Source organism: Cajanus cajan, chromosome 2 (assembly GCF_000230855.2).
Source record: "Cajanus cajan strain Asha chromosome 2, NIPB_CcT2T_4, whole genome shotgun sequence".
NCBI lineage: Eukaryota > Viridiplantae > Streptophyta > Magnoliopsida > Fabales > Fabaceae > Cajanus > Cajanus cajan.
The window spans coordinates 47160762-47226748 of NC_138518.1; the positions used below are offsets into that span (position 1 = coordinate 47160762).

The following is a 65987-nucleotide window of genomic DNA, read 5'->3' on the forward strand; positions in this document are numbered from 1 at the left end:
TAAATAATATAAAAAAAAATAATAAAGCAAAACTAGGCTAGTTTCCCAACATGTATAAATATGAATAAACTGAAACAGAATAGTGAATGAGAAAGGCACATAACTTAGTCTTGGAATAATCTTGTTTGCTAGATAATTTGATACATACCTTCTAATCCTAATTCCATTAGCTTTAGATATCCTCCTGGTTGGAGAAGTTCACCAACCATTCTGTTTGGCTCTCTCAAGTCTTTCTCAATAACATGGACCCGCCGTCCATCCTTCAAAAATTTCAATACATATATGCTTAAGGAAGATCTTCGTAGTAAACAATCAAAGCATTCATTTTCTGTATGGTATCAATCTAGTTTCCCCTAGTCAAAGTAAGAAAGATGTTGACAATAGATTGAAAATCTATGATAATCAAAATACATAAATTGATAGCAAATTATAGCACACAAACTACCATATAAAAGGATTTTCATTTGGAACCAAACATAACACATGAAAATCATCACCAACATAAGATGTACGTACTACATTATCTTCTGTAAGGTTACCAAAAAATTTCCAAGTTGACATCATTTGTCTTGAATTATTGTAGTCCTACCTTCTATATATTGTAAAAGGAAGAGTGATAATTTCCAAATATGTGTATGTGTGTCTATTATCAGTAGTATTAAGTAATATTATCTGACATGTCTTATACTTTTTAATCATGTTTTTACCAAAAACAAGCAATGAAAACTATATTAGTTTATTTACATGAATTTTTTTTATAGTTTATTAGATATTTTTAATGTTTCTGGTGTTATTAGATAGAAAAAGAACACAGGATCAGAAAAGCCAATCAAAAGAATTAAGAAGCAAAGAGATTAGAGCAATTGTTCTAGTATGCCTCGCTCAAGCATGATCAACACATGAAATATTATAAAGGTTTGCTTAAGCATGCTATCTTGGTCGCTTAAGCAAGTCCACAAGTAAAAAGCCAAGTAAAAGTTCTATAAAAATACCTAGTCGTGAAGAGAAGAAGACAATCATACACAATGAATTTGAACTAAGATTTTGAGAGAATAGAATGAGAAGCATTAGTCTTCATATAGTTCTTGTGAGTCTCCATTAGCTATGAGCAACTAATTCATCCTATTGTTGGTGTTTCATGTAACTGATGTAACACCTGATTTTGCATAAATATGCATTTTGGTGATATATGCATTTATATGTGTTGTTTTATTTTGTTTTTCCTGTAAAGGGATGTGGGTTAATGTGGAGATAATCCTAAGCTTAAATTATAGATGATATACCTTAAATGTGTGATATTTGACCCGAGGAGCACTGAGGTATATAAGGAAATTTTGAAAAGGAAACTTCATGAGTTTCATATTATAGTATTCTAGAAAGAAGTTAGAGAGAAGAGCTATGAGATTCAAGATTGAGCTTCTAATCATCCGTTTTGTTGTGAATCTTCCCTAAAGCTAGAGACTGGAACATCTTAAAGCCAAAGGAAGATTGTGGAATTGAAATCTCGAGGATCAAAGTCATTGGAGCTCTTGTTAGGAGTTGTAAAGGGAGTTTCTCTTCTACCTTGATTCTTCTCAATAAGAAGCTCAATTGAGGTAAAAAAAAGTTTAATTGTAACTTATACATATTGTATAAGCACATTTGTCGATGTTTTGTGTTGAATTTATGGATGAATGTTGAAAATTGAATTTGTACATGTTGGATTTTTTTCCGAGGAAGGGGGGTTTAAGATGAAGTTGTAATTGTTGATTTTGTGCACAAATGTTGTTGAATGTGTTGTTTCTAAGTGGTTTCGTGTTCTAGATGATGTTTTGACAAGATTGGATGGATTGCATGTTGGTTTGGAGGTTTAGATGGTGTTCAAGAGTGGCATCATGGAGGTGTTGTGCATTCTCGCTCAATGAGATGATTCTCGCTAAGTAGGCCTTCATGGGTTGAAGGCCAAAAACCCATAATTGGTTAAGGCTATGCTAAGAGAGAAAATCTCACTCAACAAGGGGAAGCCACAAAATGTTGTGGCTACTGAACAAGAGAAGCTCGCTTAGCAAGAGGACCCATAAATTGGTTGGGACACTTAGCAAGCTTGTGTTCACTTAGCAAGGAGCCATAGAGGGCTTTGGTTGCCTAATGAGAGAGTCTTGTTGAGCAAGAGTTGTATGCGAAGAGATTTTCATCGAGTGAGTTAAACATCACTCGAAAAAATCCTATTTTGTCAGGATGTGTTTCTAGTGTTGTGTCATGTACTCCTATGTCCTTGTTGGGCTAGGAAATGATGTTGTCATCCGTGAGGGGTTATCTTGAGCATGTTCCAATTGGGAATAAATGTTGAGTTTTAGATAGTCTTAAGGACTAGGAACAAGAGGTTTTTGTCTCAGGTCTAGTAACATATGAATTGTAGGAATTTAATTATATTATGTTGTTTATGTGTTGATGATGTTAAGGATATTTATGATGTTAATGATGATAAAAATGTTTATGATGATGTTTTTTATGTGTAGAAATGCTTGTATATTGTTAAGTGCTTTGATGTTGGCAAAAGCCAATGGTGGCTATAATTGAGTTATGAATGCTTTTACATATTGTTGAGGGAGAATGAAAGGGAGGTTGAGCCCTTAATTCACATTGAGATGTATCCTTTATGAGTATCATGTTGTCATATGATGTTGTTGTATGTCCTATTGTAGGCATGAAACTATTAAGGTTGTATTTGTGATTTGTTTTGATATGCTAAAATGTATATATATATATATATACATATATATATATATATATATAAGTATGGGTGCATGTATGTGTATATGTATGTATGTATATATGTTGTTGTGTGTCTTGTGCTGGGCATGCGCTTGTTGTGACAAGTTGTTTGTCCATTGAGCATTGTGCATGTTGTTGAGAGTGAATGTAAGAAAAGGTGTGTGGTATCTTGGGGTAGAAAGTGGACTAAATCCATAGGGTGTTTGGTTTTGACTAATGTTGTAATAGACTCATACCTAAGTTGTTTTACACCCAACCAATGATACTAGATCTTTTTGTCCACGATACCTGAGTGACCAAGGATGTTACTTTTCAATAGGGTTGAGTCGAATAGACTGCTCATTTAGGAGATATCCATTGTTGTTCGTGTGTGACAACACATGATGGAAGTTGGTACAATGTTGTGATGTATGTAAACTGTAACATGTGAAGCTGTATGGTGATATGGTTATGCATGGATCTTAGTGTTGATATTATTATTGATGTTGTGAGCATTGAGACTCATTGAAGTTGGTTGTGAGGTATACTAGTTGTTGCATATGATGTGTTGTATTGGGGTTTTGTATGGATCCCTGTGGTGGGATTATGTGTTGTTGTGAGTAGTTGAGGCTCAATGTTATGTTGTTTTATATCAAGCTTACCTTGTTGTTCGTGTTGATTGTAACGATCATGTCCTTGACATGGTACCAAATCAGATATAACTTGTGCAGAGTGACTTGGAGCTGCTATGGGCCATCTTGGGATGGTTGGAGCTAAAGATTTATGATTTCTTGGATTTGTTGGTTTTTTTTGTAGGACCAACTCAAATGTATGGATATTTTGGTGTATGTGTAGATATTAAATTTTTGGACTGTAACCTCATAAGGAGATTTTATTTTACTACTTTGATGATCATGAAATGCTTTATAGCTTTTGATTTCGGTTGATTATTGAAACCTCAAGTATACATATTATGTATATGCATGATATCCAAGTTTTGTTGCAAGATAGACCTATTATAGATGACTTATGTTTTTTTTGGTTGCACTGTGATGTGGTTTTGTGGTATAGATGTGCTAATGTAGGATTTGTTGAGTCATTAGAGCTAACACTAAATCCATGTAATTCTTCTTATTTTTATTCAATGAAGTTTTTATTCAGTTAATTATTTTTGTTATCTTCTTAATGTTTGTTCTTGACTTGATCACTCATTGCATGATCTCATAGAATTAATTGAAGTTGAGAAATCCTTTTAAAACTACAATTTGAAAATAACACTAATAATGCTTATTATTGTCTAGGAATAGAATAAGAATTGTTAATCAACATTTTAAACATTTGATAATATGGATTGCTTAATTAACTTCACCAAAGAATTGAGACTTTTGTTAAGGAGTCTAAAATTTTTCATCTAAGGGATTAAGATTAAAATACTTTCGTTGGTTGTTGAATTAATCTACTAATAACTAAATTTGAATAATAATTGGAAAGGATACATGCGAGGATGATCAATGAAATCAATCCTTGGCATCTTTTATTATAAATTTACAATAATCTTTTAAATCCACCTTTTGATATTGAAATCCTAAAAGTATGTTCTTTACTTTTATGACGTGGCTTTTTTACCACATTGAAGTAATTTCTAAAATTTATTCTCAAAGTGAGGTTATTTTGAATCAATTTCTCACTTTGGAATAGTCGATTAGAAGTGTCACTAGTCAACATTGCTACACCTTTGTCACAATATTTATTTTTTATAATTTTTTTCCTAAAATTCCCGTCATTTGGGACAGGTATTGTTTATCCTTGTGGCCCATTGCAAAAGTTTTTTTTAAAAGTCACAACGAACCATAGTGAAACAAGTTTATATAAATATATATATATATATATATATATATATATATATAATTTGAATATTGCAAGGAGTTATTGAGAAATGTAAAGCACAATTACATTACTTTTTATTTTATTTTGTTTTACTTCATAGGCACACTACGATAACTTATCGTAGAGAAACGTTAGGCACATTGGAGTATACAAAATATATTACTTAAGGGTTGTCTATGAAGCATTTATATATCTCCTAGAAAAATAGCAGAAATTTGCAGTTAAATATGAAATGGTATGGCCTCAACAATAAAAAGGAAAAATAATCAATTGTGTAGATGAATCTAGAATTTGATGTGGTGTCATGTTATAAATTTATTTTTACTCTCTTATTTTAATGGTGTAGAACTTTACTTGTATCCCAATAGTGTAGAAGTATAAAATATACAAGATTTATTTGCAATTTTAAGTATCTTAAGGAAGTGTAATGTAATTTACTTTAATTTTAATAATGATAATAATACTATTTTAATAATAATAATAATAATAATAATAATAAGTGTGGTTTAGAATAGCAAACATTAGTGATGTAGATTTACAAATCGAAACAAGAAAGAAAAATTGTTTTCATGATTTTGACACAGATTCAAAATATTTATAAAGAATGCATTCAAATTAGTTTCAGAATTATTTTATCCAAATATGTTGCGTTTAGAAAATATGATGTTTTGAAAACAAAAAATAATAAACTTAGCACCAACCCAAACCGGAGGCCTACCTAAACTATTATAGAAAAAGTATTAACTCAATTTTAGTCTCTCAACAATATAAGTTTATTGTTAAAAAATCTTTATAAACAATTATTGAAAAGAATAAAATAAATTTGAATCTCGAAGAAATGTATACACAAGGGCATGTAATCAGGGACGGATTTACATAGAACATAGTGGGGACACTTATCCCGACTATTATTTTATACATACATATTTTTTTATTAAAAAATAATACATTTTAAAAAATAAAAATTATAATTTAATAATATATATATATATATATATATATTTAAATTATTGTATGTATAAAATATAAATTTGGAGGAACTGTTCATTTATTTGTTATTTGTCAAACTTTTGAAGAAGATTAATTCACATATGTGATAAATAATATTTCTTAATAACGAATCAATTTTTTTAAAAAGTTTAATTATAATATATATATATATATATATATATTAATGATCACATATATAATATAATATATTAAAAAAATTAATTTTTGATAAAATAATTTATAATATGCATGTTTAGCTTTTGTGTTTTCTATTTATTATATACATTGATTAACAAAACAAAATAGGAAGTTTGGAAGATTTATGTTCTATTTAAAAATTTTATTATAAAATATATTTTAAATAAATTATCATCTAAAAATTTATATTATATATGTTAAATTATTATAAAATATGTCTTTAAAATTGTAGTTCTAACTAAATATTAAAAAAAATATTTATGACAGATAAATAAATCATATCTAGGACATATATTTAAAAACAATTGGTTTAAACTTATTAAATTATAATATAATTTAGTCTGTCCTAATTTATTTTCATTCTTAATCATAATTATAGATATAAAAACTTGTAAAAATAATTATGATATATATTTATACATTTAAAAATTATATGTAAAATTTATTGTAAATATATAAATAAATATTGTCCTCACTATCTCTTATGAATCTGCATGTAATTATTCCAACAAAAAAAAAAAAAAAGATAGGCATGTAATTTAAAATAATTTATATATTCAATTACAAATCCTTGAATCATAAAGGACTATATTTCAAAATCTCTAGATAATAATCATGGATGTGGATATTAATTTAACGCGAAATTTACAACACGAGTGTGGGGAACAAAATCAGACAACGCACCTTGGCAAGGGTGTAGGCGAGCGCGGAACCGGCGACGCCGGCGCCGACGATGATGACGTCGGCGGCGCCGGAGACACGGAGAGGCGGAAGTGTGGTGGCATTGCGGCGGAGAGCGGTTGTTGTTGCTGTGAGAAGCGGCGATGCGATCGGAAGGTGGCTTGGGAAGTAGACGAGAGGAGTGTGACTGTGAGATTTTTTATAACTGAATTTGAACGCAAACTGACACGTGGCTTCGGTATCGTTTATTACTGTTTTGCGACTGTTGTTGAGTGAGTATGAGGAAAGCATTGCGGAGGAAGACCATATATTCATCAACAACATCTTTTCTCATACTAAATTGTGATTCTTAATAAGAAATATTGAAAGATTATATAGGATGATGAATAAATGCATGGTTGTTAACCAATGCAACACGTTATTTAAAGTGTATGACAAGATATCATTAAGAAAATTAAAAGTAAATATTAATGACTAAAATTAATAATTTTAAATTTTAAAAATATGAAAATTAAGAAATGTTTATTTTTCGAAAATCAAAAGTATTGATCGAAATTTTAGAGACAAAAAAAAATATAAAAATTAAAATAAAAACTCGTTAATTTTAAGGGAAACTAAAAACATCGTTAAGTTATTAAAATTTGATTCCATAATATTTTTGGAATTGAAATATTGTTTTAAAGATTTTTTCTTCTTTGTTTTAATATATAAAAATAAAATTTGTTGTTGTAATAAAGATAAACATTCATTTGTTTTTACTATTATTAATTACACTAGTTGATATAAGTGGTAATGATTTTGTGTCTCTTAATTAAGTTGTTGTGAATATTTAATATCAATATTATAATTTTAAAAAGGATAAATAATGATTTAATACCATTAATCGTAAAGTTTTTTTTTTATACATTTTTTGTATTTTTGTATTTTGAAATATATATATATATATATATATATATATATAAACAATGAAGGCGTAGTTGAAAAAAAATAACGGGTAATATATTACAAAGAAAAACAACTAATTAATTGAAAAAATGTAGCTAGACTCTTAAATATAAAGTAAAATATTAAACCATGACAAAAATGACAATGGTAATATATATGTTAGTCAAGTAATTGAAGTGTCAATACAATAATTTGTGCTATTCATTTCATATATTATAAATAGAATGAAATATAAAAATATTTATAATTATCAATATAATATATTACATTTAATGAAACAAAGAAAGCTATTTTTTTTATGAATAACAAAGAAAGTATTTAATTATTCGCTTGTATAAATTTGATTTTAATAAACATGTGTTTTTATTATAAATTAAAAAATATTAATTTTACTGAAAAAAAATTATACAATTTTTAAAATCATTATAAAAAAGTTATTCAATTTAACATATGTGATAATTTATGATTATAAAATAATATAAAATCATTAAATATATTATTTGTTCTATAAATTTTTGTATATAAAAATATGAATTCTTAATTTATTACTTTATGAGTACCTCTTAGAACAAACTATTTTCCGATTAGTACAACCAATTATTGCGTTATACGAAGGATGTCCAAAATATGATCGTGATTTTACCTAGCATTATTTACGCAAGAAAGAACAGAGTTAGGATTTAATATTTGGTCCCCTAAAAAAAAGGATTTAATATTTGGAGAGAGAAATTAAAGAAAAAAAGAACTTTATCTCATAAATACACACTCAATAAAAATATAATAAATATATAAGCATAAAAATTATACAAAATATTCATAATTACAATTTTTGAAACAATAATCCACAAACATATAATAGAACATATATTTACATTAAATTAAATAATTATTACATAAATTAATCAATTTAACATATACAATAATTTATTAAATAAGTATTTATCTTATTTATTCTATAAGTGTAGTAAATAAAAAGAATAATTTTTGATCTAGTCTATTACTTTAACATCAAACCAACAATTGTGTTACAAGAGTGAACTAAATTTGACCATGATTTCACTTAGCATTTATGAAATGATGAACAAAGTTAAGATTTAACAATAACGTAGAAAAGTGGATTTCATCATATAAATATCTAATTAATAAGAATATCTAATAAATATATAAGCATACAAAACTTCTGCAAAATATTCATTATGTATTTTTAAAATTAGTGTTCCAAAAATTCATGATTTCACTTAGCATTTATGAAAGGAAGTACAAAGTTAATATTTTTCGACCATGTGATGAATTGTCAAAGGTAGACTTCATCATATAAACAAGGACGGAGCCAAGGGGGGACCTACGGGTGCCACGGCCCCCCCAACAATTTTAATTTTTTTTTATATACATATATATTACTATATGGCACCCCCTATTTTTAATATAAACTCATATGTATAATTAAATGAATAACCCAAATTTATTTTTTTATTCAACTTTTGGACTTCTGGTACGGCCTGCTATGTGGTATCACTTTGGAATTTTTTTTTTTTTAAAAAAATGTAGCGCCTCATTTGATCATTCCAATTCTCGGCCCCCCAGTATTGAAATCCTGGCTCCGTCCCTGCATATAAATATATAATTAATAAGAATATCTAATAAATACATAAGCATACAAAACTTCTGCGAAATATTCCTTGTATATTTTTAAAATTAGTGTTCCAAAAATTCATGGTTTCACCTAGCATTTATGAAAGGAAGGACAAAGTTAAGATGACGACGTGATGAATTATGAAAAGTAGACTTCATCATATAAATATTTGATTAATAAGAACATCTAATAAATATATAAACATACAAAACTTCTACAAAAGAATCATTATGTATTTTTAAAAATAGTGTTCAAAAAATATATAATATAAAATTTATTTAGATTAAAATAATTATTAGAGAAACTAATCAATTTAACATATATAATAATTTGTAATTAGATGATAATATTAAATCAATAAAAATATTATTTATTTTGTAATTTTTAAAAATAAAAGAATGAATTAACTAATTTATTACTTTAAGTATCACCTCGAACCAATAATTGAGTGATAAAAAAAATAGCCAAAATTTGATGATAACTTCTCCTAGAATTTATGCAAGTAAGGATTTAATGAATATGAAGTAACTATGGAAATTAATTAAACTCCATCTAATAAGTATATAACTAATACAAAATATAATAAATATATAAGCATAAAGATTTATAATATTAATAATTGTGTAATTTTAAAATGACCCAAGAACATATAATATAAAATGTATATACATTAAACTAAATATTAAAAAATTAGTCAATTTAACATATATGATAATTTTTCATTACAAAATAATATAAAATCAATAATATATTATTATTTATTCTGAAAATCTTGTAAAAAAAAAAGAATGAATTTTAACTATTTCATTTACTTTAAGTATCTTCTAGATCCAACAATTGCATGATAAAAAAGATAACCAAAATTTGATCACGACTTCGCCTAGAATTTATGCACATAAGGACGAGGTAAGGATTTAATGAATGGAGAATACATTAAGTAAGGACAAAGTTAGAATTTAATGTCCATGGCAAAAATTATGAAAAATAAACTTCATATAATAAATATATGATTAATAAAAAATCTAATAAATATATAAGCATTAAAATTTCTACAAAATATTTATAATTATGTATTTTTAAAATGATCCAAAAAAAACATAATAGAAAATATATTTAGATTAAAATAATTATTACATAAACTAACCAATTTTACATATATAATAATTTCTAATTAGATGATAAATATAAAATCAGTAAATATATTGTTTTGGTATGTAAGTTTTGTAAATAAAAAGAATGATTTTTTTTTACCAATTCTATTGCTTTGAGTCGATTGCGTGATACGAAAGATGGCCAAAATTTGATAATGACTTGGCCTAGAATTTATGTAAGGACGAAGTAAGGATTTAATGACCAAGGAATAAATTATGAAAATTAAACTTCATCTCATAAATATATAGCTAATAAAAAGTATAATAAATGTATAAGCATAAAATTTTATACAAAATATCAATAATTATGTAATTTTTTAAATGATCCAAAAACATACAATAGAAAATATATTTACATTAAAATTATTATTACAAAATTAATCAACTTAAAATATATGATGATTTTTAATTAGACAATTATATAAAATTACTACATATATTATTTATTCTATAATTTTTAATTAAAAGAATAATTTGTAACCAAATATATTATTTTAACTACATCCTTAAGCCAACGATTGCGTGATAAGAAAGATGACCGGATCGTGACTTCTACCATTTATGCAAGCAAGAATGAAGTTTGTATTTAATGACTGTGACAGAAATTATGAAAATTAAACTCCATCTAATAAATGTATAAATAAATAAAAGTCTAAAAAACATATAACCATAAAAATTAATTCAAAATATGCATAATAATATATTTTTTTAAGTAATCCAAAAAAAATAAGTAGTTAATATATTTATATTAAAATAATTATTACAAAAATTCGTTAATTTAACACACATATATATATATATATATATGATAATTTGTATCTAGACTATAATATAAAATTAATACATATTTTATTTATTCTATCTTTTTCAAATAAAAAGAATAATATTTAATCAAATATATTATTTTAACTACTTCCTCAGAACAACGATTGAATGATAAGATTAGGAAGGATGGCCCACATTTGATCGTGACTTCAGCTAGCATTTACGCCAAAAGGGACAGAGTTAACATTTACACTCCGAGAAATAAATAAAAATTAGGATGGAGAGAAATAGAAAAAGAGAAAAATAAGTGGTTAAAATATTTAAAAAAATAAAATAAAAATTTAATGTTTTGATTTAAGAAAAATAGATAAAAAATAGGTGAAAAATAATATTATATATATTTAATAAAATGGAAAGAAATAGACGAAAAATAAGGTATATATATATATATAAAGAATAAATAAATGAAAATAAAAAATAGATAAAAACAAGTAAAAAGAAAAGAAATAGAAAATAAAAATAAAAAACTGAGAAATAAGGTATATAAAAATAAAATAAAAAAAGAGAATTAAGAAAGGAATAAAAAATTCAAAATACAAATATTTTAATTTTATAATAATTAATTTTATTTTAGTCAATTAAATTAAAAAATTAATCGATATGTGAAAATCATTATTCGAATATGTAATGATTTTTATTCGAAGACGAGGTGTCTTAATCAAATAAATGTAAAAAATTAATGTGTCTTATTTGATGAATGGTGGTTTATTTAAATACATTTATTGTAGAACAAATTTCTTTGCTATTTCTATTCATGGAAATAAAAAGGTGGGGACCCACAACTTTTTATTTCTCTCCTCATTTATTTCTTATCTACTAAATTTACATACTTATTTTCCCTATCTCATTTTCACTTTATCCCTCTCATTTCTTACCTACTTCTAGGCTACCAAACTTCCTTTAATAAATATAAAATTTAAAATTGTTAGATATGTGTATACCTTCTAAACTTTTTCTTGAATTTCATTTTTACTTCTCAACCAAAATTTTGGCCGGTCTTAGTCCATTGATTATTTCTCTACTAAAATTTTTAGTCCTTATTTAAGAGTGTCAAAAAAATTTATATCTATGGATAAAATTCTTTTAAGTAGAAAATAAATATTGTAAATACTACTCGTAATAATGGGTATAAGTATTTTCTATACTCGAACTTTATCGGGATGGGTATGAATCATAATATCTTTATTTGTGGGTACTCGCTAATATTTAATTACATAATTATATATTAAATTTGTTTAAACTTATGAGAACAAATTACTTTAATAATTTAATTTAATTTTGAATTAAAGAATCTTGATTAATAAAATTGTGTATAATATTTGAAAAATTTTGTTTTGACTTTTAAACTATTATTTTTAAAGAAATTAAAATAAATAGAAATTATTATTAAAATATTGTAAAAATTATTTATTTTTAAAATAAATATTCACAAATATTCGTAAATACTTGCAAATATTTAAAAAAATACGTTGATATCTGCTTAACAAATACTCGATGTAACGTAGTTAGTAGACTGGAACGGGGCGTTCCCAAATTGGAATGGGTCGTTCCAAATTACTAAAACAAGTGTGATTTAGTAGCCAGAACAGGTCGTTCCCAAACTGGAACGGGTCGTACCAAACTACTAAATAGGCATATAAACCCTAGTTGGGAATGAGCCGTTCTGGTTTGAGAACGGACCGTTCCAAACATGACCGTTATAGGTTAAAATGCAACTTTAGAACGGGTCGTTCTGATTTGAGAACGGGTCGTTCTAGATGTGAATTTTACACATGACGTATGAGTCCAGAACGTGTGACACCCTTTACCCTAGCATATATATACAGTAATTATAAAAAAAAAATTCATCATTAAAAACCAAATTTCCAACCACTAAGGGTAAAAAGCTCACATTCATAAACTTAATCCAAATAACATGCCTGTAAAATTACAAAGAAGTAAAATTGAGTTTTTCAAAAATAATTTAATAAGAACATCTTAAACTAATCTTATCTATGCCCCGATGTCACATGTCCTATCATAGTAAAACCCAACATAGAAGCCTAAGCTTCATCACCAACATCCTCAACCTCACGCCACCTATATAGCAGTCAAAGAAAAATAACACGAGAAAAAGGAGTGAGAAACATCTCACTCTGGCTCACAGTGTTGAAATATACGCCGGATAGCCAAACACAAACAAAACAGGTATAACGTAGACAAATTAATAATAATATCACATCTCACTCATCCAAGACATAAACCATCACTTTATCATATAACATTAAAAATGCATAAGTATGGACACGGACTACATATTATCATGCATGTGGCACCAGTAACACATCACATGGCATATTGCCACTAGCAATACATGAAGAGTAGTCTAGGAGTACATGCCGGGTCACACCCTCTGCGCACTCTCACTAGAAGGACATACTACCTGGGTCTCGTCAGGATAGCTAAGTCGCGCAAGATACATCCCATGCACACAATGGATAAGACTGAGACTTCCAAATCGAGCTATCCTCAAGGACTAATCCCCAAAGCTTTTACACTAGGGGGCCTTCCCTGGTAGTGTATTCCATATCGTACGCTTAAAAACATTTATGCATATGATGCATGTCAATCAAGACTCCATGCTTTTCTCATATCACATTTCCATGTCTCATCGTCATATCACATTAACACATCTCATTGTCATATCACATTAACACATCTCATTGTCATATCACATTATCACATCTCATTGTCATATCACATTATCACATCATATTCACAATTTTCACAGAGCACTTTAATTCATATTAAAACTCATCTATTTTCAAAATTAAACACATATTTACACTCCACAAACATTAAGGAACACAACAGAAAACTCAGAAGGTAAAACAGAAAATATTTAAAATTTGCCTATTTCTCATAGGGTTCCACAGGAACCCACAGAGCACTCTAATTCATATCAAAATTTGTTTATTTGCGAAATTAAACACATATTCATACATCTCATACAACAAGGAATAAAACAGAACAATCAACAAGAAAAAATAGAAAACATTCATATTTTTCCTGTTACAATTACAAATGCATTCTCTTAGGGTTTCTCATAGGAACCCATAGAGATCTTAAAAGTATACACTTATATTTAAATATAGGAAAAACAACAAAAGAAACATATATAATTAGGAAAAATCTCACATACATGAGCATACAACAGACAATAAACATAAGATTGGGAGCCAATCCCACTACCACTACAAAAAAAATAACCTATGCTTACAGACACTTTTACCTATAGACCTGAATTAGTGTAGGTAAAATTAAAAAAAAATTTACCTACAAATGTTTAATGTAGGTATAATTCAAAAATCTATACCTACTTTTATTTGGTGTAGGTAAAACTTAATATAACTTAAAGTTCTTCTACCAACAGATTGTTAATGTAGGTAAAAGACCTCGAAGACTTATTATTACAAAGATCGGCGGAAGCTCTACGATAGCGATCGCTCAAGCCCTGGCGCGAACCTCGTCATGGGCCAAGTCAAGATCCTCAAGAGAGGCGAGAAGTTAAGCCTTGACGACGCCCGCACCGCTTCCCATTGCAGGAGTGTTTCTAGGGTCTGGTCTTCGCTCCTGCCTTGGGCTGCGCAGTGTTTGAACGTCGAATTGAAGGAGTTTAAAGGAAGAGAGAGGTTCGCACCGTAGAATCGATTCGAAATTCATTCAGATAGCGTCACTCTCCGATCTCCAAATCCCCAACAACTATGGTGAGAGGATTGCTCAACAAGCTCGTCTCTCATCCCTCTCCGTGCCGGAAAGTGGCAGCACAACAAGCTCCGCCGCCTCAACATCCATGAGTACCAGGTCTCTCTGCGTTCCCCGCTCTTGTTCTTATCATTGCAATTTACGAATCGATTCCAATTTCTACGGAATCTGTTGATTCATTTCGCTCTTCCGTTGGTGTATTTCTTTTCAATAATAATAATAATAAATCATTTTTGTTGATGACGAATCTGAAGTTCCTTGAATGTATATTTTGTGGAACCGTGGATGTTTATTTGTCGAAAATCTTTTGATTCGGTTGATTGACGAGCGTTGATTATGGAAACCAGGGCACCGAATTGATGAACAAACACGGAATCAACGTTCCGAGAGGCGTAGCTGTTTCCTCTATTTAAGAGGTCAGAAAGGCCATCAAGGACGTTTTCCCTAACGAGAAAGTGGTTTGTATCTGAATCATCAAAAGCAAGTATCTGTGGTGCAATATAGAGCTGCTGTCTATCGGAACATTCTTGTTCAAATAGCATATTGTACAGCAAATGCAAAAATAATTGATGATAAGTCTTATATGGTCAGTTTCCTTATTTTGGTTTTTCTATCAGCTAATTCGTTTGTATTGATTGAAATGAATATCTGTTTACAACGTTATATATCTTCTACTTCAGCTCTAGCACAAGATATTTGATGAGTTTGCCAGACTTTGGTTGAATACTAAAATTTTTGCAAAGTCAAAGAGTGATTTTGATGCCCAACAGTACAAGTTTAAACCTCGAGCCTTCCAAATTGAGAGTGTTATTGAAGTTGAAATACCAACTCTTGCAAATTCATGCGCACAGAAAGCATTTTTGGAATGGAAAGAATTTTCTTGTGACGAAAAAGCTGCTGACAATGTAATCCTTATGCAATCTTTGAATCTTGGATATCTGTTTATTATTGATTCCATCCTGTTAATATTGACTATCTGAAATGAAATGTTTGTTCAACCAGTTGGTAGGCTCTGAGGAATGTTTCACATTGGATGAAGAATGGAAGCAGCTGGAAGAGTCTATCCTCAGCCATGTGGTTCTCATTCACAATCAGTTATTTGGATCTAGTGATCTTGATGTGGACATAAAAGCCCAAACTCAAGAGGCCCATGACCAGAAGGCCCAAGTCCACGACGAAGAGGATAAAGATCAAGATCCAATTCAAATCTTAAGTGGGCCTATGACTAGAGGGATGCTTAAAAAAACCCAAGAGGCATTGCAGCACAAAGTGGCCCATTTACTAGAGACCCAACAATCGACTCAACACATGGACGAGGCTAGACTTATTACATGCATAGCTTGCTTGGGAAGCTAGGAGGCCAACTGGAAGATTTCGTTTTTATTTTATTATTATTATCTTTTTATGTCTTAAGTTTTAAAGTTGTGTTAGTTTTGTTTTGTAAAAGGCAGTATTAAAAATAAAAATAATAAACTACTACATTTCAGGATTTGAACCCAAGACCTTAAGCTTATAATGCCTTCATCAAACCACTTGGGCATATTAGCTTCTGTTGGGATATTAATATTTTAATTTTCTTTATTTACTTCCAAATGAGGCAAACTCAAACAAAAGTTGTATTAAACATTTTGAGAATTGAGAAAAGGACAGATTATTCAGATTACAAATTTTTGTGAGTTTTAGCTCTGCTAGGGTTTTTCCTTGCATCATTTGATCTTATCAAGAATTCTCCAATTCTTGTGGCGATCTTTCTTGGCTTATCAAATAATCATATTTGTGGCGCCTTCCTTATAATCGATTAATTCACATCATTTGGTATTCAGAGCTAGGTTGGGGGTACTGTTCACACAACACCGTCCTGGGACTGTTCATCGGTACTGTTCACACACAGTTCCTGGACTTTTCATCGATACTGTTCACGTGCACTGTTCATCGTCAGTGTTCCTGGTACTGTTCATCGATACTGTTCACGGTACTGTTCAAATTCCTGTTTTAAATTTTTTTTTTCTTTCCTTGTTTCATTTCTTCTTGTTATTGTGTATCCACATATTTCTTTAGTGATTCTCTTTCATTTTGGAACATAAATTCTGCCAAAAAAAAAAAAAAGTTTTCTAAAAAAAAAAAAAAAAAAAAATCTGCAGCAAAAGAAGTTAAAAATATATATATATATATATACAAATATATGGCAGTTGTTCTTCCTTAAATTTTGTGCACATTACCTGTTTGATAAAATTCCTAAGTGTCAAGTATCTTCCTTGTTCGTTGCTACTTGTCCTTTGTGGGTACTACAATTCTATTTTATTCCTTATGATTGCTATCCTTGAAGGTGATTCTTGATTATAGATTATTTGATTCTTGTAAGAACCTTAAGTCAGAGATTGAGTGGAAAAAGGCAAGAGTGAATATTTACACAAAAGCCAAGTTGAGAGTAAACACGAGTGGTACATCTTTGAGTGCAAACACGTGAGAAGAGTGGTAAGGTCCTATTACTTCACATTTTTTTTTTGTTTTCGGTTCTTTTAGTTGAACAATGGCAGGAGCGGGAGGTGGTGGTCCTCATTTAGATGGAGCTCAAAGATTGTTACTTGAAGCTATGACTGCACAAATGCAAAGATTGATGACACAAAATAATCAAGAGCTCTATGAGAGGATTGAAGGAATTGAAAATCAACTAAATCAAGATGATGGAGGTCCTAACCGAAATAGGGGAGGTAGAGGCGGCAATGGAGGTCCTAGACAAAACAGACTTGAAGGAGTGAAGTTGAATGTTCCCCCATTCAAAGGTAGGAGTGATCCAGATGCCTATCTAGAGTGGGAGATGAAGATTGAACATGTGTTTTCATGCAATGACTATACTGAAGCACAAAAGGTCAAGTTGGCTGCAGCTGAATTCTCAGACTATGCCCTCATTTGGTGGAACAAATATCAAAAGGAAATGCAAAGAGATGAGGAACGGGAAATAGATACATGGGCTGAAATGAGGAGAGTCATGAGGAAGAGATACGTGCCAACCAGTTATAGTAGAACTTTGCGTTTAAAACTTCAAAAATTAACTCAAGGTAGCATGACTGTTGAAGAATACTATAAGGAGATGGAGATGGCATTGATGAGAGCCTGCATAGAGGAAGAAAATGAAGCAACAATGGTTCGTTTTCTGAATGGCCTAAACACTGATATTAGGGATGTTGTGGAATTGCAGGAATATGTGGAGATGGAAGATTTGTTGCACAAGGCTGTACAGGTTGAACAACAACTCAAGAGGAAAGGTATAGCAAGGAAGAATTCTTCCAGTTCTTATAATCCAAACTGGAGGGATAGATTTAAGAAGGAAGGAGGAAATTCATCTAGTTCAGCAGTGACTCCTCCACAAGGGAAATCACCAACAAATCCAAATACATCTGTCTTTCCTACTGGAACTAGAAACATCAAATGCTTCAAATGCTTGGGAAGAGGACATATTGCTTCTGAATGCCCAACTAGGAGGATCATGATCATGAAGGAGGATGGGCAAATCACTAGTGAATCTGAACCTGATGGAGAAGAAGTGGAGAAAGAAGAGGAAGCATTGCAGGGTGATATACTAATGGTAAGGAGGTTGTTGGGAAGTCAGATACAACCACTTGAGCAAACCCAAAGAGAAAATATTTTCCACACTAGATGTTCCATCAAAGGTAAATTATGCTCTTTAATAGTTGATGGTGGAAGTTGTACTAATGTGGCTAGTTCCAGATTAGTATCTAAGTTAAATTTGGGAACCAAACCACATCCTAGGCCATACAAACTTCAATGGCTTAGTGAAGATGGAGAGATGAAAGTAACTCAGCAGGTTGAGGTGTGCTTCTCAATTGGAAGGTATAATGATAAGGTGTTGTGTGATGTGGTTCCAATGGAGGCAACTCATCTCCTCCTAGGGAGGCCATGGCAGTATGACACAAAAGCACTACATGATGGATTCACCAACAAAATTTCTTTCATGCACAATGACCAGAAAATTATTCTCAAACCATTATCTCCTAGAGATGTGTGTGAGGATCAAATAAAAATGAGAGAAAAAATAATGCAAGAGAAAAGAGAGAAGAGTGAAACACCTATCAAAAGTAGAAAGAAGAAGAGTGAAACACTTGAGGGAAAGAGTGAAACACTTGAGGGAAAGAGTGAAACACTTGAGAGAAAAATGAGTTGTTTAGCAAAAGAAAGTGAGGTGAAAAAGATGTTTCTTGCTCACAAACCACTTTACTTGATGTACTGCAAAAATAATATTTTTGTTGCTGACAATTCAAATAAAATTGCTATTCCTCCTAGTGTTGAATTTATTTTGCAGGAATATAAAGATGTGTTTCCGAAGGAGTTACCAAAGGGACTACCACCTTTGAGGGGAATTGAACACCATATTGATCTCATTCCAGGAGTGTCATTGCCCAACCGACCAGCATATAGAAGTAATCCCCAAGAGACCAAAGAGATCCAAAGGCAAGTCGAAGAATTGATGAGCAAAGGATGGGTACAAGAAAGCATGAGCCCATGTGCAGTTCCAGTCATTTTAGTCCCTAAGAAGGATGGAACATGGAGGATGTGCACTGATTGTAGAGCCATCAACAACATCACAGTTAAGTATAGGCATCCTATTCCTAGGTTAGATGACTTATTGGATGAATTGCATGGTGCCTGTATTTTTTCAAAAATTGACTTGAAAAGTGGGTACCATCAAATTAGGATTAGGGAAGGGGATGAATGGAAAACTGCCTTTAAAACTAAGTATGGTTTGTATGAGTGGCTAGTGATGCCCTTTGGGTTAACTAATGCCCCAAGCACTTTTATGAGATTGATGAACCATGTCTTAAAGGAATTTTTAGGCAAATGTGTTGTGGTATACTTTGATGATATTCTGATATATATCACTAACTTTGATTTGCATGTTGAACATTTAAGTGCTGTCATGAATGTGCTCAGAAAGGAAAAATTGTTTGCTAATATTGAAAAATGTACCTTTTGCACTGATCATGTTGTGTTTTTGGGATTTGTTGTGAGTTCTAAAGGGGTACAAGTTGATGAGGAAAAGATTAGAGCCATCCAAGAGTGGCCTACCCCTAAGAATGTGAGTGAAGTGAGAAGTTTTCATGGGTTAGCTAGTTTCTATAGGAGGTTTGTTAAGGATTTTAGTACTTTGGCTGCACCTCTTAATGAAATAGTTAAAAAGCATGTTGGGTTTAAATGGGGTGAAAAACAAGAGAAGGCATTTTCTGAACTTAAGCACAAACTAACTAATGCCCCCATTCTTGCATTACCAAATTTTGCAAAATCTTTTGAAATTGAATGTGATGCATCTAATGTGGGTATTGGGGCTGTTTTGATGCAAGAAGGTCATCCAATTGCTTATTTTAGTGAGAAGTTGAATGGGGCTGCCCTAAACTATCCCACTTATGATAAGGAATTGTATGCCTTGGTGAGAGCTTTAAGGACTTGGCAACATTACCTTTTGCCCAAAGAGTTTGTCATCCATAGTGATCATGAGTCCTTAAAGTACTTAAAAGGACAAGGTAAGCTTAATAAGAGGCATGCTAAGTGGGTAGAGTTTCTAGAGCAATTTCCATATGTCATCAAGCATAAAAAGGGAAAAGGGAATGTAGTGGCTGATGCTTTGTCTAGGAGACATAATTTGCTCTCTATGCTTGAAACTAAACTATTTGGTCTTGAATCTTTGAAAGACATGTATATGCATGATGTGGACTTTGCTGAAAATTTTGCTGCATGTGAAAAGTTTTCTGAAAATGGTTACTATAGGCATAATGGGTTCTTGTTTAAAGCAAATAGATTGTGTGTGCCTAAGTGTTCCATTAGAGAGCTACTTGTGAGTGAATCACATGAGGGGGGATTGATGGGTCATTTTGGGGTTCAAAAGACGTTGGAAATTTTGCAAGAACATTTCTATTGGCCCCATATGAAGCATGATGTACATAAATTTTGTGATCATTGTATTGTTTGTAAAAAGGCTAAATCTAAAGTTAAGCCTCATGGATTGTATACCCCTTTGCCTGTTCCTGATTTTCCTTGGATTGATATATCTATGGACTTTGTTTTGGGGTTGCCTAGAACAAAGAATGGAAAAGATTCTATTTTTGTTGTTGTTGACAGGTTTTCAAAAATGGCACATTTTATACCATGTAAAAAGGTTAATGATGCTTGCCATGTAGCTGACTTATTTTTTAGGGAAGTTGTGCGACTCCACGGGCTACCTAGGAGCATTGTAAGTGATAGGGACACCAAGTTCCTAAGTCATTTTTGGAGAACGTTGTGGGGTAAGTTGGGTACTAAATTACTTTTCTCTACTACTTGTCACCCACAAACCGATGGACAAACTGAGGTAGTGAATAGAACTTTAGGCACTTTGCTTAGGACTGTTTTAAAGAAAAATATTAAATTTTGGGAAGAACATTTGCCTCATGTAGAGTTTGCATATAATAGGGCTGTCCATAGCACAACTAAATGTTCACCATTTGAAATTGTGTATGGATTTAATCCTCTAACACCACTTGACTTGTTACCTATGCCTAACATTTCTGAATTTAAGCATAAAGATGCACAGGCTAAGGCTGAATATGTGAAGAAGTTGCATGAGCAAGTGAAAGCTCAAACTGAAAAGAAAATTGAGAGTTATGCCAAACAAGCCAACAAGGGCAGAAAGAAAGTTATTTTTGAACCTGGTGATTGGGTTTGGGTACATATGAGAAAAGAGAGGTTCCCTGAACAAAGGAAGTCCAAACTTCAACCTAGAGGAGATGGGCCTTTCCAAGTCCTAGAAAAGATCAATGATAATGCTTACAAAATTGATCTACCAGGTGAGTATGGTGTAAGTTCTTCTTTTAATGTTGCTGATTTGACTCATTTTGATGCAGGAGATAAATTCATAGCTTTGAGGACAAATGTTGCCCAAGAAGGAGAGAATGATGTGGACATAAAAGCCCAAACTCAAGAGGCCCATGACCAGAAGGCCCAAGTCCACGACGAAGAGGACAAAGATCAAGATCCAATTCAAATCTTAAGTGGGCCTATGACTAGAGGGATGCTTAAAAAAACCCAAGAGGCATTGCAGCACAAAGTGGCCCATTTACTAGAGACCCAACAATCGACTCAACACATGGACGAGGCTAGACTTATTACATGCATAGCTTGCTTGGGAAGCTAGGAGGCCAACTGGAAGATTTCGTTTTTATTTTATTATTATTATCTTTTTATGTCTTAAGTTTTAAAGTTGTGTTAGTTTTGTTTTGTAAAAGGCAGTATTAAAAATAAAAATAATAAACTACTACATTTCAGGATTTGAACCCAAGACCTTAAGCTTATAATGCCTTCATCAAACCACTTGGGCATATTAGCTTCTGTTGGGATATTAATATTTTAATTTTCTTTATTTACTTCCAAATGAGGCAAACTCAAACAAAAGTTGTATTAAACATTTTGAGAATTGAGAAAAGGACAGATTATTCAGATTACAAATTTTTGTGAGTTTTAGCTCTGCTAGGGTTTTTCCTTGCATCATTTGATCTTATCAAGAATTCTCCAATTCTTGTGGCGATCTTTCTTGGCTTATCAAATAATCATATTTGTGGCGCCTTCCTTATAATCGATTAATTCACATCAGATCTAGTCCAGGCTGTGAGTCTAAGTATCTTTGTTTTCATAAATTCAAGTTAGAATATGGTTTGCAATTTGAAGTTAAAAAATTTTTTTATGCCATGTTTCCTAGTTGATATAATCTTGGTTATTGCATGGTTAAGTGGTTGGGCTAACTAGTTACTCTTACGGTGTGTTTTTGGTTCAATGAATTAATTCACCTGGATTGGTCTTGTTCTTAGTCCACTTGTCTGTATTCAAAGAAAATTTATTGACATCTGAAGTGAGTTGTGTGGGAGGAATTTGACACAGACCTATTGTCTTGCACTTTTCAATGATTTGGTTGACTCTTTAAGTCCTCTTTTGATGAATGTAATTGTACCATATCTATTTATTTAATGGATCCAATGCACAACCAATTGTTCTTGCATTTATTTGTGAATGAATTGCTGTGTACATCTGTTATTGTCTGTGTGTATGTATTGGGGTTACTAAAAACACTTTTACAGTATGACTCTATTAAAGTATCTTTTAAATGTCATGAATCAATTATCACAAAAGCTTAAGCTACTGAGTGAAAGCACATAAATAGTTCTATATCCAATGTGCCCTCTCATGCAAGAACCCTTTGGGCTTGAAGCATGTGGGCAACCAAGATCAAACATTAGACAGAAGATTTATAGATGCTCTAATACTATGTCATTAATCTATTATTCCATAAAGCTGGAGCTGTTTAGTAAAAGCACATGAATGATTTTATATTTTATAGATATTACACTTGGAAAATTCACGGTTATCCTTGATTTTCTATTGCTAACCAAGCTTGGATTTATTTTTGAAATTATTCACTGTATATTTCTAGGTCCATTCAGTCGTCATCATGTTTCAGGGGAATTAAACATTAATTTTAGCATGGTTAATAGCCATTACTAGTGCTGATTTGTTATGAACTTGCAATTTTTTATACATCCCTTGTAGTTATGATTCTTCATTTTTCCTTCAGCCTGGAACTTTCGAAGTTTCTGATGAAGATCGATTGCATTCCTTTAGTGACTCGTATACCTTGGGTGTCGATTTAATTAGAGGTAATAATCAGTTCATTTTTAAAGAAAGGAATTTGAATTGGTCATTGCTTCATATTACATTTTCCATTCTTAATTTTGTTGCCTCAGGTGTCCACTCTACAACTTTGCCCAGTGTAGATGCTAAGCTCATGCCAGAGCACTTATTTTACCTCTGTATAGACTATAGAAAGAAATATCTTTTGTCTCACAAATCTGCTACCAGATATAATTTTTACAAGGTGTTGCTCAACTCTGTTTTGATATTTTGGAGCCTGTGTTTTTTTGCCTTTATTTAATGAAATTTAGCAAGAAAAAAATATTAAATTAAATATATCAGTTAATGAAATTTGACTTTTTTTTTATACTTTAATATCATTTTTTGTATACAAGATAATAATCAAATTTGAACTACACTTCATATAGAGTACACATATTCTCTATAAGAGATATTATATATATATATATATATTTATTATATATAAATAAAATAAAAAATACTTTTACCTATAGTCAGAGCATGTAAGAATAAGTTAATGACTTTTACCTACAGTCATACATGTAAGTACAATTTAATGGTGTTTACCTATAGTAGGGAGTGTAAATATAAGTCAATGACTTTTACCCACGCATATTGTAAATTGTAGGTAGCTCTTATAGTGACAGTTAAATGTAGTTGTAGGTAAAATTATGTCTGTAGGTAAAACTTATAGTGATAGGCTATTAGTTGTAGCTATATGCCCCCTCAAAGTTGACAATTTCAATGTCTGTAGGTCAAAGTCCATGATACCTTTACCTATGGAATTTAGATTTTTAGTGACATTTTTTGTGTGTAGGCATAAGTCATTTTCCTTGTAGTGTACCCAACATACATTCCTACACCTAGAGCAAGGTTTCTCGCTCCCCCTTACCTCGATGAGCAAAAGCTGATACTAAAATCGGATCTTGTTGTTCTCCTCCTCTGGGTTCCCCTTGGTCTTCAGAGAGTGTAGAAGAAAAGAGGTCAAAAGTGAAAAAATGTGTTTTTGGAGTGTCAAAACATTCTATTTATAGGCATCAGATGTGGCCAGAATGACCCGTTTCAAATCTGAAACGGTCCGTTCTGGACTCATGCGTCATACGTAAATTTCACATCCAGAATGACCTGTTCCAAAACTAGAACAGCCCGTTCTGAAATTACATATTACCTACAACAACCATGTTTGGAACGACCCGTTCCAAAAGTGGAACAGCCCGTTCTGAAATCGCGTATTACTCATAAAATCATGTGTTGGAATGACCCGTTCTAGTCTATGATTTATGGGTCATTTTAGTAGTTTGGAATAGCCCGTTCCAGTTTAGGAACGACCCGTTTTGGGCTACTAAAAAAATCAAAATATTATCAAAAATAATTTTCATAAATATTTATTATTAAAATACTAATAAATATTAAAAACCTTTAAAACATTCTATAAAACTCATTAAAATATCTATAAGAAAATAACCTCCATAAATATAAAAATAAACAATAATTAACTATTATACTAGTAGAAAATTCGGGATGTTATAGAACGGGCCGTTCCGGATTCGAAATGGGTCGTTCTGGCCACTCCTAACTTCTATAAATGGGCCACATGCATGTAATTGAGGAGAAAGAAGGGGAACTTAGAGAGAGGTTTTAGAGAGAAGGATTCTAAGTCTGTGAGCTCATTTTTCTCCCAAATTTCTCTGTATGATTCTTCTTCTCCTCTAGATCACTAATGTCTTCTATCTTTTCTTGAAATTCAAACTAGGAAGCTTGCTTTGGGAGGATTGAAGTTCCCGGGTTGAGCTTCAAAAGGAAATTCTACTTCTTCTCCGTTCTTGGCTATTCTGAGCCAATTTTTAGGTGAGGGAAGCTAGAATGTTTATTTTTTAGGTTCCATGTGAGTTTAGAAACTCAATCAATGCATGAATATTGAGAATCCATGGTTGGATTGGAGAAATTGTTCATTTTGGGGTTTTTGGGAAAATTGGAGTTTTGATGATTTCGATGCGTTTGATGAATGCATGTTGAATCTAATTTTGTTTTGAGTTGTAGGGAGCCTATGCAATGTTTTTCTTTGTTTGCATGTGGCTGGTTTTCCTGATTTTCAGGTTTGGAGCACGTTGGGTGGAAGGTGGGTGCTTCGGGCGTGGAGACTCTTATGAGTTTCTGTTCCAAGGACGCGGGGCGCAAGCTGAGCGCGCCGGGCGTGAACATGTTTATTTATGATAGTTGAAATGATGCTTAGGCATGTGTTGAAAGTTGAAGATTTGACCATGTATGATGTATGATGCATTATTGCATGTGATGCCTTATGGCATGAGTCTAGCCTAGGACTTGAGGAGAGGGAAAATATTTTCGAACTGGAAGAGCTCACATAGACTTTCTTGAGAGTGGTACTTGGATAGGTCATTGATATATGAGAGTGGTGCTCAGGTAGGTCACTAGTTTTGGGTGAGAGTGGTGCTCAGGTAGGCCACTGGTTTGGGTGAGTCTCCTCTAAGTCCTTAGCTAGTTTTGGAGCAGAGTATGAAGTCGAGGGTTATTCCTTTAACCAAGTACTGGGGAAGGTGCGTGGATCCTTGCAAATAGTCGGTGGGCAAACTCCACAAGTGACTTGGTAATGCATGCCAAGGTCGTGGTAAGCCTGTACCCAGCTATGCTATACCTGACGGTGGTTCCAAACTTTCAATTGTGTAAGTGACATCATCCAAGTAAACTCGAGTGAGGATTTTTATCCTGTTTAGCTGTGACCGAGCAGGCGCATTGGGCGTGAAAACGGTTGGGGTGGTTTCAATAGGATTGGGATGTCACTTATACCGCTCTATTGTTAGGGAGATCTCCTAGATGTATGCATGACGATGCATTAGATGATAGATATGCATTTGATATCTTTCATGTGTTGCTTAATTGCATGAATGTTGTTGTGATGAAGTGTATGGTGTTTGACTTCATGATTGGTGTGTGTTGCATTTTATGCATGAGTAGATTTGGATAGAGTGTATGGTGTGGCTTTATGAACATGATTGAATGAATGTGTAGTATAGATTATTATTCTATACTTGTATGGTTATTTATTGAACTCTAGCTTACCTTTCTGTTTCCATGTGGATGGACTGCGATGATCATACTTTGTATGGGAGCAGATCAGGGCTAGCTTGGAGTTAAGGTCTGCTGCTAGACGAGGAGTTTTGTCTTGATGTCAGAGTTACCTCTTTGGGTAACTATTGTGTGTGCTTGACTGACACTAGGGTGATGTTATTTTGGGATAACTGTACATATATGATGTTATATTTTGTACATAGAAACTCAGTTATTTTACTTACATATATATATATATATGTGTGTGTGTGTGTGTGTGTCTGTATGAATGATTTGTCCAATTTTAGTATTTCTCTTAGTTCACTAGTACTAGTGCGATTCCACTAAGTGTAGAGATCATGGCGGGTCGTTACACTCGAACGAATATGGGAAGAGGTATGGAGTTAATATTTATGAGGAGGTGCAGGTAATAGAGGTCTACAATCCATACTCGCCCCCGTTGTTTAACACCTGTATCCTTATCATCAAGTACTTTCATTAAGTGGTGACATGACAATCATGTTATCGGTCATGTCATTTGCCAAGTCATTAACTAATATGTCGTGGTAGTCACATGTAATTTTTTTTGTTTATTATATTTTTAGTCTTTTATCCTTTCACAAAATTTACTTTTAGTTCTTAATATTTTTTGATCATTTTAGTCCCTTATCTTACCATGAAATGTACTTTTAACCCTTCCACAACTTTTTGATCGGTTTTAGCCTTAGTTATTGTCTGACATTAGCTTTAGCCCTTCTTATCATTACTATTGACATAGATTATCTATAAGACAATTGTTAATCAAATGAAACATATAGTTTTTCTCATATACATTAAATATTTATCATTTATTAAGACTAATGACAATGTTCATTTTAAATATTTCATTCCTTAATAGATCAAATCAAAAGATCATCTTAGAACTCACAAATATGTTAAAGAGAAGAACCATGCTTTCCATCAAAACCAAATCCCTAAAATCATAAAGAAAAGTAGATAAAATCATTACTATAGCTGCTCTGCACTGACATTACTTCTACAAGCTAACAAACAGATTGTTGGAGAACTAAGACTAGTGTGTTGACCATGGACTTCAATTCTAAAACTATCTCTAACATTGCAAGGACTTCGTCAAACAAAAGTGGCAACAATTGTGCTTCCCGATCATGTAGAGGAGGGGCAAAAATAATAAGGGCAAGGGTCATATATGTATACATGAAACAAATATTTATGGGTAAATAAACTATAAAATGAGAACAAAAAGGAGATGGACAAACATAATAGCGGTGTGGTTGGTAGAGTGCATTACAAGTAGATGATTTGGTGGTTGGAGGAGATTGTAGAACATCGTGACTTATGGTGATGATAGGAGAATCTTTGTTAACACAAGTTGCTCTAGATTGATTAGCTTGGGCGTAACATTGATACCTAATGTCTTTGACATATCTAATAAGGTGTTCTTTTCCTTTGTAGACAAAATTTTGCACAACTTTGAGTCTTGACTCAACTTGGAAAATTTTTGTCTAGGGTTGAATCTGACATGGTCATCGAGGTGTGCCAATCATGAATGGAAGGTTGTGAGATGTTCCTTCAAAGCCTAGTTCCATGGAGACCCATGTGCAAAAATGTCTTCATGCTCAAACTTTAGTTGGGAGCTTCCTGGTTTGATCATCCAGACGATGTGGTCCATACAGATCAAGGAGTAAAACCTCAAGCACTTATGCAATCTTGTGATGAAAGAGGCGTAGATACTCCTCCATATTCAAGTAAGATAATCTTCATTGATCATCGCCTATGAGAATGAAGTTGGGGTTATCCTCCCCATTTGATAGCTCTTCATCAACTACTCTAAGTCTTCAAAAGCAAACCTAGTTGTTTTTATGGCTTCGCTTGGTGGAATAGTCCAGGCATAGTCCTCTAGATGTCTTGAGTATGGTTCCATTAGTGAGGTAGTGACATTCAGAGGTTCAACCTGAATTGCACTAGAGTTGGTAAAAGGGTTGTGCAATATCACTGGTTGTTCTAGCAGATGTTCGAATAGTCTTTTCAATAGGCAGTAAGACTTCTCTAGTACCTTCATAAGGTTCCTCAAAAGGAACAACATATTCAACAACTAGTGCGGTAGATGCTAGTGGAACATTTTGGACTTAAGACTTTTTGAAATACAGTGAAGTAGTAAAAGCTTTGACAAATGGACTGTTGAAATGCAACAAATAAAGGAACATAGATCTTTTATACTAGTTTGTCACAAACACAAAGACTCCGTCCAGTTCTCAATCTAACTAGATTGAGTTTCACTATCTTTTATACTAGTTCGTCTCAAACACAAAGACTACGAAGTATAATAATGCTTAATCGGAGATGCATTTCAAGTTAAGATGATTTGTAACGAATCTAAATCGTTCTTTAGCCAAACTTTATTGAAGATATCAACCCATTGATGATCAATATCAATAAATTTTATGCTAAAAAACCTTTTTGTACATAATCTCAAATGAGGTGATATTTTATTTCAATGTGCTTAGCTTTAAAATTTTGTATGAGATTTTTGGATAGATTAATAACATTAGTGTTATCATAGTATATAGGTATATTATGTTCAAGACTAGAATAATCTTCTAATTGATACTTCACCCATAGTAACTGTGAACAACAACTAGCAGTTGAGATGTATTCAATTTCTATCGTAGAAAGTGAAATGGCTTTCTACTTTATACTTGCCTAAGAAATGAGATAAGGACCAAAAAATGACATGCTCCATTTGTGGTTTTTTTTCCAACTACGACCTATTAAGTTTTTATTGGAAGAAAAATAGTTTATGTGAGATAAATGCTAAGAAATATATATTATGCATGCAAACATATTAGAAATACCTTGGAATTTTCTTAGAACATTATAAATTGATTTGATATTAATTTATAGTGTAAGTTCTGTTTTCTACCAATGGTGATAAATAATTATAAAAGTGGTATTTGTGGTTCATCATAAATCATGAGAAAATTATATGTGTGCATAATCACTACACGGAAAAGGATGAATTGCGACAGACAATTTGCGACAGCTATTGTGAAGCTGTCGTCGCTTTGATATTACAACAGTTCATACGATAGTTACTTGCAATTGCTGCAAAATATTTCAATATTGCGATAATTCATGCAAGGAAACCAAATAACTGCCACAAAATTTATTTATATTGAGGCAATTTGTAGTAAACGGTTGCAATCTACAAGGCAGAAAAAAAAATTCACACAAAGTCATGCACACTCCAAAATTCTATAATTTTACTTTCAATAGAAAAATAGAAAAGTAAAATAATAATGAAATGTAATTACATTTAGAAGTGTTGAAAAGGAAAAAAAATACTTTAATATACTATATTAATTTTATTTCTCTATCTTTTAAATTATTTTAGAATAAAAGAGTTTTATGTTAATCTTGAGAAACTAAAAATTTAAAAAATATCTGTTACATTTTTTTATGTGTTAGTAAAATTAATAATGCATCTTAATTGTGGATTAAATCGAGAATATTGAACAACTAATAAATAATTTATGAAATTTATTATTTTAATGGTTAATTAAATATGACATATTTGATAAATTAAATTATCTTTTCATAAATATTAACTTAAAAATCACTTCTAGATTTTATTATATATATATATAATTTAAAATTTATTTTTAATACAGATTAAATATTATTTTATTCAAAAGTTACAATGAAATTTGATAAAAATTTAGGATTAAAAACATTTAATAGTAGACTAGACCAAAAGTAATCTTGTTTCTTTTGGAAGTATTATATTTTCTTAATAAACTTATATTTTATTAACAATTTTATATATACTTTCTTTAACATGAGACACAATTATTTTTTTTTCTTTCTATAATTTCAAAATTGTGACTAAAAATTATAAAGTTAGGAGTAATTATAAAATGTTATTAGTTTTTTGAAAGATTACAATTAAAAAAGAAGAAGAAATTGAAAATATTAAAATGTTAGTATGAGCACACAAAATAAATAAATCAAAATATAGCATTAATTTTTGTATGATGTCATTAATAAAAATAGTAGATATTTGATAAATTAAATAATTATTTCGTTAATATCACGTCAATTTTAAGGAGAATCGCCGTAATGTATGTTAAAATAATAATAATTTTTTTTTTACTTAAACCCTTTTGCTCAAATTGTTTCCTCAAACCCTTTTGTTGGGGAGTGATTAAAGGGCTTTTAGGGAGGGGTTCAGATTATGTTGTATTGTTCATTTTCTTTTGATTTTTTGATTTAGGGAAGGGTTTTTGATAAAGGGTTTGGAATTCGTCTTTCAATTGTTGCTGCTGAAAGACCGAGGCCGTGGGAATCAGTGGAAGGACTGAGGCGATGGGAATGTGAAGCTGCTGAAGCACTAGGTTAGCTTTTATTCTTTAGATAAGATTTATTTGAACAAACTCTCATCTCATGTGGACCAAAGTTTCATTAGAAATCTGGTTGAATATGCATAGAAAGAGAAGAGTTAAACTATGCCATTGTAGTATATTAATTTATGGATGTCAATTTGACCCTTGGTATTGTTTAGCTCTTACATTTAATTTTTAAGTATTATAATTAACAATGACAAGATATTTTTAGGTTCATCAAAAAGAAAAGAGAATAATAAAGTAAAGTCTCTGACAAGCAATGAGTATATAAAACTTGCTTTCATCTGTTTGTTAGAGCATCTCCAATGGGAGTTGTTTATAAGCAACTCCCAATTACTTTAAATGGGTCACACTGTGCCATGTCACTCTTAAGCAACTCATATTATATTTTTACAAGTTTTGCTCCAATGGAAATTGCTTATAAGTATCCATACTTTTTTACAACTCATACTACACTTTTTGACACCTCACACTACACTTTATTATAAATTTTAAAAAAATTAATGATTATAAATACTATATAAATATGAATAACAAATAAAAAAATTATAATAATAAAAAAAATAGCTTAATATATTCTATAATAAAAAATTAGACTATTTTATTTGAGAAAATATTTTCTATTTTTATCTTTAAAAATAATTTTTATTTTTAAATTTTTAGATTTAGAAAATTTATCTAGTTTGAGTTCTTGTTTTCTATTTAGAAAATAAAAATACTAAAAATGTGTTTGATTTAATTATTTTTTAATAAAATTTTACGAAATGCATTTTTTTATTATAAAATATAAAAAATAAAAATAGAAAATAAAATGTAAAAAATAAAAACAGAAAATAAAATATAAAAATAAAAAATAAACGTCTCGTTCCTTCTTTCTTCTCCCACCGCACTCTCTCTTCACTATCTCTTCTCCGACCGGCGCGCGGAGGTGGTCTAGGCGGAGGGGTCGCGCGCGGAGGGGCCGTGGGGGGTTATAGATGACGTGGTCGCACGCGGAGGGGTCAAGGGCGGAGGGGTTGCGGGGGGCGGGTATGGGTATATGGAGCCGCGAGCGCGGTGGTTCTGCCGCACGCGGTGGTTCTGGCGCTCGCGGTGGCACGCGGTGGTTGCGGTGGTGCTCGCGGTGGCACACGATGGTTGCGGTGGTGGTTCTAGCGCTCGCGGTGGCAAACGGTGGTTGCAGTGGTTCTGGCGCTCGCGGGGGTTGCGGTGGTTCTACCGCTCGCGGTGGTTGCGGTGGTTTTGTCGCTCGCGGTGGCACGCGGTGGTCGCCAGCTGGTCATGCGGTGTCCGTCGTGCAGTGGCGCGAAGGAGACGAAGATGAGGTGAGGTGAACACGTTTTTTTTAATTTTTTTTATTTTCTTAAATCTGACCCATATTCCACGTAGATTCCATTTAGCCAATCAGATTTCTCTCCTCAATGCTAAGCAACGGACCTTGTAGAAGCAACATTGACAAATTTTTAAGCAACTCAAGTGCCACCTAGGATCACTCCAATGAGAATTTTTAATAAGCTCCGTTGCTTATTTTTAAGACACAGCACAAGCACCCTCCGCTGGAGGTGCTCTTAGATTGGAAAAGTTGTTTTATCAGATGATGATGGCATCTTCAGACACTACAAGAATGTATAATATTTTATGCTATAAAAATATTTTTTATTTGCGTTGGTTTACGCAAACACTAAACAATGATTTTTACTTTAAAATTTATTATAATATAGTTAAGTGTCGATTTAGTTGACACTATTATTTTTAAAATTTAAAATAGTAGCATGAAACTCATTACTTAATAAGTTTTATTTTAAAAATTAATTAATAAAAGGTTAGCGTTTGTGTAGCCGATGTTAAGAATGTAAAATAAAATAATATAACTAATATACAAGAACTCGAAAGTCACTAAAATCATAGTTTGAAGTCTTGCGGTCTACTAAAATGAAAGTCACTAAAATCGCGCATCCAAGTCTCGCGGTCTCACCATCTGAAAATTAGCTCTTGAACCCTAAGTTTTACCTCATGCCCCATTCTGCAGTCATTGAACCCTAAGGTGAGCCTCACACCTCTTTTCCAAAAGAAGTGAGCCTAGAGCAAGATGAGTTGAAATCCTACACTCACAACCTTCGTCACTCTTCCCAGAAACATTCATCGCTTCAGTTGTTCCTAATTGAGGCTCGAAGTCTTTTCATTGGACAAAATCCTATTATTTTCCCAAAACCCCGCGTTCAACAGAAAAAACATGTATCACTTTCTCTCTAATTTCCCAAAACCTTACTAGTTTCCCAAAACCCCTACCTGTTTGTTGAGTTGCTCCTATTTTTTTTGTTTTAATCTATGTTTTGGATTCTGAACTTTTTGGGTTTCATGGGGGACTGAAGGTTGGGGTCAAGGGATAAATGAATGGCCGACTCGATTTATATCTATAGATTGTAGAATTTTTTTTGCTTTCATTTTTTTGTTGTTGAGTGAGGGCATTACTAATTGTTTATTTAGATTTAAATGGGGAAGTTGCCATGTGTGGTTGAGTGGTTGAAACACATATTCATAAATGGGAGACATAGGTTGCATGGGTGGTATTTTGGATTCTAATATAAAATGAAAATGGGTAAAAATGTGAAGTTTTAAATGAAAATGAGTGAAGTTTGAATTTTAGAGTCTCAAGTTCAATCTCCCAAATAGGAAAATGGTAACGAGGATAAAAAGGTGTAATAAATTCTATATTTTTTATTTAAGCTTAGTTATGAGTATGTTTGTTCTAAAAAGCTATGGAAAGTATGTTTTATCTAGTTATTTTTATTATTTAAGTTTCTATGGATGAACTCTATATATTTTAAGTTGTCCAATCTCTGAACAATATGTGTTTTGTGAAAATTCTACCACCAATTATATTTAAATATTTGGATACATGGCTTTGTTAGATATCTAGCATGTAAACATCTATATGAATTAAGAAGACTGAACAATTTTAAAACACTAACTATTAGATATTTATTGATTTTGATTGAGAAGGCTATTTGGTGTATGAATTACTTCTTTTGTGCCTATATTAGATATCTGTTTAAGAAGGCTGAGCATTTTTGCTTGATAGATATAAATCGGTTAAAGGCTTATATTATGGTGCAATTTGTAGTGAAATTATTCAGTGTTCTAACTTATGAATTCTGATTTTTGAACATGTGTATAAATTAATAAAGTATAATTTTAGGAGTTACACAAATTCCCCTATTTTTTTTCATTCCTAATTCACCAAGTATGTGATGGACTAGAGTAATATCATTACATGGAGTCAAGGCTTTCTTTAATTGCTTGTTGCCCATGTTGTAGGTTGACACCAAGTTTATTAAAGCCATATCATTCAGGTAATGACATACATAATTTGTAGTCATATTTATGAAATGTGAAAGTATAAATAACTTTTCAATATGTATGCTAATTTCCTTTTAATAAGGATTGATTACCTATATCACAAACAAGTCTAAGGGTGCAAGATGCGTTTGCAATGATTGATAGTCCAACAAAGATAGTGATACAATGGAATAGACACAATCAACTAGTAGGTGATTCTTCTAGTTTGTTAGTAGGATTTTTAGGTCAAGTTGCATCCAACTTTGGCAACTTTCCTATAATGTATGAGAATTGGACATAGGTTCCTAAAGAATATTAAAATAATGTTTTTGTTAACACGATATAGGTATTACTTAAAGTTAAATGAAAATGATGTTTTATTTATTTTATGTATTTTGTGTCTAACATGATTGTTTATTTTGATTTTGAAGGCTAATTTTGTTGTTAATGATGAAAAACAAAAAGAATACATCTTTTAGAGCTTGGGAAAGAAATGGAAGGACAAACGATGTAGATTGTTTGATAAATATCATGATTGGGAAAAATTCATGGAGAAAAATATTCAGAATCACCCACCGCACATTCCCCAAGATCGTTGGGCTATTTTTGTGCATTACAGATGAAACACTAAAGCAATTGTAATAAAAATTTCATTTAAACTTTTTTTTACTTTGAATAATAATCATATTAACTTTGCTTATTATTGTCCTTATAGGATATTGCTAACAAAAATGCTACAAATCATGCAAAGCTAGTGATCCCCCACGTACTAGGCTCTATAACTCTTGCAAGGAAAAAAGATGAGTTAGTATATATGGTTCAATCTCTTATTTTAACTAGCTAATATGTTTATTGATAATTTGTATTTTTAATCATTACATCATGCTTATTGTTAGGAGTTGTTACATGGTTGAGAATTTAGTAGAGAAGAAATGTATCAAGTTTTTCATAAAAAGCCTGATGGAAATTTTGTTAATGAAGAAGTTAGAAAGTTACATGTAAAATTAATGTGTTATTTGAACTTTATTGTTATTTGAACTTCATTGTTATTGTGGCCTAGTATTGTTTAAATGCTATTATGTTTAATGTTATTTATAGGAAAAATTGCAAAATGAAATGCCAAATTGTTCTGAAAATGAAGCTTTTGAGAGAGTTTGTGGGAAAGAACATCTTGGCTATGTACAGTATGGGACTTGGAGTTAGGCCATCTCAAATCATTGAATCTTCTTCTCGTGCAACATCATCAACTACTTCCTTTGAGTCTAATGAAAAGATGAAACAAATGCAAGTTGAAATTGACTCACTCAAGGCTCAAGTTGTAGAAGTTGATGTCTTAAAGGAGCATATCACATTTCTTATGCAAAGTGTTAAGGGAAATGAGGTAAAGTAAATATTATTATGCTTTTTAAAATTTGAAAGCATAGAATGACCTGTATTGTTGTTGGTTGTATTTTGTTATGTTAATAAGAATCCTTGGATAATGGTTGCAATTTTTTCTACTTCATGGAAATGGTTAACTTATATTTATAAGAATTTTGAGTATTCTTATGTTTAATGGGTTACTAGTCAAAGGTACTGCATTCCTAGGAGGTCTATGGTGGATTGATTGAAGGCTTTGGAAATGTAAATCGGAATGGTCGGTGTAAGGGTGATGAAATGACTTATGCTGTTAATTTTTCTTTGCTTGCTGTTTGATGTTGCTTTGTGTTACAAATATGGTTGCTGTTAGGATTAAAAGCTAGTATTTGATGTCACTACAAGAAAAAGTCAATTTAGCCATCAAAATTACCGACCAATTTTTTTTCCGTCGCTAATAGCGACATAATTAGCGATCGAATCTGATTTGGTTGCAAATTTATTTAGTGACCGAATTTTTTAGAGGCCAATAATCGGTCGCTAAATCCGTCGCTAAAATAATAATTGTTGGTTAAAATAGAGACAAAACGGTTTTGGTCTCTAAAAAAATAAAAAATTATTATTTATAATAATTTTAGCGACCAAATTAATATCGATCGCTAAAAAAAATTATTATTTATAATAATTTTAGCGACCAAATTAAAATCAGTCGCTAAAACAATAAAAATATTATTATTTATAATAATTTTAGCGACCAAATTAAAATCGGTCGCTAAAAAAGTAAAAAAATATTATTATTTATAATAATTTTAGCGACCAAATTAAAATCTGTGACACCCTCTACCCCAACATATATATATATATATATAATAATAATAAAAAGAAATATCTTATTGGATAAAAAAAATATTTAAAATTGAAACGACAATTCCAATAATCATGTGAGTAGAGAATTCACATTCATGTACTTAATCCAAATAGCAAATAAAATGACAAAGAATAAAAATTGAATTTTCCGAAATATATACTTTAATAAAACATAAACAACATCATATTCTAATTCTATCTATATCCCGATGTCACATGTCCTATCATAGCAAAATCCCACATAGAAGCCTAAGCTCCATCGTCCACATCCTCAGCCTCATGCTGCTAATAGTCTCCTGTATATCAAACAAGAGAAACAACACAAATGAAGGGAGTGAGAAACATCTCACTCTGGCTCACGGTGTAGGAACGCACACCGGATAGCCAAACACAAACAATACAGTTACCTCATAGATCAATCAACAACAATAGCTTATCTAATCATCCAAGTCATACAAATAGTAATTTATCATCATTTAATAATAAGAATGCACATGCATGGACACGGACTACATATTATCATGCATGTGGCGACAGTAAAACATCACATGGCATATTGCTGCTAGCAATACACGAAGAGTAGTCTAGGAGTACATGCCGGGTCACACCCTCTACGCACTCTCACTAAAAGGATATACTACCAGAGTCTCGTCGGGATAGCTAAGCCGCGCAATATACATCCTATGCACACAATGGACGAGACTGGGACTTCCTAACCGAGCTATCCCCAAGGACTAATCCCCAAAGCTTTTACACTAGGGGGCCTTCTCTGGCGGTGTATTCCATATCGTACCCTTAAAACATTTATGCAAATGATGCATGTCAATCAAGACTCTATGCATTCTCATATCACATTTTCATGTCTCATTCCCATATCACATTATCATGTCTCAACACATCTCATCGTCACATCTCCTCATTACATTTCATCATCACATTTGCATTATCACATCATATTCACAATTTTCACAAAGCACTTTAATTTATATTAAAACTCGTCTATTTGTAAAATTAAATACATATTTTTACTTCTCATCAAACAAGGAATATAACAGAACAATCAGAAATCAAAACAGAAAATATTAATATTTTGCCTATTTCTCATAGGGTTTCCCCGCAGGAACCCATAGAGCACTTTAAATCATATCAAAACATATTTATTCTCAAAATTAATCACATACTTATACATTACATTCAACAAGGATACAATAGAGCAATCAGATAGCAAAATAGAAAACATTCATATTCTGTCTGTTTCTCATAGGGTTTCCCATAGGAACCCATAGAGATCTCAAATCATACAATTAATTGCATATAAGAAAAATAATAAGCAAAACAGATACAATTGGGAGAAACCCCTCATACATGAGCATACGAAAAATACAACAAACACAAGATTGGGGGCCAATCCCACTACCCAGCATACAATCCCACACCCAGAGCGAGATTTCTCACTCCCCCCTTACCTCGATAAACAGGGGTTGAAATTAAAGCAGGATCTTCTCCTCCGAGTTCCCCTTGGTCTCCAGAAAGTGTAGAAGAAAAGGTTAAAAGTGAAAAAATGAGTTTTAGAGAGTGCAAAACGCTCTATTTATAGGCATTAGGCCATAGCCAGAACGGCCCGTTCCGAATCTGGAACGACCCGTTCTAGACACATAGAACATGTACAAAAGCCTTTCCCAGAACGGCCCGTTCCAAAAATAGAAAGGCCCGTTCTGAGTCAATAACTTGTTCTTTAAAACAACATCCGGAACGGCCCGTTCCCAAAGTGGAACGGCCCGTTTTGGGTTGAAATTTTACCCATGCATGCTTGAGTTGGAACGGCTCGTTCCCAAAGTGGAACGGCCCGTTCCGGGGCTATGAAAATCCAGAATTACTAATTAATAAATAAATAAATAACATATATATGTATATATATATATCAAATTAAAATAAAATATCATATACAATTTTAAACATGATTTTCTTCAAATAATAATTATAACAAAATATCATAATTAATAATATTATACAAAATAATTTTCATAAATGATTATTATTAAAAACCTTTAAAAATTCAATGAAACCCATTTAATTAATCAAAATAATTATAAGGAAATAATCTTCATAAATACAAAAATAAATAATAATTATTCGTAGTATTAGTAGAAAAATTCGGGGTGTTACAAAATCGGTCGCTATAAAAATAAAAATATTATTTTTTATAATAATTTTTGCGACAAAATTAAAATTGGTCGCTAAAAAAATAAAATATTATTATTTATAATAATTTTAGTGACCAAATTAAAATTAGTCGCTAAAAAAATAAAAAAAAATATTATTATTTATAACAATTTTAGCGAGCAAATTAAAATTGGTTGCTAAAAAAATAAAAAAATATATTATTTTTTATAATAATTTTTGCGTCCAAATTAAAATCGGTCGCTAAATGTAATTTTTTTAAAACTTTTAAAAATATATTCTTTTAAATGAAAGAAAATATAAAAATATATAATATTATTTTTATAATGTTAAAAATATTAATGATAAGAAATAAAAATCATTACCCTCCTAATAAAATTAATTTATTTTTTAAAATAATCCAAATTATATAATTTAAAATAGATAATTAATATATCATGATGTATTAAAAAATGAGAAACATAATGCTATAAAAGAAAATTAAATAATAATCTTTTTAATTGAATCTTTTTAAAAAAAATTAGACTAATTTAAATAATAATTTATCTAGAAAATTTATTTATTTTTCTCTTGAGAAATTTGTTTCTCTTTTGTCATGCTTAATATTTTATTATATATAAAAATTATTTACCTAATATATTTTGAAATTATTTTCATGAATATTATTTTATTTCAATTGTTATTTTAAAAGTTAGACTTAACCATTCAATTCAATTGATATAATCATGTTAGTTTCATTGTTTAAAAGCAATTGACTTATACAAAAATTAGTAAGAATTTGTGAAATAATTATAAAATGAAATATTTTTTAGTAATTTTAAAAAATTATTATCTTTTGATTTTAATTTACTCAAAGATGTTCATAGTATTTAACTTATGATATATACACCTCCTTTGTTTAAAAAGGCTAAAATTGCTGATAGTAGAGCTCGAACCACACACATACTTAAGTGGAGAAAATCTTAAGTCTTCCCCCTTAACTAATTGGGCAAACCACCCACTTATTCTTTTTGATCAGTTTTTAATACATCACAATGTGTTTCCTTGCTTTTTTCTCTATCAAATAGAATATGTGACCGTTTTAATAGAGTGTTTTTTATTTGCACCTTTATTTTAAAGTTTCGTGTCGAAATAAAATTCCAACACAAATTAACATATTTTATAACTAAATAATATCTGGTTTTAAACTTGATATGAAAATATTATGATATAACTTGATAAGATTTTAAATTAGTATTTTATTAATGATTGATAATTAAAAAATAAAACAAGGATAAATACGTTTTTTGAATTTTATATCTTAGATTTAAGATGAATAAATATATTAAGTTAATTAATAATTTATTTAAAATGTTAAAATTTTATTTATAAAAATAATATTTTAAAAGAGAATGGTTACAATAACACCGGTGTAACTTTTACTAAGTATTATATTGCTCAATAACTTTATATTAAATGTGAATTTTATAAATTCAACCGTTAGATTGAAAATTTTTTACTCTTAGATCATATATACAAAATTTTATATGAATTCAAGATGATTTGATACTTCATTCTTGTAAAATAAAATTGACGTAATATATACATTTCAAAATATACTAAAATATGAGCACTTTGATTACCTTCAAGTTGTTGTTCAATTTTAACAAAACTTGATATAAACATATAAAGTGATATGAACTTTCAATCTAACGGTTGGATTTGCAAAATTCACATTTAATATAAAGTTATTGAACAATGTAATACTTAGTAAAAATTATACCAGTGTTATTATAACCCTTCTCATTTTAAAATATAAAAATTATTATTTAAACTTTTAAATTTATAATAAATAATTTAAATTGTATCATAATATTAATTTTAAATAGAAATAAGTAGATTGTTAATTATAAAAATAAATAAATATATAAATAAAGATTAATTAAATATAATATAATAATTATTATTAGTAATATAATTATTATATATATTATTATATATTATAATGGTCCGGACACATCGAAATGAGAATGATCCAAAGATAGTATAAGTTGAGATTGTATAGTTGAGGATGACTTAAATAAATTAATTTGTGCTACCTATACTAACAACATGCATCTGCTTTTCGGTAACTTATCTCATCAGAACTCCATAGTTAAGCGTGCTTGACTTACAGTAATATAGGGATGGGTGACCTTCTGGGAAATTTCCCAAAATCTATGTAATTAAGGACAAAACATGCTGAAAAGTGAAGTATTGTGAAATAAAATCCTTGAGAGGCCAAATATGAGTGTTTCGTAGAGACCGAATTTGCGATGTCTATAAAATTTAATAAAATAAAAAATAAATCTTTAGCGACCAATTTAGCGACCGATTTATTCGGTCACTAATTTGGTCCCCACACACATTAGCGACCAAAATCATTGCAACCATTTTGCGACCGAAATTTTCGGTCGCTAAACAGAGCAAAAAAATTTTGGTCGCTATATATCTTTGCGACCCGGGTTTTTGCGACTACTTAAATTTGGTCGTTAAGGTAAATAGCGACCAATTTTAGCAATTTAGCGACCAATTTTGGTAGTCGCTAAATGCCATTTTTTTTGTAGTGTGTAGACTTGTCATTCTTGGTGTGGTATTGTTAAATCTATGTTAGTTGATGCATGGGCTAATTAACTTAGAGGGGGCATTGATGTTTGATTGTGTAGGGCAATTACTTGTTAGAGTGTATGGTGTATTTTTATTTGGGGGCTGATGAAAGTGTATGCTACTGAATTATAATGCTTAATACAAAGACTTATTTTGTAATGGAAAATGTGTTTTACAATGCTTGGAGTGTAAGGGCTTGATGCAGGGGTGCATTTTGTATTTGGGGGCTGATGAATTGTAGTGTATGCTGCTAAATTATAATGCTTGATGCATGAATTATAGTGTATTATGCTGAATTATAATGCTTGACATATGAATTGTAGTCTATGTTGGTGAATTATAATGCTTGATGGTACTGTTATAATGCTTGATGAAGATGTAGATAAATTTAACATTGTAATTATTTAATTAGCAATGCCTGCAGCAATGATATTGAAATGCATTGTGCATATATACTAGAAATGTGTGTTTAATTTCAGTAGAAAGTTTCTAGATCAAATTTTCTTTTATTTTCATCAATTGAACATACTATGTGATTATATCATGGTTATATCTTATTTGGTGAGACTATGCCTAAATGTGTGCAAAATCTTATTTAATTTTTTTTATTCTAGACACCTGACTTGGAATCACCCGTAAATGGAAAGCTTTCATCTGAAGGGAGTCATATTTTTTAAGGCCATGACTTAGATTCACCTACCACTATTTAGTTTACTTTTTGTTTTTAATTATTTATGCACTTTAATTATGAAATTTAAATACATACTTGTGTGTTTTCTTTGGATTTTCTTCTAATGTTGTATGAGAAACATAATTTAATGCTCTATATGTTTATGAATTTTATTATTAGCTTATGCTATTTAATTTTGTCTAATTATATTACAGTTTAAATAAAATAATAGATAGGCAAGTATTATAATAAAAAATATATAAAATAATTGTTGTATATATTATTGTCATAATTCCTAAATTGTAATCTAATTAATGTTTAATTGTATTGTAATATATAAAATATTAATAAGTATGTATTAATCTCTACTAAATTATGATGCAAAAGATTTATAAAAAATAAAATAAAATTATGATTGATATATTTTTTAAAAATGATATGAAATTTATTTAAAAATATAAATTAATTTTTAAAAAATAATTGCGACAATTAAAGAATAAATTAATTTTAAAATGATTTAAATTTAAATTTAAAAAAATAGCAGTCACAATGTTAATATATATAGAGGCAGTTTGTGCGATGACTGACTGAGGGGTCGCAATGTTAATATAGAGGCAGTTCAAGCGACGAGTGATTGAAGGGTTGCAATGTTAATATAGAGGTAGTTGGTGCGACGGGTGCTCTAAGGGTCATAATTTCGCTTTTGCGACGGTTTGTGCAACAGTTCCATTAACCGTCACAAACTTCACTCATGACAGACAATTTTGCAATGGTTGGCGAACTGTTGCAATGTCGTCTTTGTGGTGGTTCTAACTATCGCAATGTAGGGCATAAACCGTCGTAAAATCGTCATTTTCTTGTAGTGAATGATGTTGGGTATGGCTTCTGTGAAATATTTTGATATTTAAAGAAGGTTTACTATTTTAAAAAAAATATGAATCCTATTTTTACAAATATAGTCCAATAGAGATATATAATTTAAAGATAATCTTAAGAGTTTGAATTTTGGGCATCTGAAATTTATATGATGCAATATATGTTGTTTGAAGTATCCCTAAATTTTTTTTATGTATTTTAAAGTTGATTTAGTTTATCTAATAATTTACATTTAAAAACATCTTTTTGCAATGATTGTAGACATTGATGGCATAAAAAAGCAAATTTCCCAGCGACATCAAATGCGTTACCTTTTCTCAATGATTGTACACGTTGATGGCATAAAAGAACAAATTTCCCAGCAACACATAGTTTTTGCAACGATATTGTTCTAGTTGACAAAAATAAAGTCTTATTGTAACAATATTTAAATATTGTTGGCAAATTTTTATTTTTACAACAACTCATTTATCACTGTAAAAAAGTCGTTGCGAATAATATTATTTCTAGTAGTGACATGATTGATTTTTTAGGGAGACCTATGGATATTATTATGAATTGTTCAATTTTGGTGATTTAATTTCATTTAATTAGCCAGTTTGAACCTTAATTTATTGTTGATTGAATTGGAGACTATAGGAGGAATGTGAACCTCAAGCAATTTGTGTACTAGGAACTCGAAAGTGTGTGAATGAGTGGTAAAAATAATTTGGGTTTAGGACTTCATAAGATACTTATATGTTAGCAAAACTAAGGGAACTAAGGTATAAAACTTATGAATTTAGATAAAATTAATGAAAGAAATTGTAAGTGAAAGTTAAAGTTGGGAGGGTGAGAACATCATAAAAAGTAATAAGACATTGTAAGTTAAATGGTTGGAAATAATTCACCTTTATTTGAAAAGTACAATGGATAGTGTAGTTTGTTCGTGTTGCATTTGACATGCTATTATTGAAAAGAAAGAAGCAATTACAAAAGTGTATTCATGTGTGGACCCTATGGGGAAGACAAGAATTATGGGTGGGGTTGAAAGGCATGTATGTTATAGTTGTAGATTGAAGTTATGTACTTTAATTTATTGATTTTGGGAGATGAAGTTGACGGCTTCTGCTCATGTTTGCATGACCTCTAGCTGCCCCCATGTACCTATGGAGAATACAACTTTGTGCAAGTCTCAAAAGAATATTATGCATGACGATGTCCTTGAAAAGAGGATGTGAATGACCATAGAAGGTACTTGAGGTATGCTCGTAAGCTTCGAGTCCTTAGGAATAGCAAGGTGCCAGGTTGTGGAGACTTAATGCGGCTGGATAATTAACATAAGTCAACTTGGAAAATCCCAGAAAATGTAAGGCACAGTCATGATATGTGAAATCATCTACACCAAGTATTAGGGTAGAATGTGAGCTCCCAATCGTCATCCATAAAGAAACATATAAGACCACTAGGTTTTAGTGGCATGGTGAGCCTAATCAATGAGATTTCTACTATATACATTAGGATACATATTAGTTCTCTTGAGTGACAACAATAGAAAACCACAACGTGGTAGTATATAAGATTGTTTTTGGAAATTTTAAGTTCACTTTGTGTGTGATATTGTTAATGATAGAAGAAGTTCACGCCATAAATTTATTTTTCAGAGGGTGGTGGATTGTAGTCGACTAGCTTTTTAAAGTATTCAATGGTTTGACGGTGATACAAACTAGAGAGCTACTATTGATGAAGAAATTAATAAAGATTCTTTGATGGGGTCAACTTAGGTGTTTAGAGATTGGGATATGACATTATTAGGTATGTTGTATGAAGTTGACTACTTTGAGTCTTAGGATCTTTTATTTATTTATTTATTTGATATGGGTAATATAGGATATCAATATTTTACATTTATTAGTCATTGGTATATTCTGCAAAGTACTTATGTTCTTTATGTTGGTTATATATATATATATATATATATATATATATATATATATATATATATATATATAATGAGATCGAGAGGTCTTTATTCAATTGCATATTACATTTTATGACTTCAATGTATTTGATATTTTTATGTATAAGGCATTTTATACTTGTGCTATTGACGTAATGTACAACTTGTGAATGGATTAGTAGCGATGTTTAATTGACGTAAATTAATAGTGTTATTAGTAAGAGTGCTTGATGCTTGTAAAAAAACAAGGAGAATTAATTGTATGCAAACTAAAGTAATTGTAGAAAGTTTTAATTAAATGAAAGGCTTTAAAGTTTGATGGAAAAAATATTTCTAAATTTGGAAAATATAAATTACAAAAAATTCCTTAATTAAATTTGACTCGAAATTATTGATGATGTGTAATGAAATCATACATGTGCATTGGTGTCACAGTATCACTTGTGTTGCTAGTGTTGGTGCGAGTGGCGGTGAATGATGCTTACATGCTATTCTTTTAGAAACTATTGGAAACTCCTTTTTCGTGTGATGTTGAACCTCTAAAGTTTGACATTTTAATCCAAGATAGTTGTTTCATGAAAAAAAAAACATCTTTAGTTGTACTCTTTGATTCATGTATAACTTATTTCTTCATGGTATTTGCTTCCGAAAGTCAATTCTATGTCTTCCCTTAATTTATTATTTGATTGATGCAACCTCAACTAGTGTTATTGATTGTATTTCTACTATCTGTTCGTAACATCCTTTGAATATTCCTGTTGGAATTCTATAGTTGACCTGATTTGTTGCTTTTAAGTCAATGAGACATAGTCCTTGGTACAGATTGGTTATCTTTCAATCATGTCCTATTGAATTGCCTTGATAAAAGTAAGAGTGTAGAATTGTGACTGTCAACCAAGTTAAGCTTCCTTTAAATAAATAATCAACTGTACATCATATCTTCTTCTTTGCAACTTGGGAATACAAGTGAGCTAAGTGACATCCCTTTAGTTAGAGAAATCCTAAGTGTTTTCCTTAAGAACTTGCCTAGTTTACCATTAGGGCAAAGAATAAAGTTTTCTATAAGTGGCCCTAGAATACCCCTTGAGTGAAAGATTAGGTTTAAGAGATATTTTGAAATTAATTAATTATTTAATTATAATAAATGAGTCGTTAATTGTAGTTAAAATTGTTTTTACTGATGGGTTAAACGCAAGTTATGATTTTTGTATTCTATATATATAGATTAGTAAGGGTGTGTTTGAATATGCATTGGTGTAATTAATTTTGAATCAATGTGAATTTGTAAAATTGATTTTGAATAAATGTGATTCAAAATTAAATAACGTGATTTATGTTTGGATGATATAAAATATGGATGTGATTCTCATAATAAATGTTGTTTGGAAACTTGTTATCAAAATTGGTTTTGAGTGTGTAATTACTAAAATGGGTATACATATATCCTTATATTATTTTCATATAGACATCTTTTGTTTAAAATAATAAAACGAAGTCTAATATATTTGAAAAAGAAGCAAGATTCACTGTTAATGTTGAAAGTAACTTTAACTTTAATAAAATTTGCAATATGATAAGGATATGAAGAAACTATATCCATAAGTGGCAAAAAAAAAAATTGAAACATAAATGTAACCAATTTGAAGTTTTTTTTAGCTTCATAAATGCACCTGGATGGTGGTTGCTTACTAACCTATAAAGTTTCATAAATATGTTTGCAATACTAATACAATAAAATAAATATAATTAAATACATGTATGTTTGATTTTAATAAGAAGCAACAACTAAAATGTACAAATAAAAGAGATAAATTATAATATACAACATTCCTCTCTAGAATTTCATCAAACACCTTATGTGTCAGCCTAGGTTCTCCACAACATAGCCAAACAATACAATGACACGATTCAGACCCACCAAAATTATCTTGTGTGTATCAACGTGAAACTAAATGAGCTCTAAGACAAGGGTTGCCTCTCATAATTAACATACACTCTTGTGATATAAAAAGAAGGGAGAATCGAAGGCAACCAAAGACAATCTCAGATATTTACATATGGATTTTGACAATCATTGAGACAAACGGGAATGAGAACCTTGCTTTGGGGTATGTGTTATTTCTGAGGTGGTGGGATTGACCCCTAATCTTCTCTTGTTTGTGTATGATGGATGAGGGAATCCTAAGGATGGAATAAACTAAATGAATAAGAGTAATGAATATAAATAGGCGAAATTAATGTTTGACTCGAGTAATTGATGTCATAATAAAGTAGTTTTAGCCTTTAATTTTTGCTTTTATTGATTGGATTAGAAGAAGTGAGTTTGGGTGTTAGTTGTGCTTTGTTTTAAAAATGTTGGTATGAACATACCTTGATATTTATGTGATTTTTCTATGTGATTAACCAAATTGAGTTCCGATTATTGGGTTAGAAAGTAGAAATTTGGGACTATAGTTTAGACTCAAGAATCACATAAAAATGTTAATGAATGATTATTATGCAAGTTAAAAGATAAACCTCATGTTTTATGTGTGACGTGTAAGCCTTCTTATGAGACTTAAATGGCTGAATTATGTTTTGTACAATCTTCATGATAGTTTTAACTCTAGATGTTAGTTTTTCAATGTCATTGGAATCACCCAAAAATGATGTCTAGAACTCAAGTTACGACCAATTTAGTAAGTGGAGGTCAAGGTTAGAATTAAGCTAAAACGTTTCACATTTGTAATTTTTAATAATTGTAGACGGCATAATTAACTCTTTAGCTCAACATAGAAGTTGTAGATAATTTGTCTTATATTTATAAAAATAATTAAGATCAACTTGATAGCATATATATAGCTCTAAATATCATGTTTGATCTAATGAATGGTTTTATCCTTTAAGTTTTTTTTATTCTAATTGAGGTATTTTAATGGCGTGGCTTAGGATCATGGTTCATAGTATTAATAATGATACGAGAATGATTATGTGATGAGTTAAGTAAATAGGTTAAGACTTGATCTTTCAAGACTTGCTAATTAAGGTATACATGATGTGCTTGTGTGTGTGATAATAATGTAGCGTGTTGTGTGTGGACCATATGATGGTCATATGGTGTAAATTTTAAGTCTAATATAATGGTGTAAAGGTCTAGACAAAACTTCCTAGCCAAGATGTGATTGTTATGACATTTTAATTCATCATGTGATGAATATGCTTGATATGAATATATATCGAGTCTTGTATGACATGAATCATTTTCATGATGTGTTTTTGTGATGCGTACAATATGAAATATATTGTCAGGGAAAAGTCCCCTTGTGTAAAAACTCGAGGATTCATAATCTTGGGAATAACTAAAATTGAGAGCCTTAATTTCATCCATTGTGTGTGCATGGGGTGAAACTTGGTCAACATAGCTATCTCGACGCGCCACTAGTATATCTTCTCCTAGTATAGAGTGTTGTGATGGTTGTGACCCAACATGTCCTCTTAGGCTACTCAACCTTAGGGTCATGATAAGTGACTTTACTAGCGCAAAATACATATAGTTTAGGAACTTGATGAATGATGAGATGTGTTGTATAAACCTTGTTATATCTTGAGGTTAATTGTAAATGTATTTATTTTGTTTAGATATATCTTGATTAATTATGACTTGCAAATACAATAAATGTCATGATGGAAACTTGCTTTGGAATCAGATTGATGTTGATTCCTCTTCAAGTTTCTCCTTAGACCTTTGACTCCTTGATTCTTCTCAAGCTTTTCCAAAGCTTCCGATGGAGGAGAAGCTTTGGATTTCACTAAGGTTTGGTGAAGAACACTCTTCAAGAGGCACCACTCCTTGGAAGAGATAAACCACTTCAATCCCCACCACACTCTTGTTTGAGAGGATAAGAGAATTGGATAAATATGAAAGAGGTTGGAGACTTTAGAAGAGAGAATTTCTGAACAATTTTGGAATTCACTCAATATATGATCAAAAAGTGATTATAAAGGTAAGAAAAAGGTTTAGATAGAGTGGGGAAACTTGTGGTGCAAGCTAGGCTAACTATGGTTCAAGAGAACCATGGTTAGCTTTGACCGGACTAGTTGGTTTAGGAGGCTTGTGGAGCAAGCTTCTAACATAGAAGCTTGGGAAGCAAGCTAAGTTAGAAGCTTGTAGCACAAGCTTCCCAAGTGTGCAAAGCAAGCCAAGAAATTCGGCCAAAGAAACTAGGCTAGGCGGCCAAGACTTTAATTTCCATATTTAATCGAATCCAAAAACTTGGAGTTGGTTTAGTTAGGTTCACTGAATGATGGTGAGACTTAGATAAATCAATACCATGGAAAATATGGAGGAAAATGAGCCCAATATGTAAAATTTGGCCTATGCCCAATTCTGGCCCAATTACTAGTTGTACCTACACACCTTGCTATTTGTCACCCCATTTCTACTACTAAAACTATGAAAATGAATGATCCTTAATACAAGGTCAAATGGAGAAAAAGTGTCCAAGTAACAAACCCTAAAATCCTAAAGGTTAACCTATAATAAAAGAAAGAAAGTGCCTCACAAATACAAAGACAAAATACACCTATACAAATAACTACTATGTACAAGTATCTTTCAAGGTATATACAATGGAAACTAAGGGACTAAAAAGAGGAATCATACTCAATGCTCATGAAGAGCATAGGTCTAATAAGCATCTCCTCTATAAAAGCCTCGTCTAGCCTCCTAACCATGGACCTAGTTGAAGGCCCAATGGTCTTTAAGTGTGAGCCTCCTTGGATCAACCTTCACCCTTCTTGGTCTTACCTCTTCCAAAGGGATCCTTGGGGATTATATTTCCTCATACCCTCCCCCTTCGAAAGGATTTTTCCTCAAATCCAGTGGTCCTTCTACCAGGATAACATCACCTACAAAAACAAGAAACAAAGCATTATGAATGATATATTCATATAATACATGTGGAAAGTGCACCATATGAGGAATTCCTTCTAAAGTCCTAACAAGGGTCCTTAGACTAGGAAGGATGGGTTCTCTAAAAATAAGAATAGGATCCTCGCTATAGTGTAAAACTAAATCCTAAAATGGTCAAAGTACTAAAACTATAATAAACTAATGAAGTACTCCTACATACTAAGGTATCTTGCCTGAAGTACCCTATGTAGTAACCTAGCAGCCTACAAGAAAACAAAGTGAATATAATATCGAAACTACCTAGACAACCCTTGATCATATTATTTGTTAGATACAACATTGAAGAGGGTGTAAAGATTTTAAAAGAGTCATATAATCTAATTTGGTCTTGAAGGGAAGTAGTCAAGTTAAGTTCAAAGAAGTTTGAACTTCCCTTAAGATCAAAAATAGAAAATATTACACCATGAAATGTATTTAATAAGCAATATAAACCAAAGGTTGGGTGTTTTATTAGAACAACTAAAGTAGAAGAAGTCCTAAATAGACAATGGCTGACTACTTTGGGCACCACCAAAGTAGTAGCATAAGAATTAGAACTAGGTGAAGTCCACTTCTTCTTCACTAGAATAAGAACTTGAGATCCTTTCTTTTAAAAAATATTTAGGTTGTGGATCTTAAGCTCTAAGTTTGAGGCAGCAGTAGAAAAAAAGCTAAAATCTTTGCGAAGAAGAAAAGTCTTTTTACAATCATTTTTAATAGAAAAGTGACTTTCCTTTATCACAATATTTTTGGAGGAGACACTATCCTCCTTACTCTTTTCCATGAGTTGTGTCTTTTTAGTATTGAGAAGGTAAGGAGGTTGTTCAACTAGAAGACATTTTTTAATAGAATTTTATTTATTGAAACTTGACTTTTAGGAACAACTTCCTTGGACGAGACACTACCTTCCAACTCTTGAACCTTCTCTTTCTCCTCCTTTTTTATATTTTTTATATTTCATAAATACTTGATCCTCCAACACTTGTGAAGGTGAAAGAGGAGTCAAGGTATGTTTCTTGCCTAGGTGGACTAGGCGAATTTTGCTTGTAACACCATCATGAATGTCCTTCCTATCATGTTGCCAAGGCCTTCCAAGTAAAATGTGGCTTGCATCCATTGCAATTACATCACATAAAATTTCATCTTTATATTTTCCAATGAAGAAATAAATATTTACTTGGTCCTTAACTTCTATAGGTCCATCCTCATTAAGTCATTGAAGTTTATAAGATTTAGGATGGGCTATAGTAGTTAGGTTAAGTTTATCAACCAACCTTTGGCTTACAAAGTTATTACAAGATCCGCTATCAACAATGAGAGAACAAGTTTTCTTAAAATTTTTGCATCTAGAATGGAAAAGGATCTCTCTTGGTGATTGGTTTTGTTCATTGGGTTGGTTGGTAAGTAACCTTTGGACAACCAATAGGTCACCACCACATGGTGCTTCCTCACTAGAACTAAGGTTAGCATCTTCTTCACTTGAGGATGATGAAGAAGATGAAGTGTTTTCCTCACTTAGGCTTTCATTGCCCCAAATGATCATGGTTTTTTTTGTGGGGCATTGGGAAGCGATATGTCCCCTTCCTAAACACTTAAAACACTTAATGGAATTAGTTCTAGGTTCATTGGAAAGTTTTTTTTTTTTTTTCCTTTTGTTTTTCTAGTGGTCTATCCTTTGATGAATAGGAGGAGTGACCCTCCTTCTTGAAGTCCTTCCTAGGGTATGAGGTAGATTCCTTCCTAAGGCTAGAATTTCTCCTAAGTTGTTGTTCTACCCTCACACAAAGTTGAATACTAGTTTATTTAGGTCTCTATAGGGTAGTAGTTTAACCTTGTCCCTAATTTATATGTTTAGACCACTTTTGAACCTTGTAATGGTGGTTCTCTCACTACTAGAAAAATAATGTTTAACATCGTTATATCTACATCGATTCTAATAAAAATGATGTAAATAAGAAAGGTGGTGACAATTTTGTAAATAAATAAAAGATGTAAACATATTTATATCAATTTTGTGGAGAAACGGTGTAGATTTGAAAAATTCTACATCGATTTTGTCACTGACCGATGTAGAAATGGAATCACAAAATTATTGTACATCGGGTTTACATCTGACCGATGTAGAAGTGAAGGCAAATTTTTGCAACATTCATTACATGCAACTAAACCCTCTTGACCAGTGATGGATCTAGAAACTTTAGATAGTGGGGACAATACTTATTCATATATTTGTAATATTAAAAAATTTATATATAATTTTTAAAAGTATAAATATATTTTATAAATATTTTTTACAAGTTTTTATATTTATAATTACGATTAAGGATGAAAATAAATTATGTTAGACTATATTATATTATAATTTAATATGTTTGAACTTAACTTTCTTTAAAAAATATATGTTCTATATATGCATATTTATCTATTATAGATATTTTTTAAATATTTGGTTAAAATTATAATTTTAAAGACCTATTTTATAATAATTTAACACTAATAAAAATATAAAAATAAATATTTTAAATTTTATAAAAATAAAGTTTAATTTATTTATGATATAAACATGTTTTTAATATGTGATATAAATTTTTAGATATTAATTTATTTTAAAACATATTTTATAATAAAAATTATAAATAGAACATAAATCTTCTAATTTTTCCAATTTTATTTTTTTAAATTAACGTATACAATTTTACAATTTTTATTATTTTAATTTTTTTTATCATCATATACAATAAATAGAAAGAATTACTATATTACATTATATATGTGAGCATTAATATATATATATATATATATATTATAATTAAACTTTTTTAAAAAATTCAATTTATTATTAAGAAATATTTTTTTTATCACGTATGAAAATTAATTTTATTCAAAAATTTAACAAATATTAAATAAATGAACAATTCTTCTAATTTATATTTTATACATATGATAATTTAAATATATATATATTATTAGAATATAATTTTTATTTTTAAAAATATATTATTTTTTTAATAAAAAAATTTGTATATGCAAAATGTACTTGCCCCACTCTCTTGTATGTAAATCCCTCTCTGCTCTTGACACAGCACGAAAAACCCCAGTTGTTAGTGTGTTCCAAATCCACAAACGGCCGGAGCTCTCCTAAAACGTGGTGGTGCTCCAAATCTACAAATGCTCTTGGAGGAGCTGTCCGAAAATGTGAGCTCAAAGTCGTAGGTTTTGCTACGGGAGAGAATGGTGGAGGCCCTATCTCTGCCACCGGTCTCCACCCTCATGGTGCGGACCTTCATCTTTGGTTGAGAGGTTTTTCAAGCGTGCTTCATCTCTTCCAGAAAATCGACGCCATCCCCTTCGGCAGCGGGGGCCTCCGAGGTTGAAGGAGGCAGTGGCAGAGGTGCCCAAGGACGGCGTCTTGAGGAAGGTGGAAATGGTGGTGTGCCAGGAGGTAGGGTTCTCGATGTGCTTGAGGAAGGCATCTTGAGGAAGCTCGTCTTGCTTGACCACTGCATGGGAGGGGGCGTATTGCAGGTGCCAGCAGACTCGCAGGTGGGAGGAAAAGGAAAAATGAAAACTTTCTTTTGTTTACAAGAGAGATATATCTTGCTGTTAGCTGCGTAATTGATTCATCAATAGACAGGTAACTCTCAGCTCCACCGAGATCCATCAAACCTAAGTTCACGGAAGAATGAAAAGAATTTTTTGACATATCATCTGAATTGCTTTCTCTTAATGATTCTACCTGTCTCTCTATAGATATTGCATCTTGGATCTCCTTTAAAACTTTTGAAATTGATGGCCGCATATGCCCATGGGGCTGAACACACATCAATGCTTTCTCTGCTATTTTCCATATTGATTGTAGGTCATAGTCATTCCGCAGCAAGGGATTGCTAATTCCTTGTATATCTCCACTCTCAATGTGTAATTTTGCCTGTCAAAACATTGATGTAGGCAAACAAAATTTAGTTGATCTAAATGTAATTTAACATAATGAGGCTGGTCTTCATGTTTACAGTTAATTGATTAAAATTTATTTCAATTATTATTTTTAAAGTAATTATTATAAAAAATACTTTTCTCATTGTGATGTTTTGTTATGACAGCATTCCTGGAGGCTTAGGACAATTTGGAGTTATAGCAAGAGCGAGAATTGCTCTTGAGCTAGCCCCTAAAAGAGTACGTTTATAGATAATTGACTAGAATTTTATCTTGTATTTCCCTCCACCAATTCATAGTGATGCCAAATCAAATTGTCATTTTTTTTTATGGTGAATTGTCATTTTGTATATCTACCACATGGCTATTGGCACAAACATACTGCACATTTCATTTAATGTTAGTGACTTGCACTAGTTTCTTGGACTGATTATTTGTACTTGACTGTGGGAGGGACACTTTCCAATGTTGGGATTAATGGCCAGAGTTTCCGTTATGGTCCTCAAATCAGCAACGTTCACGAAATGGATGTCATCACCAGTATGCACTTATAAATTTCTTAGAAGTTTCTCATACATAACGATTTTTAATTAAAATTCACATGTCATCTTGTTGGCTGCTATTTTCATCTTAGAACATGTTCAGATACAAGTCTAAAAACAGTTTGAAGAATTTCTATATGCCAAAAAAAACTCTTTATTTTATAGTAGACAAGTTGTTAATTACAAGACCTTCTAATAAATTGTATCCACACACGACTATTACTAACTAAAATTAGAAATAGTACTTGATATTGTATTTAACTTTGAGCGTTTCTATTGCTTCATTTTCTTTGAGAACGAGTTCATTGTGTTGAAACTTGAAAAAATAGAAAGGTAAATTTTCATAAGCAATATCCCACCACTTATGCACAACAATTATTGTTTCCGTTTTCTGTATTAATCTATCCACCACTTTATGCACAACAATTACTGTTTCCATTTTCTCTATTATGACATGACACGGTGTGTCGTATATGTTCTGCTAAATATTATCATATTTGAATTCTTTAATAACATGTTTTATTCATACGTAGTTAATTAGTATGGTTATTGAACTCAAACATAATAGTCTTTCTCTACAATATGGGTGAGTGATGCAAACGTTTCCATGGGATTAGAATTAGAACCAGGTCCACGGTCATAGTTTTCTATTATTGATTAACTTTATGCTGGTCTAGTCTTTTACTTTTGGTCAATTAATTCATTCATATAATTAAAAGACTGAAATGCCAACATGGAAAATGTTACATCTTATAATTAACGAAGGCATGTATCTAAATTAAAATAAATAGTTTTTGTCATCTACTTGGTGTGGTTCAGGAAAAGGAGAGTTAGTAACATGCTCTTCGCAGAAGAACTTGGAGTTATTCCACGTGGTTCTTGGAGGCTTAGGACAATTTGGAGTTATAGCAAGAGCGAGAATTGCACCAAAACTCCTTTCTTTTTTGTAACGTTTTCATGAACCTCTTTACCATAATGTTATATTTTTCAGATAATTAAGAGAGTTAATGTAATGTTTAAGGAATATTAGTGTAATATTTTTCAAATAATTAAGGAGATTATTGTAGGGATTATCATATTTGGCATTATTTTTCCTATCACCTTTGGATTTCCATTTCATTTTTATGGTTATGTTGTTGCTAGGTGTCATAAATATTTATTTGTTTCATTAAAATTTATACATAAGCATGTATATTATAATTTGTTTGTGTAGATTATTGTATTTTGTCTAATATATATATATATATATATATTCATTACAGGTAATTAGAAAGAATATAAAATTATAAATTTATGCATAAATCTACATCGGTTCTCTTGAGAACTGATGTAAATTTATGCATATATTTACATCGGTTCTCAGGAGAATCGATGTAGATTTATGTATAATCTACATCGATTTTTAAACCGATGTAAAAATGTATATATTTTCTAAGTCGCTAAGTTCTACATCGGTTTTAGAACCGATGTAGATAACTTCATAGAACCAATGTAGAATATGCATCTTGTAGTAGTGTCTCTTCTTCCCTAATACTGACCTTCATCATAAGCAACTCCATTTGTTGTCTATATTCCTCCACACTTTGGTTTCTTTATTGGAGTCTTTGGATCTTGTGCATTAACTCCCTTTCATAATAAGGAGGAATGTGCCTTCTCCTTAAGGTACTTCTAAGCTCATTCCAATATTGAATTGGAGGCTTATGATGAGTTCTTCTTTCCCTTTCAAGGAAAGTCCACCAATACATGGCATACCCTTGAATGCTTAGGGTAGCCATGGGAACTCTTCTCTCTTCACTTGCATTGTGGCAAGTGAAGAGTTGTTCCACCTTCATCTTCCAAATAATCATCTACATTATCCTTACCATGGAAGGGAGGAAGTTCAACTCTAGGTTCTCTTAGAGATCTTGATTCATGCCTAGGCCTATGTTGCCTAAAGTGTCTTTGATAGTAGCCATCATCATGGTGACCACTATAAAACCCTTCACTTGAAGATGAGTGAGTGTGTGAGTGATGGCTCTTAGGCCGTGAAACCATTTCAACATGTTTGCCTCTAGAAGGCTAAGAAGGCCTGATGAGGTTCCACTTGGAAATCCTCAAGAGTCCTTCAATGCTCCTCGGTTCCTTGGAAGAATGTCAAGGAATGGCAGCTCCAAGAAGCACCAATGTGACCTTAACTTACCTCTAGCTAAGTCCGGAAGAAGGAAGAGTTTCCTAGCTCTACAAGGAGAAGATCTCAAGTAGGGTAGAGATAGGAAAAGAGACTTTCGGAGGAGAGGTTTCTATAGAGAGAAAACTCATCAATATAATTTCCAAAAGTATCATACAAGTCTCGGCCATAGTGATTTATAGGATAAAATTAGGTTAAGGTGACCTTGGGTTAGTCTAAGGTTAAGTGGAACCAAGGTAAGGTTCACTTAACCTTAGGCGCCCAAAATTTGAATTCAAAATTCAAATTTTGGTGCCAAAACCCGGATCACCCATGTGCTAGCTCATTTGGTATGTAATTAAGAAGCCATTTGAGTTGCATTTCGGATCACACCATGTGCATATGTTGCACATGGCCGAAATGCACACCAAATGTGCTTCTAATTACATGCTAATGTAACTTCACATGTAACCTAAATAACCCTAAATTCACATGACCTCTAAATGTATATCCTACACTACATGGCCGGAAATACAAGGCCCAAAGAAAGTACAAGGCTCTAAGGCCCAAATCCTATACTACCCTATACTACTTAGGCTTGAGTCAAAGCCCAACAAAACAGAGTAATGGGCTTCTCTTGGGCTTGGGCCCACTCTTCATGAATCCTCCTTGCCATAGCCCTAGTAGTTGAGCCCTTAGCCCATGGGCCTCCTCCATCATCCCCTCCCTCTTGAAGAGGATTTGTCCTCAAATCCAAAGCTTCCTCCTCTTGGGTAGCTAGTCCTGTAAACAAAGAGAGATCAGAAACATTGAAGCTAGAACTAACACCATACTCAGAAGGGAGATCTAGGACATAGGCATTATTATTAATTTTCTTAAGGATTTGGAAAGGGCCATCCCCTCGAGGACTAAGTTTTGACTTTCTTTGGGAAGGAAACCTATCCTTCCTAAGGTGTAGCCAAATCCAGTCACCTTCCTTGAAGATAACTTCTTTCCTACCCTTATTATTATATTTTTGATATTTTTTTGTTTGGAATTGAATATGATCTCTAACCCTCTCATGTAATTTCTTGACAAACTCAGCCCTAGATGTGCCTTCTTTATGAATAAAGGAAGTAACATCTGGTAGGGGTAATAAATCTAATGGAGTAAGAGGATTAAAGCCATAAACAATCTCAGAAGGAGACATGTTAGTGGTCTTGTGAACCACTCTATTATAGGCAAACTCCACATGAGGGAGATAGTCATCCCATGACTTTTTATTACCTTTGAGGATTGCCCTCAACATAGTCCCTAGAGATCTATTTACTACCTCAGTTTGCCCATCAGTTTGGGGATGACATGTGGTAGAAAATAGAAGTTTAGTTCCTAACCTTGCCCAAAGTGTTTTCCAAAAGTGGCTTAGGAACTTAACATCTCTATCTGAGACTATAGTTTTAGGTAACCCATGTAGTCTCACAATTTCTTGAAAGAATAATTTAGCTATGTGACTTGCATCATCCACTTTGTGGCATGGAATAAAGTGTGCCATTTTGCTAAAACGGTCCACTACCACAAATATGGAATCCTTTCCTCTTTGGGTTCTAGGCAAGCCAAGGATAAAATCCATAGAAATGTCTACCCAAGGAGAAGAGGATATGGGCAAGGGGGTGTATAGCCCATGAGGTTTGGTGGTAGACTTTGCTTGTAAACAAGCAATGCAACTACTACAAAACCTTTGGACATCTCTTTTCATATGAGGCCAAAAGAATTTCTCTCTCAAAAGTGAAAGAGTCTTCTCAATTCCAAAATGCCCCATGAGCCCACCCTCATGGCTCTCCCTAACCAAGAGTTTCCTAATAGATCCTTGGGGTATACAAAGTTTGTTTTCTTTAAAAAGAAACCCCTCAGAAATATAGTAACCTTGGTAAGGTTTTTGAATACATAAGGAATAAAAGTTAGCAAAATCAAGGTCTTTCTCATACAACTCCTTGATGTCATTAAACCCTAGTATTTGAGAACCTAAGGTGTTCAATAAAACATGTCTTCTTGACAAAGCATCAGCTACTACATTTGTAGAGCCCTTTTTATATTTGATGACATAAGGAAATTGCTCAAGGTACTCAACCCATTTTGCATGCCTCTTATTTAATTTATGTTGACCCTTCAAATATTTAAGTGATTCATGATCACTATGGATGACAAATTCCTTGGTCACAAGGTAATGTTCCCAAGTTTGAAGGGCACGAACCAAGGCATATAACTCCTTGTCATAGGTAGGGTAGTTCAAGGCAGCCCCATGAAGTTTTTCACTGAAATAAGCTATGGGATGGCCACCTTGTAACAACACAGCTCCTATGTCAATTCCTGAAGCATCACATTCTAGCTCAAAAGTTTTAGAAAAATCCGGCAAAGCTAGAACAGGTGCTTGAGTGAGTTTATGCTTTAGTTCTTGAAAGGCTAAGTTATGTTTCTCTTTCCACTCAAAGACCACATCCTTCTTCACCAACTCATTGAGAGGTGAAGCTAATGTAGAGAAGTTAAGGAACAAATCTTCTATAAAAGCTTGCCAAACCATGGAAGCTCCTAACTTCACTAACATTAGTAGGAATAGGCCATTCTTGGATGGCTTTGATTTTCTCGGGATCCACATGAACCCCATTTTTGCTTACCACAAACCCTAAAAAAATAACATTATCCACACAAAAAGTGCACTTGTCTACATTGGCAAACAAGTGATTTTCTCTAAGAACAAGAAAAACTTGCCTTAGGTGATCCACATGATCACTTAGGCTTTTGCTATAAATTAGAATATCATCAAAATAAATAACTACAAACCTACCAATGCAATCCCTAAGGGTATGATTCATCAACCTCATGAATGTGCTAGGTACATTAGTAAGCCCAAAAGGCATTACTAACCATTCATATAGACCAAACTTAGTCTTAAAAGCGGTTTTCCACTCATCACCTTCTTTTATTCTAATTTGGTGATACCCACTCTTAAGATCTACTTTGGAAAATATGGATGACCCATGCAATTCATCAAGCATGTCATCAAGCCTAGGAATTGGGTGCCTATATTTTATGGTGATGTTGTTGATGGCTCTACAGTCACAACACATCCTCCATTTTCCATCTTTTTTTGGCACCAAGATGATAGGCACAACACAAGGACTTAGACTCTTTTGAATCCAGCCCTTCTCCAACAACTCGTGTACTTGCTTCTCTATCTCTTTGGTCTCTTGTGGATTAGTCCTATAGGCGGGTCTATTTGGAAGATTAGCCCCAGGCACAAGATCTATTTGATGCTCTATTCCCCTAAAAGGTGGAAGTCCAATTGGGCCTTCCTTGGGAAATATATCATCAAATTCCTTTAAAAGATTTTTCACCTCAAGAGGTAGAGAAGTTTCCAAAGAAGATGTGGCAGTGCAAGTTAGTGTTCCTCTACACATGAGGATATGAGAAGATGGTTCAAGAAAGAGAGAGGTTTTATGTAAAGGTTTTGAATTAAAAGTCTCTCCTTGAACTATCTCTAGAGAGGGAACACTAGGCTCTCTAGGATCCTCTTTTTCCCTAATTTTTAGAGGGTTTTTTTTTTCAACTTTTTTTTGTTTTTCTTTTTCTTGTTCACGTTTGGCCTTCATTTGTGCTTGATCTTCCATTACTTGTGAAAGTAATAGAGGATGAAGCACAAACTTCTTACCCTTGTGAGTGAAAGTTATTTTATTAGTTAGGCCATCATGATGAGTTTGTTTATCAAATTGCCATGGCCTACCTAATAAAATATGACAAGCTTCCATGGGAACTACATCACATTTAACTTTATCTTTATAGTTCCCAATAGAAAACTCTACGTCTACTTGTTGATTGACTACCATATCCCCATCATCATTAAGCCAATGAAGTTGATAAGGTTTTGGGTGGGGTGTGGTAATCAAGCCCAACTTCTCAACCATCCTAGTGCTACAACAATTGCACCAAGATCCACTATCCACTATGAGAGAGAACAAGCTTTGTTGGAAATATTGCATCTTGTATGAAAAATATTCTCTCTTTGGGATTGTGTATCACTAGGTTGGTTATTGAGGACCCTTCTCATCATAAGAAGTTCCCCATTGTAAGGGTAAGTGACCTCACATGATTCTCCCTCACTTGCTTCTTCTTCATCCTCACTTGAAGATGAAGAAGTAGTAGCTTCATCATGGCTACTATAAATGTCTTGACCCCTTAAAATCATCACTTTCTTATTAGGGCATTGAGAAGCAATGTGGCCTCTCCCAAGACACTTAAAGCACTTTATATCACTAGACTTGATGCTAGTGTGTGAGGTGTTTATTTTTTTTTTATCTTTTTCTTTACCTTTGTCTAGATTTTTGGAGGGAAAAGTAGTCTTCTTTTCAAAATTATTTTCTTTGCCCTCCCTCTTGTAGTTATCCTTAGAAAAAGAAGATGAGTATGAGCTTGTTTTAAAACCTTTTCTTAAATTTTGTTGTTCAACCTTAATGCAAAGTTGAACCAAATCATCCAAATTCCTATAAGGGAGAAGCTTAACCTTATCTCTTATTTCAAAAGATAAACCACTCAAAAATCTAGCAATGGTAATATTTTCCTCTTCCCTAATGCCATCCCTCATTATGTACAACTCCATCTTTTGTCTATATTCTTCCACAGTCATATTGTTTTGATGGAGTCTTTGGAGCTTGTTGATAAGCTCCCTAGTGTAGTAAGACGAAATATGCCTCCTCCTCAAGGCACTCCTTAATTCATTCCAATATTGAATTGGAGGTTCATTATGGAGACGCCTATCTCTCACAAGAGAGGTCCACCAATACATGGCATGACCTTGGAAGCTCAAGGTGGCTAGGGAAACTTTTCTTTCTTCACTCACTTGGTGGCAAGTGAAGATTTGTTCCACTTTCATTTCCCAATCTAGGTACCCCTCCACATCATCTTTTCCATGAAAATAAGGGAGATCTACCCTAGATTCCCTTGTCTTGGAGGTCCTATGGGTTCTCCTAGGAGGTGGTTGATAATGATCTCCTAAAGCTAGGCTATCATGCATTGACTCTTCTAGTGTGGAACTATGAGCGTATGAACTATGTTGACCATGATGTTTCTTTTTGTCTTTTTCCTTTAATAGACGAATTTCCTCCTCCATAAGAGCAATTTGAGCTTCTCTTTCAAATTTTTCTCTAAGTCTTTGTTGAGATTCTTGCTCTTTCCATAACTTGAATGATCTTAATTCACGTGATAATGTAGCAAAATCCTTGTTATCACTTGAATTAGTATCACTATGAGGAGTAGAAAATTCTTCCATTATAAGTGAAAGATTCTTTTTAAAGAAAGAAGTTGAAAAATCAATTTTTTTATGCAAGGTTAAGACTAAGTACTTGGAGGATTATGTATACAAATTGAACTTTGGAGGGAGGTGAGCTACTAGGAGCCACTTAAAAACCAAGCCTCTTCAAGTAAAAATTACTAATCCCCTTTGTAGTTAATCTCTACCAAATACTTTTCAATGAAAATTATTTTTGATGTTTTATGAACTATAATATACTAGTCGTAGGAAAGCAATTAAAACAAGAATTAAGCAAGTAAATAAACTATCTAAACGGTCCTAGGGTGAGAGCTTGAGAGATACCAAAGATCAATCAAGGACCACTCTCACCAAGTACTAACGAAAATTGACTAACTAAGGAGAGATGGTTGTGTACCAAAGACACCCCCAAGACACTCCTTTAAATGGCCAAATACAAGATATGCAAAAGGCAGAACAGCAAGGAACAAGTGGCTGGAGTAAAAGATTAAAAGCAACCACAAAGAATTAGTGAAGATTTAGTGACCAAATTTGCAACAATTTTTTTTTTAAAGTAGTAAGAAAAATTCGGTCTCTAAAATCCGTCACTAATGCTTATCATTTTTTTTTTTAAATTCAATTATGAAACAAAATTTAAACTCCAACAATCTTCAAGGTTGATCAAGTGCAGCAGCCACCACAAATTTCCAGCTACAAATGTTTATAGTGTTTGTTTGAGTAGGCAAATCCAAAAGCCTCCAAATGTCCTTTTCTCCTCCTTTTCTTAGCCTTCTTTTGATGACCCTTGTAGAACTAGCTTCTATGGAGATAGACTAGGTCAAACACAGGTCACATTTGAATTTAAACCATGATCATGAACAACAAACAGAATGAAGACCTAAAGAAGACAAGATTAGAGTAGAAGAGAACAATTTAGATGACACAAATCAAGGATTGGCTAGGACAAGAAAGAAATGTCTTAAGATAGGTTCTAGAATTGATTCACAAACCAAAACACTCAATGAAATGTAATCTGAAAATATAATGTATACAATAACACAATCAAACCGAGAATGAAAATTGCAACAAAAAACTCCTTAAATGGCTTTTTCTTTTGAAATTTAGGTTTAGCACCTTTTTTTTAATCACTTTGATTTTTGCATTTTCTTTTGATTTTTTTTTTAAAATCTTAGGAGTTGCCTCTTTCTTTTATGTCAAAAAATGCACTCACTAGTCTCGGTCACACTTATTGGACACACCAAAACCGGATTCAATTTGGATTTCAAATGACATGCAAATTAGGTTTAGATGTAATGAAAATGTCACATGCTTTTGATGCTTGTTTGATTTGTTTAGCACATGCACGGTCTTGGCTCCAAATTTAAATTTCAAATTGCAACTCAAACACCAATTTTCAGCACACACCACTAATACAAGATCAAACCTCACGGATTGAAGAAAAATTTTAAGACATTTTAGAATTTTGGAAACCTAAAAATTTTCTAAGAAAACTACTAATGATCTAATAGTAGTTCATGAACTCAAACAAAACAAAATTATGAGCTTATAACAATGGACAATAGATCTCGGCCAAATCCAGAAATTAGATCAAAATTCAAAAAGAAAAACGCACCACAAGCAAGCTAAGAATGATGAACATAAAATGAACTACACATGACTACTAGATATGGATTTAAAATAAAATGACTCAAACACACATTGACCGAATAAGATTTCAAATATGACTCAAAGAAAACAAAAAGATCATAGGCAGAAATTTCCTAATAGGCAAAACAATGGAGCATGATTCATGGAAGCATATAGTCATAGGCGCATAGATGAATCATTCAAGCAACAAGAAACTAGATCCATCAAATTTAAGACAAGAAAATAGATCTAGGAAGGAATCAACTCTAAAGTGACAAAAACTCAAGATGAACACAATGAACAAAAGATGAACACAATCCAATCACGGATCCACTTGGAAATCCTCAAGAGTCCTTCAATGCTCCTCAGTTCCTTGGAAGAATGTCAAGGAATGGCAGCTCCAAGAAGCACCAATGTGACCTTAGCTTGCCTCTAGCTAAGTCCGGAAGAAGGAAGAGTTTCCTAGCTCTACAAGGAGAAGATCTCAAGTAGGGTAGAGATAGGAAAAGAGACTTTCGGAGGAGAGGTTTCTATAGAGAGAAAACTCATCAATATAATTTCCAAAAGTATCATACAAGTCTCGGCCATAGTGATTTATAGGATAAAATTAGGTTAAGGTGACCTTGGGTTAGTTTAAGGTTAAGTGGAACCAAGGTAAGGTTCACTTAACCTTAGGCGCCCAAAATTTGAATTCAAAATTCAAATTTTGGTGCCAAAACCCGGATCACCCATGTGCTAGCTCATTTTGTATGTAATTAAGAAGCCATTTGAGTTGCATTTCGAATCACACCATGTGCATGTGTTGCACATGGCCGAAATGCACACCAAATGTGCTTCTAATTACATGCTAATGTAACTTCACATGTAACCTAAATAACCCTAAATTCACATGACCTCTAAATGTATATCCTACACTACATGGCCGGAAATACAAGGCCCAAAGAAAGTACAAGGCTCTAAGGCCCAAATCCTATACTACCCTATACTACTTAGGCTTGAGTCAAAGCCCAACAAAACAGAGTAATGGGCTTCTCTTGGGCTTGGGCCCACTCTTCATGAATCCTCCTTGCCATAGCCCTAGTAGTTGGGCCCTTAGCCCATGGCCCTCCTCCATCAAGGCCCCTCACCATCATGCCTTTTGGGCCTAGAAGGCCCATGGTCCTCATGGACTTTGGGCTTACTAGCCTCACCATTCGCCACTAGCTTGTTAAGCAACTCTCTAATGGTTGCATTATGTTTTTCAGTTTCTATCTCTTTTTTCCTAATATAATCTCTAAGTTCCCTAAGTTCATCTTTAGTACTCCTATGATTTCTAGGAGTATGATGACCATGTACACTACTAACATGAGAATGATCACTCATTTTTGCAAAGGAAAGGTTTTCACAAGTTTTCTAAGAATTGCAAAATTAAGTGATAAAAGTTTTCACAAATTTTTTTTCTCTTTTTGGTGCAAGAGTAAGTACTTGGAGGTCTAAGTATACAAGTTGCACTATCAAGGGAGGTGAGCTACAAGGAGCCACTTAATAACCAAGCCTTTTCAAGTGGAAATTACTAAACCCCCTTATACTTGTCTCACAAATCAATTTTTCACACAAAGCAATTCAAGTAATAATGTGTGTGTGCATGAAACCCGTAGTAGGCAAGGAAGCCTTCTAAACGAACTTTGGAATTAAACAAGTAAAGAAAGCAAGTAAAGCATATACTAGTTGAATTTCCTAGGGTGGAAGTCCAAGTGACACTTAGAATCCCTTGGACCACTTCCTCAAGTACTAAATGATTCTATGAAAGCTATAAAACTAGTCGAATCCTAGTGGAAACCCAAATGACACTTGAAGCCTTTTGGGGACACTTCCATAAGTGCTAAACGGTTTAAGAATCTTTATTTAGAACTATTTAGGAAGTGGTAGGATTTAAACAAAAGAATTTCCCAAACAACCACTCCTAAATGTGAGTTTGATTAAACAAAGAAAAGCTAAAAATTAACCCAAGGGTAGGGTTAAAGATTTACAAGAAAAAGAATGGAATACAATTCAAGAAATTGAAAATTTTCACCAAAAATTTGTGACCAAATTTGGAGACAACTTTGTGATTGATTTGGAGTCCCTGGTATTGTTCATGCAAGTTCGGCGCTAATTTCCATCTCTAAGGTGCAGTTTTCCCTTGCTGGAACAATGCTATCATAATTCGTCTTTAATTTTGGTCGCAAATTCAGTCTCAACTGGAACCAAAATTAGTTTTTAGAAATCCATCTCTAATTCCGTCCCTGAATCTGTCTCAAAATCTGCCACCTAAATAAAAAATTTTCTTGGCTGCAAAATGAGCAAACAAGTGAGCCTTTTCAATGTGTTTCACTCAAGGATTTTATTACCTCAATCTTCCTCAAGTGGTGGCCTCTTTGAGATGAATCCAATATGTCTCAATTATCCTTCCTTTCCACGTGTAATGGCTTGAAAATGGATTAGCTTCACCAAGGCTTAACAACCATCAAGAGAATGTGGAGTCCAATAAAATCAAAACTAAAAATGCACAATTAGAAAAGGCTAAACTCAAGTAGGAATTATTGTGACAAACTCAAAGAGAGCCAAGAAAGACACAAAGCAACAATTAAAGGGTAATTTCAACACTAGCACTCAAAGGAATAATCCTAGGAATGGCTCTAGAGTTGATTATAAAATCAAAACAAAAATTGTGC

General features: G+C 32.0%; 1 protein-coding gene and 2 long non-coding RNA genes across 7 annotated transcripts in view; 2 read left to right on the plus strand and 1 right to left on the minus strand.

The window, feature by feature from the left end:
- Window positions 1–6865, minus strand: part of LOC109811686 (squalene epoxidase 3) — a 13603-nt gene extending 6738 nt beyond the window's left edge. Inside the window, exons 1-2 of one of the 2 annotated variants that reach the window (XM_083068300.1) lie at window positions 6493–6861; window positions 149–260 (exon numbers count right to left, since the gene is read on the minus strand). In XM_083068300.1, coding sequence (XP_082924426.1) covers window positions 149–260; window positions 6493–6813 — 433 coding nt within the window. In that variant the 5' untranslated portion in view covers window positions 6814–6861. Of the gene's footprint in view, window positions 1–148; window positions 261–6492 lie in introns of both variants that reach the window. The other variant, XM_083068301.1, reaches the window with a different exon arrangement.
- A 24193-nt stretch (window positions 6866–31058) lies between these two features.
- LOC109811671 (uncharacterized) lies at window positions 31059–42665 on the plus strand. Of its 3 annotated transcripts, XR_014431497.1 has the most exons (5): window positions 32727–33009; window positions 34284–34318; window positions 35020–35108; window positions 35403–35685; window positions 41948–42665. It is a non-coding gene; the product is annotated as an uncharacterized LOC109811671 (long non-coding RNA). The 3 variants fall into 3 exon arrangements; XR_003805288.2 differs by lacking the exon at window positions 41948–42665 and having other exon boundaries at window positions 31059–33200; window positions 35403–35794; XR_003805287.2 differs by lacking the exon at window positions 41948–42665 and having other exon boundaries at window positions 31068–33009; window positions 35403–35794.
- A 10129-nt stretch (window positions 42666–52794) lies between these two features.
- Window positions 52795–55318, plus strand: LOC109811688 (uncharacterized). 2 transcript variants are annotated; one of them, XR_014431498.1, is made up of 3 exons: window positions 52795–53382; window positions 53849–54221; window positions 55015–55318. It is a non-coding gene; the product is annotated as an uncharacterized LOC109811688 (long non-coding RNA). The 2 variants fall into 2 exon arrangements; XR_002240859.3 differs by having other exon boundaries at window positions 55043–55318.
- Window positions 55319–65987: the final 10669 nt, after the last annotated feature.